This window comes from Rhyacophila brunnea, unplaced genomic scaffold, assembly GCF_057557595.1.
Source record: "Rhyacophila brunnea isolate RB1 unplaced genomic scaffold, BYU_Rbru_1.0 scaffold_72, whole genome shotgun sequence".
In the NCBI taxonomy this organism is placed as follows: domain Eukaryota; kingdom Metazoa; phylum Arthropoda; class Insecta; order Trichoptera; family Rhyacophilidae; genus Rhyacophila; species Rhyacophila brunnea.
This window is the reverse complement of record NW_028233342.1, coordinates 602,382-674,470: the sequence shown is the minus strand read 5'-3', so window position 1 is coordinate 674,470 and position 72,089 is coordinate 602,382.

Here is a 72,089-nt window from a genome sequence, read left to right as displayed (position 1 = left end):
CCATCGAGTCAAATGCTTTTTTATATCAAACCATGTTACTTTTAGTTCGTTTTTGTATCTGCTATTTATCGCAACGTTAATAATTTCCTGTTATTTAGCTCATTGTGCTTTTATGACTTTCTAAGTTGGTTTATTGAATATAAGTATCGAGATTTGACGTCACTCTGCAATATAATTGTAATTGTTTTTGCCCTAAATTTTTTAAGGTTTGACATGCATGTTAAGGGTCTAAGTTCGATCCATTGAAGACTGTTTGTTTTGGTACTAAGTATGTTATATCGCAATCAAACCAATTTTTTACCACTTTCTATAGACATAATGATTTTAATATATCCTATACTATACAGTACAAATTTTTAATTTTCTTTATAAAGAAGGTGTATATACTATCACATCATGCTCCATTCAGTTAGGTAGATAATATCGACCTAATGAGCACATTTTCTGAGATGAACAGCACATCATGTATTTTCGAATGCGTTCTTGCTCAAGTAATAATCCAATAATGTTTTGTTTTCGCTTTTTGTCCTCATTTTCGAGGAAAATTATATGCTATTAGCCTTTTTGTATTTCATAAATGCTGTTTCTGTGTCTTTAAAGACTCTATAGAATGACCTTCTGTTAACTTCAAACTGACAATTTGTTATAATAAACTCTTTTCTTTTGCTCTATTTGTCTTTTCATTATTCTTATATTATCTTTTTTCTTACTGATCACTTCTATCATATCAATCTTTTTTCCGTGCATTTTGTTGTTGTTGTCGCATGATCTTTCGTAAAAATAATTTCAAAACCTTGAATTATTCGGGTATTCCCTGCGTAAGATGTCAACAATGTGTATATTTTATTTTGGTTTTGAATTTTGTCTATCTTTATTATAGCATAATTTAATGTTCTGCGGCTGGTTTTAATTTCAATTCCTCGCAACTTTTTTAAATAGCCTGTAGAATTCGGGCTATCTCACACATACTTTGTGGATGATGAGTTGTAATACAATATTTATAGCATCATTTAGTGCATTTAATAGTATAATTTTAATCCCTGTTTAAGGAACTTTTCAGGTTCTTGGGTACATTTTAATGTCAATAGTTTCCATGTCCGCTAGAACTCTTAAGAAATATTTTTTGTATTCATCAAAGTTATTACATTCTCTTAATGTTTTAAATTATATTTCTTCGGTGCTTATTTTGCTTCTTTTCATTTCTATTTCTTTGAACTTGTCTTCTGTTCCCGTTATTACCTTTAAGATCATTTGATGCTTTGGACCATATTCATATCACATTTTAATATATTATTGTGGTTTCTTGATAGATCTTGCGCGCTAGAGCTCTATATTCTTCTGAATCATGGTGTAAACCTCTTTATCCAATTGTAATTCACGGCTGGTCTATTCTTGGAGAAAGCTTCGTGAATGATGAGAACCGTGGTATTGTTATGCATTTTTATGTGATTTTCAACCGATATTTGGTTAAGTTTTACGTTGCAGGATCGGTATTTGAATGTACTTCTCCTCCCCTGTTTTTCTTTATCACCCATATAACAAAGTAAATAAATATTTATCTTATATTCCATAGTCGTATATTAAAGAGTTAGGGGTGCCAATTGAAGCAAAAGTATACGTACAAACAATGGTATTGAGAAAGACACTTGAATTAATAAGTCTTGAGAGGAAAAGAAGCTTCGAAGAAGATTGTAAAGATAATGAGGTCACGAATCAGATTAAACGTTCTAAACTGCATTTTAAGCTTCAACTTAATTAGATTAAACAGATAAAAATATAATTAGACTATAAATAAATAAAATAATTGTATTCTCATGTAAACCTATCTTAAAAATTCATATGTCTTTTGACGCATATGAAATTGCTATTAATTTCACCCCAAAAATATATTTAATATCTGCAGCATGAATACTTTAATAAATAGTTGAAATTGAAAATTATTACAATTTTAAAATTAACTCTAGATAAAACAAAAATATGGCATGTTGAATAAAACTTTGAAAATAAATTTATATCAAAAATAAATAGAAACATGTATAAAAATACGATGTAATTCATAGTAAGAGGACTAAAAACAAACGTTAGCACAAATTTAATAATTTTAATATGATTTTAATTAGTTAATTAATTTTCGAGATCCCATGGTCGAACAAGATGAAATAAATCCAAACGACTTTGTAGATGCAAGGGCAGCAGAAATTCAAGCACTAGAAGCAAAAATACACACATCAACAAAAAAAAGCATGTTATTCCAAAGATTACCGTTTCATAAACGCAGAAGAACAAGAAATTGTTATAAAAAGACTAAATACACAAATTATTCGAGAATGAAATCTAAAAAACCAGGAAATCTAAAAACTCACGTGTGGTTTGCCAAAAGATTTGAGATGATTGATATTTTTGGGCATAAGTTACCTTTAAATAGAAGAGAAAAAAGTGAAAAGTTTATCTATAAAGGAAAAGAAAGGGGATATGTAACAGATGAAAGCTATAAATCCATAAAAGTGTATAAAAGAAATAAAAATATAAAAAATCTTAAATGTGAAAAAGATTTAGAAGAATTGAAAATTTTCAATGATTTTGATATTTCGATAAATCCAAACGCTAAAAACAAGCTTAGTGAGCTAGAAATCGATTTAGATAATGATGACAATTTTGATGAAAGTAATTTAGTCCTAAATCATTCAATGAGTGTAAAATTTCATAATAAAGATGTAGTTATTATGTGTGATATTATATTGACCAATGATTATTTTATTGTAATAAATATACAAAATACTACAATTGATGATTTTTTCAAAGAATTTGAGCTTGCAGCAAAATTAGAGCACTCACTATCTTTGATACTTGGATCAAGATATTTTGAATATACTGGTATTTATAAAGGGATAGATTTTCAGGAATCGAACATCAACAATATGCTAGAAACAATTATAAATGATGGGAATTCGTCAAATTATTTTAAAGATGAGACAAATACAAATATAGATGTTCGTAAATCCGAAGGAAATGAAAAATCCGATTTTATAGTCCCGTTCGTGTTTGTAAAAAGTGTAAATAGCATTGAAAAAGGTAAAATATTTACGTTGAGTAAAAATATAATGTTTATCTGGCAGTTAATTTTCAATAAAGGAATAATTCCAGTTTCTATAAATGAAATGCTCAGAATCGGTACTGAGAATAGAGAACTAATATATCCTTACGATTTTCCCAAATCCAATCTTTACAAAGAATATGAAAAAAAGGTATTTGGCAGAGTAAAGGATAAAAATGATAGAAAACCGCCAGGTAAAAAAATAAATTATGAAAAAAATGGAATTGAAAACCCTTTTTTTCTTCCCGAAAGTTTTTATTCAAATTCAGACTTAAAGATAACTTATTTTGAAGTTGAAAAGGGATCAGTTAAAAGAATGGCCATGATTTATAATTGTGAGGGTAGTATTGTTGGATATGTCTTAAGGGGCTCATATTGTTTTTCTTTAGGTAAATGTGTTGGTGTTTGTGCTCTTTCATATTCCAAGTCGGATAAACTTGTTGCGCAAAATATTAACAGCTATAATTTATATTCTATTAAGATTATAGACCAAAAATTACTTGGATTGGAACCTTCTTGTAAAGCTGAAGATGAAATCAAATAAAATAATAGTTTTATGAGGATTATTTATCAATAGTTCTATATTTATACTTTATAGTTAACAAGAATTTTAGATTAAGAAAAAAAATTTACATTCAAAACATCAAATAATTTTAAAATATAAAACCCCTTAAAAAATTACTAGTCGTTTTCAGACAAAAATAATCGCATTGATTATATACTCCAGTAAATGCTTGCATGTATTTTAGAATAAAGTTGTTGAAAGTGATTCTAATATATTTTAAAAGTGCGAGAATTTCATGTTTACGCAGAAAATACAAAGCAATAAGAATATTGTAAATATAAATAGGTTTATTTACATGCAAAAACAATGGAATTACGAAAAACGCTTGAATGTATAAGTATTTTAAGTAGAAGATGTATTGTGGAAGACGGTAAGGATGATTTGCTTACCAATAGTATACAGCACATATGTAATACATATCATATAAAGTTTTGCGTGAGCAAACAGGAAAATCAAAAGAAAAATAAGCCCTTAAATAAATATATAAGTTACGACACAATAAATTATTATACGAAACAAATTTCAATCAACAAATAATGTTTAATAAATTATAATTAAAAAGAACTCAAATATTCAATGAGCTGACGATATCATTACACTCTGATGATGAAAAATAATTATGAAAATATCGACTAAATTAATATGGTTTTGATCTATAAAACTTCAAATGAATCGCAGAAACTGTCCTAAACTACATAAATAACCAATTAATAATATAATATATTGGTAATATTGTATGACTTGTGAAATAAAGTATATACACTAACAGAAGATAATTTAAGAATGATTAGAGAAATCACGGATTCAATCACAGCACCTTTATTGGACGATTTTAATTTTTCAATGGTATTTCTGATTATTATATTGTTTTTGAGTTTATATTTAGAAAAATAACGAATTTGCACATACTTTCATGGTGAATTGGTGCCTTAAATATTTTCAAGAGAACTCGAATATAGCACACCGAAATCAATTTTGAAAATATAATTAAATTTGGTTACCACTAAAGGAACATTATTTATAAGTAGATCTTTAATTCACGTTTATAATTATTTTTTTGTTTTTTTTTGCTTAAGCACTCTAAAATTTAAATATATTTAAGAATATTTTTGTATTTTACTTAAGATACATTTGTTCTGTGTTTTAAACAAATAATTATAATTGATTTTTTCGTTTTAATAAGCTTTCTTCATTCATTTCAGCTGTTCAATTATTAAAATCAGATTACCAAGATATCTATTTTTTATTTTATTTTGATGCAATTAAACATATGGTTTTATTCCAACTATTTATTTTACTACTTACATTTATTAATCCGGTCAAATAACTGATTATTCAACGAAATTTATATAAATATCAGATTTTTTTTATAGAACCAGGATTTCTTTAAATTGATACTAATATTCTGTTATAACTTATAAAAATGTTTTCTAAATAAATTCCTTTATAGTATATAATTAATATTAGCCTTAAAAAAATAATTCGTAAAGGAATCAGAGCTTATCGTATAAAATTTAAAGTTTGTGGTTAGGTGGTAATATTTCACTCCTATTTTAAATTTATTTTTATCAGGTTATAATGGAGTTTCTTTATTTCAAAATAATTTTCAACCTGTACTCTATTCAAAGCTAATCTAAAATTTCTTCTTATAGTCTAATATCACAATTAAATATATGCCTTTTTCGAGTATTTTATCACATATTATATCTTTTAATATTAGGTTAACTATAATATAGTTTTTGCTTAAAATATTTAGGCTAGCATTATGATTTTTTTTCTTATTCGTAAAAAAGCAATTATTACTGGTTATTGCTATAATACAGAAAAAAATAAAAAAATAAAATTTCAAATCTCGGAGAATCATTTATTTTAGAATTCTATTTTTTTCTCTCTAGGGCATACGAATGATTGAAAAACGGTGTCTGACTATATTTAATCCTTAAATATAAAACATTATTCAAAAAAACGCATAGTTTCATTTAAAAATTATTAAAATAAAATAGTTCATATTTTCTTGGTATTATGAGGAATAAAGAAAAAACAGGAGAGGAGAACTACAAAGATGAACATTCAAAAACCGATCCTGTAACGATAATCTCAACCGACAACTTGCCTGAAACTCACACGACCACACGCATTCATACCACGGATCTTCTTACTCTCATAGCCATCTGCAAGAATACACCCGCCGAGAAAGAGCAATGGATTCAAGAGGCTTATACCTCGATCCTAAAACTTTTTGGAAGAATGCCGAGATCTGGCTGACAAGAGTTCCTAAAGAGTTACAATGATATTTTCAACAGTGATATGAGCATGACTGAAATTAAAGCTAAATCATCAAACGTTCTAAAAGATAATGATAGGAAAAGATGACAAGTCCGAAAGTTCAAAGAAATAGAAACGAAAAGAAGAAAACAAAGCGATCAAGAGGAAGACTATAAAACACTTAACCATTGCATTAACCTCGACAGATGCAAAAAAACATTTCTCAGAGTACTGACGGACTTAGAAAAAACAGACATCACAAAACTCCCTAGAACAAGAAAAATACCATATACTAAAGTTAAAAGCGATATAATTGAAGGCCTGAATTTAGCGGTTAATGCGCATATCACTAACCACCGCCCTCAAAACATGTGCGATATAGCAAAGATCTTGCAAGCTGTCCAAAAGAGTTACGAAGAGTTAACATCAAAATCCGTCCAGGAAGGATTAAACTACGTACTAATAAAGGAGGAAAAATTAAAAAGATATGATCAAATTAACACAACCCTCAAATCCTACGTAAGAAAAACAGTAAAACTCCCAGAAAGTGCGACAAGATTTCTAAGAAAAGTCATGAGACAACATAACAAGATACTTGACAAAAAAAATGATGTCCTTGAAGTGATTACTAAAAATAACGATAAAACATGAAAAATAAATAAACAGATAGAGCAATATGAAAAAAGAAAAGAATTTACCAAGAACAAACACCCAGTTCGAAGTCAATAGAAGACAATTTTATAGAGCATTAACAGATACGGTAAAATCGGAAATTGGGCAGATAAGGAAAATATTGTGTATTTCTGGTCAAATATGTGGACTAAAAGCACGGAAATTTTAAACTTTGATACTTAGCTGCGCAAAAACGCGCTGGAAAACACACCATAAATGATTTTCATCTCTGAAACAGAATTTATTCAGATCATCAACTACCTGCCTAACTGGAAAGCTGCTGGATGCGATGGTATATACAACTTCTTCATCAAAAAAATCACAATATTACACCCAATATTATATGAAACAGTAAAATCAATATGCCTTGAAAACAAAGAGGTAAAAAGTTGGTTCTACTCTCGGATCACATACCTCATACCCAAACAAGAAGTTTTAAATGGATCGGAATTCAGACCTATAACATGCATGTCAAACTTATATAAATTGACAACTAAAGCTGTCACAATGATATTACAGAAAGACGTCGAATCCCTAACTCTACAATCAGAAAACCAACTTGGTACGGTCAGAAGAGTACAGGGAGCTAAAGAACAGGCGATGATAAACGTTGCAATAAACAGTGAACACAATCATATATTACACGTAACATGGTTAGACATAAAAAAAGCATTTGACTCAATCGACCACGAGTACCTTCTGCCCTGCTTAAAAAATCTTAACATACAAGAATGTATGATTGCCTTTATATCTGTGTTAACAAAAAACTGGAAGTCTTCTCTAAGATTTAACAATCTAGAAATCTTAAAGAAAAAAATTGAAAAGGGGATTATACAAGGAGATAGTCTATCTCCACTACTGTTTGTTCTTTGTATGGATCCGCTATGCCGCCGATTAAATTAAAAGTTTCCCATAAATAGCCATTAACCTTGATAAGAAGGCATTTACAACCAACCACTTCCTTTTTGTCGACGATTTAAAGATTTTGTCAAAAGAAGAAAGTAACTTAAAGCTAATGTCTAATGAAGCAACAAAATTCTTCGGATGTATCGGAATGGAAATTAACGTTACCAAATCAGCTACTAACAATATAAATTGCAAAGATATTGCCACAGTAATAGAAGGAAAAGATGACTATAAATATCTCGGGATACTGGAAGATTCCAAATCGAGAACTAAACCCGAAACGATGGATAAAATTAGAAAAGAAATGCTAGAACGAGTAAAAAGCATATGCAAAACAAAACTAAATGGTAAAAACATAATAAAGGCGATTAATGAATATGATTTATCACAGATAAACTACTATGTGGGTTTTTAATGCCAGAACCAGAAGATTTTAGAATTCTAGACGATTAAATTAGGCAGATACTAATAGAAAATGGAATACACTCCCAACCATCTAATAAAGAAATATTATATATCAAAAGAAATGAACAAGGATGAGGATTGGAAAAAATTGGGTTTAAATCCGAAAGAATATTCTACCAACTATATAAAACTCTAAGCCAAGAAAAAAAACAATCACCCAGAAAAGCCGCAATATTGAAATTTGAAAATGAAAATGCAACACATCTATCCGTAAAAAATATATTCCTCAGAAAAAAATATGGCTTTGTTGACATAGACCTTCCTGCGCTCGAATTAAAACAAAAAGAGAGTTTATTGTGTAAAATACAACAAAAAACACTACATCAAAAACTCTTCGATGTTCATAAAAATCCAACGCCTGAAATATTAAGATCCTCAAAGTGGCTACAATATGGAAATATCAGGCCATTAGAGGAGACGGGATTCTGCTTTATTCAGGATAGAAACGTATTCTTTGGAGATAGATCAAGGTGCCCGCACTGTAACGACTCAATTAAAACTGTCGACCACTTAGCAAGCAGATGTAAAAAAATGCTTGGTCATGACTATAAAGAAGACACAACGAGATTGTAAGATGTCTTCACTTTATGTTGGCAAGAAAATACAATTTTAAAAAAACCAAAAAAATCCGCAGACACTCTGTACAAGAAATAATGGAAAACGAATTCGCAGAGATCAAAGTAGATACAAGAATTAAAACAGACATCAAGTTATCGAATGACAGACCTGATATTTTTGTATATGACAAAAAGAAGAACTGCATCACTCTGATCGAAATTGGCGTGACAAGTATTGACAACATAAACATAGTTGAAAACGAAAAATTGAGAAAATATGACCTGCTAGCATCTGAACTATCATTAATATACAAATGCAAGACAAAAATTATTCCATATGTTATAACATGGGACGGTGTGGTGACACGATATCATAGAAGGTACCTGAAGGAACTAGATGTCACGAACCAGGTTGAGGCATATATTCAAACCTTGGGATTGAGAAAAACCCTTGAATTAATAGGTCTCGAAAGAAGGAGGGGTATTGAAGAAGACTGTGGAGAGGAGAAGATAGCCGAAAGTATAAATACACTGTGTGTACAGAGTATCAAGCAAGCTGTGCCTGGAAACAAAAACTAAAATTACGACTATAAATATAGCCCTTAAATAAAATAGTTCATATTTTCTTGGTATTGGTATGTTTAGTCAAATGTGATGTGTTATACTTTAGGATCACCGGTGTAATCCGCTTCATGATAAAAATTTAATTAATATGACCTTAAACTAAAAAAATATAAAACAAAATTTAGCATTAAAATATTTAACTATAGAACATGAAAATATAAGTTCGAACAATATACATGATACCTGAAATATTTAATAGAAAAATCGATACATATTAATGAAATATATTCATTATAGACTTTAGAATCAAATAAAAAATATTTTCGCCAAGATAACTAAAGCCGAATGGAAGAAGGAAAATATAGAGGCCAAAATCATGTTTATTTGAAAAGAACATATAATTTATCTTATATACAAGTGTTTGTATTTCTATTCTAAAATTCATTTAACTAAAAAACAATGCGAAAGATACTATATTTATATCTAATTCTAATATTTAGACCATAGAAAATTTTAAACCATGTTACTTGCCGTATAAATCCATTTAAAAATGGTAAAATCTACTATAAATTTGCGAGTAGTTGCAAAATAAAAAAATATTTATCAATTTCATTGAAATAGCTGTTAAATTTTGTTTTCTTGGATATATTTGCATAAAATATCTACCATTATATTTTTTTTCGCAAAAGTCCGTTTCCAACAATATCGTATATAGTAAAATGTTTTTTGTCGTATATAGTCCTTAATTGCATCTAAAAATTTTTTTATGCGTTCTATTTTTCAAATAAAAGAAGCATTATTTAAACCATAAGGTTCTTTATATAAACACATAGCAGTTATTACAATATAGGCTATTTTTCAAACTTTTTTTTCTTTTTATTGTTACATGCATGCAAGCCTTCAAATTTGGCTTTATTTAATTAAGGGAAAATTCTTTATACATTTTTATTTTTTCAAGCAGAACTTGTGATTTCTTTATAGAAGCGATTTGTTTAATTATTTTTTACTGATCTCAATATCTACAATTTTAACTAATGCCACTTCTTCTTTTTATAATTTTTAATTCAAATTTCATCCCAATCCTATTAATTATTCGTATGTTTCTGCTGGTATTCACAGCACCCTGATATATTTTTATAGTATTTCGTGACCGCATCATCCCATACTTTGCACTAAGATACCATTAGTATTCATAGATTTTAAAATTAGGTGAGCAAATTTGCCATTAATTATTATATTCTTAACTTCTTATGCAATCCAGTCAGGTTATCATTGCTAGCTATTCCTCATTCTATTGATAAAATGCGTTTTGATGATAATAATAAATAAAATAATCCAGTCGATTATGAAAAAATTAGTTTAACTTTCGGCTCACTTTCGTTTTTGATGATTTCTGATATAAGTTTCGTTGGGTTTTTTTCATCCTTTAAAGTTAAATTTTCTTGAGACCTGAAAAGGTATGCAAATTACAATTTTTTGTCGTCACGTAAACATTCACGATCAAAAATTCTTCTAAATATACTTTTTGCGTCATATACTGTTCTATATCTTTTAAACGGGGTGTCATTTAGAAATCTCGGTTAAAAAATTTCTATCTAGAGTAAAACAAATTATTGCTTCTCCAATTAATATTCAAATCCTTTTTTAACAAGATTTGACGATCAAATACGTCAGTTTTTGAGTTTCTATGTCGAGTATAAAGTTTTGGTTTTGTTTTTTTCTTATATTCTACAAATAAACTTTTTTTTTATAGATCGAATTTTTTCTGTGCATTACTTTTCATATTATATTAAACCAATTTATAATAATTTTAAATGGACCAATGTATGTTATTATACTATTTTATTTTATTATTTCTGCTCTTCTTTGTGATATTCCTCTATAATTAGACAATATATTATTTATCAAATAAAGTTTTATTTATATTAAAATTTTTCTAGCTAAGCTCTTGCATGTCTTTATACTCTAAAAATCCTTAAATTTTTTTGAAGGTTGCAAATATAGATTCTTCATGCAGAAATTTCCTCATGCAATCATTACTTTTAGCAAAATCTTACGGTTCTAATTTAAGTAATCCTATTTAAGTGTTTAAAATGGCGTACTTATATGATTAAAAATTCCCGAAGAATTTCATCAAAAATTAAGTATAAAGTTTATTATTGTATCACCGATGTACTATCTTCTGGTATTTATAGGTATTTATGGCTTAATATATATTCTAGTTATGTTGTAAATTTATCTACATCCAATAAAATTTCTTTTTGATTTTGATACATTGTTTTCTAGGCATATGCAATTAAAGAAACCAGTTATTTCTTAAATCACCATTCTTAAGTTTTATGAATCTTCAGAGACATCAATTAAATAATCAATGAGTAAAAAGTGTTGCTTTCTATAAAAAATTTAATCCAATGATATGTTTCTATGGTTGAGTTTTTCGTTGAGCTTTCTGCTTATTGATTACATGAACAAAACTTATGGAAATGTTTTTAAACTGCATTTTTTATTATTCATTTAATAATACTGTTATTTATAGTCATTTTATTGTTATACAATACCGAAAAGGTACATTTACGGAATATCATAGCTATAAAATTATATACTTATTAAGAAAGATTAATTCCTCTCTACCATGAAAAATTGATATTCACGGATTATCGAATGAAATGCTTTATTATCGATATTGACAAAATATTTAGTTTTTTGACATATTATCTATTTATTATCGTGTTTATTTTTCAGTATTCTTTGGATACTTATAAAAAGCGACAGTTCATATTATAATTTATGCTGATAGATATCATCCTTATACTTTCAATTAATATAATATAGTTTTAATTTTAGCAGTGATTTCATAAAAAGAATCTTTTGTATTATAACATTAAATTCCCACACTATATGTGTATCATAGCGAATGGGGTGTATAGTTCGTTCATAGAACTATTTATTCGCGATTATTTTCTTAAACGAATTTCTGGTAGAATATCTGAAATGAATTAATTTTTAAAAAATATTACCAAATGAAATTTTGGTTTTCGACCTGATCGGTAGCCAAGCAGTATTAGGAATTTTTTTCAAATCAATGACAAGGCAAAAAATAATCGGATTTTTTTCAAATAATTAGATATAATTGCTTTTAAATTATGTTGTTTTTCATCCTTTCAAATTTTTTTGTTCAAAACCTCATAATTTTCTATTCTGTATTTTTTTATATTTTTTTCGACGGAATAAACTAATATATTTCATATATATCAATTTTATACTTCAAAAATATTATTTCTGTCGTATACTGTGTTTTTTTATATTTTTAATCGTTTTGGAGATATTTTTTTTTGTTTTATACTTCAATAAATTTTTTTTTGTTTTAATATGTCGTCTTGTTTCTTTTTATGACTCTTATCTCTTATGTTCCAACGGTTTAAAAAAATATAATTTTTATATAATTTAATTGTTTTCGATATAAAATCCATTTTTTATTAAGCCCTACATAGTATTTATACATGTTTTGTAAATTTTTTAAAATTTCGGTTTTGTTTTTAAAATGTTTGAAAGCTACACATGTTTTTAGAATATGATTAAGATGGTTATCTATCATTTTAGCCATTTGATAGATTCCTTATTCTTTCTAATACTTTATTATACGATTTTCTAATAAATTGACAGGTATATTAATAATGATTGAATTTTTGGAATTAAATTTTCAAATGGTCTTATACAACGACACTCTTCACATATCATAAGCATCTATCTCTTACTTTGCTGCAAAAAATTTTAATTTTGAGCTTGTATTTGTATGAAGTCATTGGTTTTACAAACCAAGACGCAAAATGCGCTTAAAGGTATCAAACAATAAGCAAATAGCAGTTATTAATTTATAATTTTTTTGGAAGATTGCCAATTGTGAAGATTTTTCCGCTTTGAATAATTTAAAGAGTTAGGCTTCTTTCAGATATAGCTTTATTTCGTTTTCTTCTTTTATGTCTTAACAAGATAAATTATAACAATTTTAATATCGTATCTTTTCCCTTGTTTTTCCGTTGCCTCCATTTCGTATTCATATAATTATAATACTAAAAAAGACATTTTAATATTTTATAAACAATCAGTTGAATAAATTATATAAGCATTTCTTTGTATACATGAATGTTTTTCATAAATTACAAATGTAAATTCTAACAGACTTCGCTTGGTTTTATCAGCCAATATAAAATTTAAAAAGTAAGAACAAATTCTAGTGTTTTATAATATATTAAATTATTTATTGTAAGATGTTTAAACGGTTATAACTAATATAAAATAAATACAATACAAAACAAGCATCATAGAAAATTTAATATAAATTTTTTGAAATAAAAGAAGTATCTTCTCGTTTTACAACTATATTTTTAAAAACCCCGAATACCGAGTTTAAAATTATTTTGTATATTATATAGCATAGTTTTTTCCACATATAAATAAATCTATCAATATACATTTATTGATATTATGTTAAATAATGGATTTTATGCCTGGTAATAATACTATAACCTATAATCTAAAATAAAAAATGTGTGATATTATGGAAAAAAATACAACATATTTGAACTGATACCAATATTTTTAGTGAGAATTTCAGAAGAAAAGAATTTTATATAATAAAAGACATGCGCAATTTTCTATAATTTATCTATTTTCATTTTATTATTGATCGATCTAATCACCTTTTTGACTCTATGCAATCTAGTTGGTTATCAGTCAGTATATTTTTGATTTCCATATATCATATTTCTTGGTTTTATTTATTTATAATTGCTTACACTTTAAATAAACAAAAACTATCACTAACTTAGGCGATATTATCAATCATAATCATAATTTCGTCTTTAAATAATGAATACGTTTTCGAAAAATATACATTATTGTATCAAAAAAAATCGCATTAAGTTTTTTTATAATTTTGATATAAATATTTTCCTCTATATCTAGTACAAAAAAATGCAAAAAAATATGTGATAGTACATTTAATTTTTAATACATTAAAAGCACAAGATAAATACATCTAGTATGTTTTAATTTTTGAATTTTGCGTTGGATGTAAAAAAGGAACTTTATGCATATACCAGCATATTTTTTATATAAAATCTACACAATTTTACCTATTAGACCTCGTGTGTTCATACATTAAATTTTTTAAATTTATCAGATAAATTTACAGACAATTTGATCCTAGCCGAATTTAATAAAATATGATTTTATAAACGATTACTGCTATTTAACACTATCGTTAATCTGAAAAAAGGGATTTACTGGACAAAAATAATTTAATTTTTTGTTTATAGATTATTAAAAAATAGAAAAAAGCAAATGTAGTTTTTTTTGAATTATACAGACAGAATTAATATTTTAATGACAAAAAAATTCATACGAATCTAACTATTTTAACGCATTAAGAAGATTTTCGGACAATGTTGCTACTATTTAGCCTGTTTTACACGTAAATTGCGTAATTTTTGATTGAAGTAAAATAATAGAGTACTTTATGTATATATTTTTCTGATTATCTATACTTCATGATGTTTAATAAAGTGCAAATAAAACAGTCAATTGTTTCTACAATAGTTGCATTTAATCTTATTCTATATCGTATCTTAAAACCTCATATTGATGCCTTTTTTAAAAACATAAAAATTATTTCACCCTTAACATAAAAACTGCATTATATAATTATCTGAAAAAAAATCTTTTTTGATAAATTCATCAATGATTATATATAGGAAATAGTACATCAATAAAATTTAGAATACAATACAAAATTTATTCATTATTATCTAAAACACATATCATTTAAAACACAAAATAGTTGTTTTTTTCTTTTTCGCTTAGTACACTCTGCTATATATGTTCTGTTTTTAAGGAAAATTGGAACATATATGTTCTATAATTTATTAAAGCATTTATATTTTTTATCATTTACATAAAATATAACTTTTTATTTGATCAATATGAAAGATTAATTTTTTATGATGATATAATTATTTTTTTCTTTTATGGCTAGAGTTTCTTTTTATAATTTCATCTATTGAGACTTAGTAAACCCATTTAAAACAATGCTCAACTTCTAAATACATCTTTTGAGACCTTTCGAGATATATTTCTATCAATACACCTCTTCTGTAAAATGAGATGATTTCAAATGTCTTATAAGAGTGAGAGCTTGAATGCATCCACCTACTTTTTCCGGGATTTTCAACGCCTTAAAATGCTTTTTATGGAATTTTGTAACCACCCGTCCAAGATTATTATAGCTATATGATATAAAATATTGATTAAATTACAATGAATTGTATTAAATATAGAAGTAATATATACATTACATAAAAATAAGATAAAATATTTTACAAATATATCAAAACAAACTTCAATTTTTTCAAATCTGAAAAAAATTCCTTAGATCGAAAAAATTTAGGAGAAATTGGTAGATGGAGATAGAAAAATAAAAATATGTAAAAATAGATAGAATAACAATAAATAAAGTATCTGATATATTTTTTTCTAAAAAAAATTCACCGGTAAAATATATACTATGTGAAGATGCCTTGAATTGCATACCTTTAGCCTATCATATTTTGAATCTATTTAAATCGATTTATTTAGCAAGATATTCCTTTTGCAATAAAATTTACCTCTAAAACATAGAATTTTAATTTTGAAACCATGCAAATATTTTGCTATGTAAAGGGAATAATAATAAAGATCCTATGTAAAATTGTAAAATAAGTTAAGCAATCATAAAAAGTAATTTTTTTATGCATAAATTTATTTGAGAAGTTATATGAAAAGCCTCATCAATCCGTGAAACATTAAGTTTTTAAATATCAACAACTTTAAAAACATCGAATTTATAGCCTCTTCAATACAGACGGTTTTATCCGAAAAATCTTTTTTTTTCATCTTTTAAAGTGTGTTACTATAACCCTTTTATAGATTATTTTAATTTTGATACATTTTTTAAGAAATACTTTGTAATAAAACTTATATATACATAAATGAGTTTATTGGATGTTTTTGAATATTAAAAAAAAATTATATCAAAAATTATATTATTTAAAGATCAAAAATTGCATGTTAGCACATAAGAAATAAGAGCAAGTTTTTCGTCTTTTACTATACTAAAATGATATCATCTGCCTATTTCGAGTAAATTTTACGCTTAAACTTGCATTTAAAGCTTAATAGTATTGATTTTTAAATTTTTAAAGATTTTTCACCATAACGTAATTAAACTGTTTTTATAGTTTTTAAATCAAAGATTAGAAATATTTTCGTTTATATTTATAAAGAATTTACATATGAAATGTCCATATATAGATATTTTGATTTGTTATCAAGCTCACATTACATTTTTTTCGACTTAATTTATTTTTTTATGATAAATTACACTTCTTGTGCATAAAAAAATGTAATATTATTTTTTTTTTCTATATAGTTTGGTAAAATATATCTGTTTTTTGTGTCATTTCTATATGCACAAACTTTATTTTCAATTTCCCGATGGTAAACTTTAGATACTATGTGCAGTTTTCTTATGTTTTTAAATTATAATATCATATTAGCCCAAGTTTAATTTAATGATTATACGATAAATTACAATAAAGTGATAAAAGAAGCGTGCGAACCACATGAAAAATAATGATTTTTTTGTAAAATCATATTCAGCAACTTATAACGAACAAATGCAATCTGAGAATTTTTTTGTAATTTGAATTAAACCAGTGCCACAAATTCCAATAAAATGTGCTATTATCATAACACAAATTTTTTATTCTGAAACGATTTTTTATAAAACTATACAGCTGCATTTTTTATATTTATGCATTTTCAATCGATGGAATTAAATCAACGTACTATAAAACAATGTAAAAAATGTAATGGTTTAAAGCTACTCAAATTAAAATACCTTTGCCGTATTTAGTAATCAGAAAGGATAAAACTATCGTGAAATCTCTATTCGATTTCATATGTTCACGCATCATAAACGTTTTATATTAATACGATCCAAATTTTTTTTTATAAAGAAGATTTATAAAAAACCATTAGTTGATATATTTAGTATTACAATTGCAATCTAAAAAAACCAGATAACCTAGATTTATGAAAAAAAGTTAGAATTTGGCCTATCGGTATTTACTCAATTAATGATATACAAAAGCAATGTTTAAAAATAAAAATCATTTTAATCCAGTAAATACGAGTAAAACAAAAGCAACATATATTTGTACATTCGAGCTACATACTTTCCAAAAATAAGTCTTATTTTCAGACCTGACAGCCTTTAAAATAGAAAAACCGATAAACCTAATATTTAGTTAGAAACGTCAATTATATGCTTTAAAAACCATCCCGTAGTTTTCTAGAATTCCCACTATAAGAAATTCAAAAAATTAAATTGGGCCGATTTATTGAAATCTTAAGAATTTGTAACTTTAGATTAAAAACAAATTGAGAATAAAAATTGAAAATATGTATAAATATAAATAATCCTATACATTTATGAAAAATAGGAAATAGTCTGAAAACACTAGGTTCAAAAAGTAATTGAAACGAAAGGGTGGAAATAAAGAGGACGCAAGAATAAAAACGGATATAAATTACATCGACCACACATTTTCGTGTACGATAAGAAGAGTCACTTCATAGCGTTAATGGAAATATAAATAACGGGCATTGACAATCTTAAGAATGTTGAAAATGAGAAACTAAGAAAATACGATCTATTAGCAAATAAAATCCCCCAAACTTACAAATTCTAAACTCAAATATTGACATACATCATAACTTGGGATAAGCGTAAAAATACCAAAAATCATATTTTAAGGTGTTAGAAATGCTAACTGAAGCGGAAGCGTACGCGCAAATAATAGGGTTGAGATAGACACTTGAACTAAAAAATCTTGAGAGAAGAATATGCGTCGAGTAAGCATTTAAATATGATGAGGTAGAAAGAAGTATTAGCTAAATAAATTCTATAAAGCAATCTAAAGTTTTGCTTGAACAACTTATAAGAGCTTAAACCAATTCTAATCTATGAAATGAATAGAAAGGATTTGAAAATTCATGCAAGATATTACCTTTTCGCAAAAAATAGTATTCTCGTTTTCAGTAAAAATTTGTATTTTAAATTTTAAATGGTTTGTGTATAATTGATTTATGTTTTAATTCTATTACTTTTAGGAAGTTCGCTTACTATTTATAGGAACCATTGCTTAACTGCTGCGTATCTCTGTGATACTCCCCCAGCGCTTCTTTTCACCCGTAATCCCCGAGAAATGGACCCCTTCTCATGGGCGGCAGTCATTATAGGGAGGGGATAAGATTCTATATGCTGTTGATCGCTAAGGTATGCTAGCTATAACCACACTCCACACTTACCTATATCCTTGCTGAACAGTGTGGTATATTTTCCATACTAGAGGCACAGTTCAACGGCTTGCGCAGCAACCTTATATTTCTTATGACTTTTCAATGTTTTGTGGTTATATTTAGTTTATCACTGGCCGCCACCTTGGGTATTTTTCTTTAGAGTAAATTCGTTTGGAAATTAGTGAGGTGGGTGGAAGTGGAACCTGCGACCCCTCACAGGGGTCTGACTTGTAAACCACTCAACCATACCACCCCTAGATAAAGGTACATATAGATATTTTAATTTATATTTATTAAATAAAAAATGTGAAGTTCCATTAAAAGTTTTTTTATAAAATAAGATGAAGATACACATATCAACATATGTATTGTCTTTAAAAAAAATATCAGAAATACACGACAGCAATTTATTCATAGTTAGACATGTATTTTTGGTAGATCTTTAGCAAAAATATATCTTTTTAATTTTAATACGCGTGAGCTAAGGATATTTATACCTATTATTCTGATTTATGAACCGACAATACAATACAAATCTCTATAATGATCAAATTGTTTAAGAATTCATTTTATATTTACTCAATTTCTATTTTTACATAGAGAAAAACCATTAAATTGATTTCGTAATATCCTTGTGATTCAACCAAAAAACCACCTCATAAATCACTAAGTACTGTAAATAAAGAATTTTTCACCATATTATCAAAAGAAGAATCTTATTGTAAAAATTTTATGAAAAACCAAATGTATAAAACTAAAAGGCTAATATTTAATTTCGTTTTAGTTGGCTGTATTAGAACCTTTCTTTATAAGCCACAGTATTTTAAAATTAAAATAGCACAGTTAAATATTATTTCAATCTATCATTGAATTTTTTATGAAGCCTGTTAAAGAGCTTATATTATTGTATTGATGTTCACAATCAAAAAACAGATTCATTAGTCTAATAGGAAATTTTCTCAAAATAGAAATTATACAAAATTAGGATCAATATTGCTTACTTTCATTAAGTTTCACCGAAACACATTTTTGACCAGATTTGTTCTCAATTTTACACCTTGAAATATATTTTTTAATTGATTAACCAAATGTATACGAATTTTGTTGTTTTTCATCGTCCATGTTATATAATATACAAATAATTATTATTTTTAAAAAAAAATAGATTGAAATGATTCCCATTTATTACATCTGACAACAATTATATGCGTTTTAACTTATATTTTAAATTTTATTTTATTTATTGTGTGAATAAATTTTTGCTTTATAAATATACGTTTTTGAAAATTTTTAATATTTTATTAAATTCATTACATCTTCAATAAATTTCAAATATTAAACTGCAATAATGCAAAGTGTAAAAAGACTATTCTATGTAATTTTTTACAGCCTTAAATCTCATTTACGGTTTATTCAAAAGCTATTATAAAAAGAATAGTAGAAATTCATAAATACGTATACAATCTTATTGTAACATAGGTAAAATGTACATATTTTCCTATTTAATTTGACATTATATAAAGTAATATATCAATTCTTAAAATTAAAGATATGCGTACCTCTAAGCTTTCTTATGCACAAATCACTATTTTCGCTATTAAAGAAATGCAAAATTAAACCAACGATATTAAAGATGGAAATAAAATTAGAAATTCTTTAATCACCAATGCAAAGATGAAATTATTTTTTAATTTTAATGAATAAAAATTGCCAGAAAGAAGATTTCGATAGTGATGTAAAGAAATATTTACCATGTTGTTTTTATTAATTATTCAAGTAATTTTTTTTGTGATTTTATATTCAATTTATAAGTATTAGCTTTGAACTAAAACATTGTTTTGCAGGATTTAAAAATTTTAAATTTTCAAAATAGAGTTTTCACCAAAACTAATATAAAACAGGTTTTATTTTTATCTATAATTTATGCAAATTTATAATTTTTAGACCATGATATGAATATACAGATCTGCTTAAATTAGCATCTAAAGTACCGCACAATGTATGAATTTGATTTGGTTTGATTTGGTCTTTGATTGTCTATCTCGATCATGCCTTCTTGTATAAAAACAAAATTGTATGAATAGATGTTAATCAATAACAGGCTTGTCAAGATGCTAATTTTTCGAATATAGATGTAAAATAAATAATCATCAGTTTTTTGTTGACTTTTGAATTTTATTGTCATCTTACGATTATTATATCACATTTTTTATTCTTAGATTCAAGTAATAAGTTTTTTTCCTGTATTTTAAGGGTGCATCATTCTCTGCCTTATCTTTGTAGCCTTTCATATTAAAAAAGTTGATAAAATAGAAAACATCTTGGATATTTTTCATGAAAAATTGTAAGCAAACTAAATACATTTTTAATATGTAGAAAAAAAACAATTGAAATATAAAGAAATTGGGGATATGATATTGTATATGTTCAAAGCTTTCTTATACGTAAACCTTATTTGCAATCGTCTTTTAAAACAATAGAATATAGATGATGCATATTTTTCAAAAAAATAGTATACACAATTCAAATCAATTTTTTATTATTAAAATAACATTACCGAAAATTAAACATATTTTTGGTATTTTCTTGAAAATTTAAATCCTTTTTATTTTAAATAGATAGAAAAGGAATTTTTAGAATTTATTATATTCAATTACGCTAAAAAATAAAATCTACTCACTGATACTTTATATATTAGAAATTTATTTTTTTATTATAGATGATTGTACTTTTATTCTTGCAAATCGATATAAAAAGCGGTTATAATTAATAAAATAGAAAACGTGCCCATATGAATTGCAAAAGCTTGCTAAAAATATTATATTTAGTGGATAATATAAAATGATTTAATAAAAATTATTCTCAATATAAAAAGACCATATTTTTCTTTATTGAATAGATAAATAAGTATTGTATCATGTGTATATACATAGCCCCCATTGTTTCTCATTCATACATATATACTATTGAAATACCGCACAGTCACTAGTTTATTATTATTTTATTGGTATCAAGCATAATACTTTATTTTATTCTTTAAACAAGAACTTATATGAATTTTTCAATGTGCGTATCGTTTTGAATATAAAAACCACGTTACACTATATATAGATATCATTCGAATAGCTATATACTTTCTAAAGTAAGTATTTGTCAAAATTTTTCTTCGAATGAGGCAAATATGGCTATAAAAAAACTTATCCATATTGTATGTCCATTTAAGAAATAATTTTTTTGATGTATCATTAAGTCAAGCATTCAAAATAAAAGTGTAAATCAGATGAATTTAGTTTATAATTTATATTCATTCTATGATTAAACATGTTCTTACATGATATATTTTAATTTTTAAAATATCTCTTTCACACTTTCTCGATTTTAATTCAAAAATCATGGCGATTATTTATTTTTCTTATTTGGAATAATTATTAATATAAATTTAGAAATAAAATTGAATTTCTGGTTATCAGTGAATGAATCAGGGCTTAAAATTAGATAAGAGAAATTATGCAAACAAAAAAATTTAATTTATTTTTAGAAGAATATTCTTTGGAAAATTAAATGTATAAAAGGAGCTTTGACTTTCTATTTGAATGATCTATATTATAATTGATATAATATTCGTATTTTTAAATTCCGCTGTAGACGATGGCATGACCACATAGAAAAGCCTTCTAAGGCTTTTTATTGTGGTTCAGATAGATCCAATACTGTTCAAAAAGCAAAAAACTTGCAATTCTATACAAGATAGGAAAAATAGCACGGATTTGAAAAAATCATCCGTGGATAAAAAAAATGAAGATTCTGGTTTTCATTGTGATGAAGAGCTGAGCAGTAAAGCAGAAGAGGATGGTAAAGAAAAATATAACATAGAATCAGATTTGGCTGAAAAGCCATTGATGTTTCTATGCATTATTATCTTGGTTTTTTTTATTGGAGCTTTTGTTTTGGGCATAAGAAAAATTAATGCCAGAAAATCATATATTGAAGGTGATTATTTTTATAAGCTCGTTAATTATGGTCCCTAGCGAGATAATGAGACGGATGATTCGGATAATCCGATAATCCACATTCTAATACCAATAAAAGAGCATTTGTAAAAAATTTTCTATTATAGTTTTATGTGTATTTCTAATTTATGCGATTTTCTGATTATATATTTTGTGTATTTTAAAATAATAAATAATGAAATATTAAATAAATTTATATACATAATACTAAGAAGAATTGCTCAGCGGTGAGCTTTCAATAGGAAAATTTTGCTATAATATATTTTTTGAAGAATTAATGAAATCGATTTTTGAAAGTTTTATATGTTCTTGTATGTAATAAATTCACTAAAATGTTTTATTAAGGAATTAATGCATCGAGAATTAGAAAAATCAACAATTTTTAAAAAATTCGATATTTCACATGTTATTCAATTATATATAAATAATTTATACGCATACGCGATTTTCATTTTATGCTTCGGCAGTTTATAGGATAAAATTATTCTTTTTGGATATATACGAGTTGTTTCACTAAAAACTTTAACAAAACAAATAGAAGAAATTATTGGTAATGAAAGATATCACAATCTTGATTTTTATTGCAGTCAAGAGTAAAGCCAAAAAAAAATAGTTTTAGGTGAATATATATACAATATGGTTCAATTTTTCTCCAGTCAATAATATAAACAAATATATAAATTAGCTATACATAAATAATAATTTGAATTGCTTTTCATCAGTCAATAATATAAACAAATAAATAAATTGGCTATACATAAATAATAAGTTATATTGCTTTTTTCATCAGTCAATAATATAAACAAACAAACAAACAAATTAGCTATATATAAATAATCGGTCATATTGCTTTTTTCATAAGTCAATAATATAAACAAATAAATAAATTGGCTATATATAAATAATAAGTCATATTGCCTTTTTCATCAGTTAATAATATAAACAAATAAAATAAATGTTTAAAAAACACATTTGGTATTTGTAAATGATATTTATTAAAGTTTTTGTACATAATTAAACAATTAATTTATTTATATTTAAATATTATTTATTCGATCTTACTAAGTTGATTTGCGGCATGAATCTGTTACAATTATCCTTTCTTTAGCATGTGAATTTTCCAAATAAATTATTTTTCATACAGAAAATATAGTTTGTTGAGTCAATCATTTTTTTGTTAACTAAATAAAAAAAAGCACTTATAATAATGCAGTTTCTAGCTTCTGAATAAATTTATATTACGATACGGAAAGGGAACAACAAAAAACTTATAAAAATATGCACATCGAATATTTTTTCTTATAATTATGGGAAATTAATGCGTTTAATTATTTTCTATAAGTTTGATCGGATCAATTTAAATTATTACAAAAAAGAAGTTAAAAATATTATCAAAAATAAACCTTTTAAATTCATATATAACAGAAAAACGAAATAAAAGAAATTAAAGTTTTATTATTTATGTTTTTATATGTATTAATTATATTTTATACTATTAAACATAAATATTTTTAAACTTTCTTACCTTAAGAAATTATGTATAGATCCGATTAATATTTTCTAATATATAGCAGATTATTTGTTAGTCAAATTTATGATTATATTTTTAGTTTTTATTCACAGGCACAACTTCTTAATTTTCCTATGCGAAAAGACTATTTATACTTTCGGCTTTCTTCTCCTCTCCTAAGAGACCTAATAATTCAAAGGTTTTCTCAAACACAAAATTGTGCCAATACCAGTCAACTTGTATCGTGACTTCAGGTTTGCTAACATAAATCAATTTGATACCGATATTTTTTATATTGCGTGAAAGGTTTGGATTTGATATTTGATAATCATATCCGGCCCATTTTCTAACAACATAATAAAACATTTATTTTAAATATTCTTGAAACCTTTGAAATAGGATTACCGGATGTCGATAGCACAAATTAATTTGTTTATTTCCGCGCCACACGTAAAAAGTTATAAATGATCCTACATCACCACAATTACTTGTGCCTAATGAGGAAGTTAATTTAAATTTGAAACTTGTCTATATTTTTTTATAAGTTTATTAATGGGGAACACATTGTTTAATTCATATATGGTCGTCTTAAAATAGCACTGTCGTCTGATAGATCTGCAATATACTTATTGCGTAGAAATGAGTAAAGGAAAAATCAGTTTATATAAGACACTAGTTATTTATATTAAAGATCAGGTGAAGGTGCCAAAAGATGCATCAAGGAGTTGTGCAATATTCCCAACACGTTGACTACGTCTAAATAGATAAAATCGATATTAAGAAATTTAACCCATAAATAAATATCTCTTTATATTAAAAATTTATATCGATTATATTTGAGACGTGTAGTTAATAGCACATTTTAGATCTTGTAAATTGAAATGAAAATAAGCGAATGCTACAAACAAATAAAAAATACTATAATCTATTCATAAAAGAACACAAGAAATATGAGTAAATTTCCTATTATTTAAATTCTGAAATTCATGAGAGCTAATCACAGCCTTTTGACCTTGTGAACTAAAAAAATTTTTAAATAAACATATAATCTCTATTTTATGGTATTTGTAGTTTAAAATTGTTATTTAAGAATGTGTGAATTTACGGAAGGCGTTTAAGAATTTAGCTAAAAATTTATTTTTACCACTATAAATAAGTATTTTTATTATATAGTGTCCTCCCAAGCAATAGCGTTTGCGCTTAAATCTTTACTGTATAAGTATTAGTGGAAAAAGATTAATTATAAAAGATTGTAAAGATTATATGAGTAAAGACGTTTTATACCGTATCATTTAGAAAAGAAATTTAAAATTTGACTTAAAAAAATTAAGGCATAAAAAATTACATTAAGCTATAAATTTTACTTATCCATAATATGGATATTAAGAAAATTATGCGTGAAATATTCAAATGGTGCAAAATATTAATAAAATAACATTTTTTAGAATAAAGGCATAAACATTGAGTTTATAAAAACATTAATCTTGAAAATATATCTTATCTCATAATTCCATAAATGAAAAAAACTCGCTTAAAGCGAAAAGATTAGAACAGCCATAAATAAACTCATATTTTAACAAGAATAAATTCATAATATACCTTAAAATGATATTTTTACTATTTTATTAATTAAAATTTATTCTTAAAATTATTTTGTTAAATACACATAAAATGTCAATGATAATTTTCACAAATATTAGTATTTTTTATTTAAGGGCTATATTTATAGTCGTAATTTTAGTTTTTGTTCTCAGGCACAGCTTGCTTGATTCTCTGTACACACAGCGTATTTATACTTTCGGCTATCTTCTCCTCTCCAAAGTCTTCTTCAATACCCCTCCTTCTTTCGAGACCTATTTATTCGAGGGTTTTTCTCAATCCCAAGGTTTGAATATACGCCTCAACCTGGTTCGTGACATCTAGTTCCTTCAGGTACCTTCTATGATATCGTGTCACCACACCGTCCCATGTTATAACATATAGAATAATCTTTGTCTTGCATTTGTATATTAATGACAGTTCAGATGCTAGCAGGTCATATTTTCTCAATTTTTCGTTTTCAAATATGTTTATGTTGATCATACTTGTCACGCCAATTTCGATCAGGGTGATGCAGTTCTTCTTTTTGTCATATACAAAAATATCAGGTCTGTCATTCGATAACTTGATGTCTGTTTTAATTCTTGTATCTACTTTGATCTCTGCGAATTCGTTTTCCATTATTTCTTGTACAGAGTGTCTGCGAGTTTTTTTGATTGTATTGAAATTTTATTTTCTTGCCAACATAAAGTGAAGACATTTTACAATCTCGTTGTGTCTTCTTGTATAGTCATGACCAAGCATTTTTTTAGATCTGCTTGCTAAGTGGTCGACAGTTTTAATTGAGTCGTTACAGTGCGGGCACCTTGATCTATCTCCAAAAAACACGTTTCTATCCTGAATAAAGCAGAATCTTGCCTCTTCTAATGGTCTGATATTTCCATATTGTAGCCACTTTGAGGATCCTAATATTTCAAGCGTTGGATTTTTATGAACATCGAAGAGTTTTTGATTTAGTGTTTTTTGTTGTATTTTACACAATAAACTCTCTTTTTGTTTTAATTCGAGCGCAGGAAGGTCTATGTCAACAAAGCCATATTTTTTTCTGAGGAATTCATTTATTACGAATAGGTGTGTTGCATTTTCATTTTCAAATTTAAATATTGCGGCTTTTCTGGGTGATTGTCCTTTTTCTTGGTTAAGAGTTTTATATAGTTGGTAGAGTATTTTTTCGGATTTAAACTCAATATTTATCAATCCACGCCTAGTTCATTTCTTTTAAGATATAATCTTTCTTTATTGGCTGGTTGTAAGTGTATTCCATTTTCTATTAGTATTCGCCTGATTTCATCATCTAGCTTTCTAAAATCTTCTGGTTCTAGCTTTAATAAACCCACATTGTAGTTTATCAGTGATATTGCATATTCATTAATCGCCTTTATTATGTTTTTACCATTTAGTTTTGTTTTGCATATGCTTTTTACTCGTTCTAGCATTTCTTTTCTAATTTTATCCATCGTTTCGGGTTTAGTTCTCGATTTGGAATCTTCCAATATCCCGAGGTATTTATATCAATCTTTTCCTTCTATTACTGTGGCAATATCTTTGCAATTTATATTGTTAGTAGCTGATTTGGTAACGTTAATTTCCATTCCGATACATCCGAAGAATTTTGTTGCTTCATTGGACATTAGCTTTAAGTTACTTTCTTCTTTTGACAAAATCTTTAAATCGTCGACAAAAAGGAAGTGGTTGGTTGTAAATGCCTTCTTATCAAGGTTAATGGCTATTTATGGGAAACTTTTCATTTAATCGGCGGCTTAGCGGATCCATACAAAGAACAAACAGTAGTGGAGATAGACTATCTCCTTGTATTATCCCCTTTTCAATTTTTTTCTTTAAGATTTCTTCATTGTTTAATTTTAGAGATAACTTCCAGTTTTTTGTTAACACGGATATAAAGGAAATCATCCATTCTTGTATGTTAAGATTTTTTAAGCAGGACAGGAGGTACTCGTGGTCGATTGAGTCAAATGCTTTTTTTATATCGAACCATGTTACGTGTAATTCATTATTATGTTTACTGTTTATTGCAACGTTTATCATGGCTTGTTCTTTAGCTCCCTGTACTCTTCTGACTGTACCAAGTTGGTTTTCTGATAGTAGGTTTCGGGATTCGACGTCTTTCTGTAGTATCATTGTGACAGCTTTAGTTGTCAATTTATATAAGTTTGACATACATGTTATAGGTCTGAATTCCGATCCATTCAAAACTTCTTGTTTGGGTATGAGGTATGTGATCCCAGAGTAGAACCAACTTTTTACCTCTTTGTTTTCAAGGCATATTGATTTTACTGTTTCATATAAATTTGGGTGTAATTTTGTGATTTTTTTGATGAAGAAATTGTATATACCATCGCATACAGCAGCTTTCCAGTTAGGCAGGTAGTTGATAATCTGGAAAAATTCTGTTTCAGAGATGAAAATCATTTATGGTGTGTTTTCCAGCGCGTTTTTGCGCAGGTAAGTATCAAAGTTTAAAATTTCCGTGCTTTTAGTCCACATATTTGACCAGGAATTCACAATATTTTCCTTATCTGCCTTAATTTCCGATTTTACCGTATCTGTTAATGCACTATAAAATTGTCTTCTGTTGACTTCGAACTGGGTGTTTGTTCTTGGTAAATTCTTTTCTTTTTTCATCTTGCTCTATCTGTTTATTTATTTTTCATGTTTTATCGCTATTTTTAGTAATCACTTCAAGGACATCTTTTTTTTTGTCAAGTATCTTGTTATGTTGTCTCATGACTTTTCTTAGAAATCTTGTCGCACTTTCTGGGAGTTTTACTGTGTTTCTTACGTAGGATTTGAGGGTTGTGTTAATTTGATCATATCTTTTTATTTTTTCCTCCTTTATTAGTACGTAGTTTAATTCTTCCTGGACAGATTTTGATGTTAACTCTTCGTAACTCTTTTGGACAGCTTGCAAGATCTTTGCTATATCGCACATGTTTTGAGGGCGGTGGTTAGTGATATGCGCATTAACCGCTAAATTCAGGCCTTCAATTATATCGCTTTTAACTTTAGTATATGGTATTTTTCTTGTTCTAGGGAGTTTTGTGATGTCTGTTTTTTCTAAGTCCGTCAGTACTCTGAGAAATGTTTTTTTGCATCTGTCGAGGTTAATGCAATGGTTAAGTGTTTTATAGTCTTCCTCTTGATCGCTTTGTTTTCTGCTTTTCGTTTCTATTTCTTTAGACTTTCGGACTTGTCTTCTTTTCCTATCATTATCTTTTAGAACGTTTGATGATTTAGCTTTAATTTCAGTCATGCTCATATCACTGTTGAAAATATCATTGTGACTCTTTAGGAACTCTTGCCAGTTAGATCTCGGCATTCTTCCGAATCGTTTTAGGATCGAGGTATAAGCCTCTTGAATCCATTTCTCTTTCTCGGCGGGTGTATTCTTGCAGATGGCTATGAGAGTAAGAAGAGCCGTGGTATGAATGCGTGTGGTCGTGTGAGTTTCAGGCAAGTTATCGGTTGAGATTATCGTTATTCACAAATATAATCAATAATTAATTATGTACAAATTTGTCATTTCCGTTTTTTTGAGCCGGTTAGTTATAGGGGAAAAAGGTATTTTTTTATTTATAAAAATATAAATTTCATATATAAAAACCAGATAAGATATGTGTGATGTTTATTGAGATTTATTTTATCCAAGCTCTTTAATTAATGCAGTTTTTACAGTATATTATTTTTTCCCTCACAACATTTTTTCTTAATTTTTTGTGACAATTTTAACACGAAATATCCACAAATTTAAATAATTTGTGGTTCTCCTTGTTTGACAGTAATGTCTTCAATATGGTTGTGACTGCCATTTTCATGCATAAAAAAGTACTGCTAAAACAATATGCCAAATGATCAATCTATGTCACAAAAGAAAAATTTCACCTGATTGAAGCTTTTTAAAGTTTATTTAGACATAATATTTTGCCTTTTATTGATTTTGATACTTTATGTTTATAAAGTTTTATCTTGAATATAGTATATGTACTTGGCTTCTTTATAAAAAACAAAATAATTAAAGCTTGAAAATTTTTAGTTTTATTTGCTTACTTCACACAAAAAAAGATATAAAAAATATAAATAATTGACAGAATATTTATTATAAATCTGAAATCTTTAAGTCAGATAACATAAAAAATCCAAACAAATAGTTTTCTATTTTTTAAGTAAATCTATAATCAATTTTCTTATATTTTATAGTGTTAAAAAAACGTAATAATGTTTTCTTTATTTCCATTTTATTTCAAAACATATTTTAGCAAAAAAACAATAGCATTTTTACAATACCAGACTTGCCGTCTAACTTAAAGCGGAATTGTGTTAGAAGACAGGAATTATTTGAACATGCAAATCAGCAATAAATATAATAAAGCGTAAACTCTACATAAATACGAATGTTTTTATAGTAAAAAAAGGTTATGAAAATAAAGCACTCTAAACAGAAATTTTATGCACAAAAGATGTTTAGGGTAAAAAAATACGTGGACAATACTTACTTTTTAAATTCCAATATTTCTTAAGTAGCTTTTTTTAACATCATATATAAACGTAAAGTGTATAATCTTTCGATCATCTTTTTTTGGAAAATACACTAATGCCGATAACCTTGACTTATTGGCTATAAATTCATATAAAATATGAAAAAATTTTTAAAGTCTAATAAAAGAAAATGATTTATTTGATATTTTAGATCATATTCTAAATAAATCAAGAAAGACAAGCTCATGACTAAATTTTAAGCTGAATTGAAATCCCCACTGAAATACATTATTGTATACATTTAAGCGAATGAAAGGATGATAATATTGATGACTGTTTATATGAACATTATTGAAGACTAAAAAACTTTATACAGCTAAAAAAACGTGTATAAAGGAGATATAAATATATACGTAGATACTATTTACGAAAAAAAGGGCTTAATTTATGTGATCCTTGTATATATTTTCTGTTTAACGTAGAAAATGTTTGAAAAATTTCTTATAACATGATAAATGTGAATAATAAATTAATAGTTGGTTTAATTTTTTTTAAAATTGCTTTAAATCACAAAATCATATTTTCTCGTAAATAAGAGAAAGTTATAATATTTGAAGCGACTATTGAATATTTTCATTTATAAAAATACAAAAAAGGCAAATATCAATAAAATTGGTTCAAAATTAAAATTTAAGAGCTATAAAAATTGAAATGGATTAATATGATTATGATGAATAAAAAATATAAATCATAACATGTTAAAATCAGTCATGTGTTAGAAAACATCAATTATCTCAATTTTTAATGATGATAGAATTATTTTAAAATTTATTATAAAAAAAAATATTTGATATTAAAGTCTAAAGTCATTTAATAGAATGTCTTTGAAATAAAACATATGTCAGTTTCGCTTTTAGGTGCTAAATTTTTTGGTTTTATAAGCTTGATCAGGGAATCTAATAAAAAAATCATAACTAGCAATCGAAATATAAATGTGAAGGTGAGAAAACAGGATAAAAATAATTTTAGGTCAATTGTTTAATATTTTTATAGCGAATAATGTGCTTAATAACGCTTTGATCAATAAATAAAATCTGCAAATGTGAAAAAATGTCTTTTATAGGTGATAAAACATTTATAGAGTAGAAAATATTGTCTTCGTTGTATAAAAAGATTATAATGTTTTTTGTATGTTTTTAAACACCGATTTCAATACAGATGTCTAAATTGTAGATATTATCAATTAAACCTACATATATATTCATAGAAATCGCCGAAATTTGTAAAAAAAAGAATTGAAACCATGATAAGTTATATAATTGTAACTTTTTATAAATCGGATTGTATAATTTAGCAAGGCGCAAATAAATATTTTATTATTGTGGAACAAGAAAAAGCTTGTTTTTTTCTTTGTAAATAATTCTTAGCTAAATATTAGCGAAATTCAATGTTCTTTATTCACTATGTAGAATATGAATGTATTTGGTATCTAATTTGTACTTTTGTAGTAATAATGACGTTAAGACGTTACTTTAACAATCTAAATAAATAAAATTGGTTTTTAGGTTCAATATACGAAGCTGTGTCAAAAATAATTATTATTTCTTGGGACTGCTTCTATTTTTTATACAATTTTCTATATTATCATATTCATATCTAAGTTTCAATCAATTTAGCTATAAAATATGTCATTTTTGATGATTTATAATAAACACAATAAATGGAATAATCTGTGTAGAAGACCATATATAATTTATTTATAGCAAATTCACAATATAAGAAATAAATTATCGGCATAAATTTTATAAAAAGCACAAAAATTGATTGAAAATGATTTATAGTACGTTAAAAAAATAAAGTTGCATGTCCAGCTTATAAAATGAACTCAAAAGCCTCTAATTTTAAGGATAATACAAAGTTAAAACATATATGTGTAGAGTATTTGATTGGGATCATATTTATTTAAGGGCTACTTTTTTATATAACTTCTCATTTTTTAACGCGCAAAACTATGGATTACTTTATATATCGATTTTCTTTATGTCCGTTTCAACAAGTCATATTTTAAGTATAGTTTTTATACATTCTCAATGTATAATTTTTTATATTCAAACTTCCTCAATGCGATTATTAGTGTATATAGTTCTATAGGTATAATCGATTCCTTAATATAATACTTATCGTATTACGTGATCACACTAACCGATGTTATAGGACATAGAAGTATTCTTTTTAGACCCTTTTATATGAGTGGGTGTTCATTAGCCCATAAATATTATTTTCTCGGTTTCAAGATTGTTCAGCTTATCGATACTTGTTACTTTCATATTGGTGATCTGTTTTTTTATACTGCAAAAAAAAACTTGTAAGTTGTGCGATAACTCGTTATCCGTCTAATACTAGTTTCCTGTTTTATATCGATTAGTTCACTAGCTATAAATTCTTCATCCGAGCGTCTCCTTATTTTCCTAATTTTTTTAGGTTAATTTTTATCACAAGCATCCAGTAATTGCATCTTTTTTTGATTAAATTTCTTCGTTTTCGCATTTTAAAGATATAAGATGTAATAATGTAAGGTATGTAAGATATATGATATAAAGAATTTTTTATATTTTTAGAGATATACACTTATACATTAAGATTTCATTAGAAATAATCGCTCTAATAAGCATTAATATTAAAGAAAGATTAAAATATAATAGTATAAAAATTTTATTATATTTATAAATTAATCACAGACCACCAAATTAAGTTTTTTCTTGTTTATTAATATTATACACATCTTTTGTGGGCGTTAGATTTTTAGCTACGATTTTATTTTGAAATATTTAGCCTGTATACACATTTAAATCTTCAAAGAACCAGGAAAATATATTCGCATATCCGAAAACCTTTTTTTTTGTGGCACTTAACATGCAAAAATATGCATAATATTTTAGCTAACTATAGTATTATATTGGTTACTGCATATTTTTTTGCGGATTTTATCTTAAAAAACAACAATCTTATTCCAAAGAATATAATTTTATATATCTTGTACCGTTTTGTTTTTGAATTATTTAGCATATAAAAAATTCTAATCATATAAGTAATTCTTGCTATATGCAATGGTTTAAATTGTATATTAGACTTTTTTTACAACCATTTACATAAAAATTCCTATATGAAATCAAATCGTAGCCTTTAGATAATACAATATTCTTGCCTATATCTCAACCTTAGGAAGATCCATAAGTGCATGTGTTTTTCAACCTTGTCATTTGTAAATTGCTGATTTATCAAGAATATCTATTTCCTTAGATACTATTTATAAAGTGTATATCTTTAAAAGATTTATAACACTTCTAAAAAACAGAAAAGGATTGTAGAGTATAGAAAACAGCTTGTTATCGATGAATAAATACCCAAAAAGCTGAATATTTATAACTGTAAATTATTAAAAGTGAAAAAATGTGAAATTAAAAGTAAGAAAAATCCAATAAAGTGAATAAAAAATAACTTAAAGAAACTTCGGTGATAAAAAATACAAAATAATCATAACTGATTCACTTTTTTTCTCAAATAGACAATTTCATACGTTTTTATTATTTGATTTATCAGGTATTTGATATAAAAGGATCAATTTTAAGTAGAAATAAATCACAGAAACAATAAAAAGAAAGCAATAAATAAACCCAACGATTTTTTTTCGCAATAAAACTATATAATTTTTATGTTAAAAAAGAACCAAAACTCATCGAATCCTTATAAAACTAGGTTTTTTAATTATAATACAAAATAATGATATTTTTTTAGAGTTTGTAAAAGAAAAACAGATCTCAAATGGCTTAAAAGTCTATGAATTATATTTTTGTACAAAAATCCAGCTGATAACACGCACTCACAATAGTATTATCATCTTTGATTTTTTTAAAAAAATAAGCGCAATAAAATCAATCTAAGAATCCATTAAACTGGATAAATTCTAATTCTAAATATAAAATTTATTTTTATAAATATGAATAAGCAGTGATCTTTTTAAAAATACTCCATTTTGGTAATAATAAGAAAATTATCTTGAGGTAGTTACATTTTACTATTTCGAACAGATTTGATTTATTTTTAATTACAGTTTAAAGAAGGCCCAATGTTTCTTTCTTCTTATATTCTAAATTGCAATGTATTATGAAAGTTCGGTCCCTCAAATAGCTGATAGAGAAAAGTAAATCAATAATTATTTTTGTAAAAAAAAGAGGATTATATATACCCTATAATCTCGAAAAAATCATATAAACAATTATTATTTTTTTGGCACAATGGTATTAGATAATATAAATTCGACCTAAATCCTTAAATTTTGTAAGAAATATTTTGTTGAAAATATTTAGTTATTATATACAATAGCGTGCTGTACTGATGAGAAGCAAGAAGGGATTATTTAAAAAAAAAAATAGGTATTTGAATTTAGAGAGGCAAATTATCATCCTAAGCTAATTATTGGTATAATTTTACATGAGGATCGAACATTTGTCATGGTTTTTAAATGTAGAAAGATCGGATTTATTATTATAATTTACTTTAAGCCTTAAAATTATATAAATCTTTTAAAAATTTTGAAACTCGTATTCTTAGAAATTATTTAGCTTGAAATTTTTGATCATCATAAAAATTCAAAAATAAACATTTTACTATTAAAATAAATTTACTGCTGAGAAGTACTTTATATTACAGAACTACAATTTGTAATTATAATATTTTGTTGATTTATACTTGGAAAAATCAAAATTTAATCAGAGATACAATTTAAATGTCATAATTACATTGCATCTATAATTTTAAAAAGATAAAATAAGCTAGAAAATAACTTCAAATCTTAGATATTATAGTATCGTATAATAAATGTGCGGGCAATGATACATATTTTAGATAATTTTAAATACGGAAAGAATTTATTGTGGAAATCCAGATCTTCGTGTATACCCATAATCAAGAGCCCTAAAGGTAATTTGGTCATTATATGTTTCCTTATTATACTTCATGGTATTACAACACCAAAGACAATTTATTTTGTCTAAATGATTTTATTTTTCATTATCGGATATTTTTTAAAATATAGCTTGAATTAAATCAAAACTGGCCTTTTCTAACCAAAAAATTGCTAATATGGCCTTTAAAGCGCGAAAAAGTATTTATAATATAGAACTATACATTTGAAATTATTAAAATATGTAAAATCCCATAATACTGGGGGGGGGTTTCACTTTTCATAGAATTTATATATTTCTAACTGGCCGTTATTAGAAAAAAATTAATTTAAATATATTCTACCTCCTTATAATTTTACCTCAAAATAATTTCTACCTCCATAAAACCTTTACCTCCTTATATTTTCTACCTCAATATAATTTTACCTCAATATAATTTCTACCTCCATAAAACCTTTACTCCCTTATAATTTCTACCTCCTTATAATTTTACCTCAATATAATTTCTACCACCATAAAACCTTTACCTCCTTATATTTTCTACCTCAATATAATTTATACCTCCATAAAACCTTTACCTCCTTATAATTTAGACCTTCATAAAACCTTTACCTCCTATAATTTCTACCTCAATATAATTTCTACCTCCATAAAATTTTTACCTCCAAAATTAAAAAAAATCTAGAATATATTTTACCTCCATTGTATAGAAATTTTCCATTAAATTTTATATAATAGAACATAAGATCGTTATATCTTGCCGTAATTTTTTTAAGAATATTCTATTGCACATATATATTTGGAAATAAAAATACCGTCGATTCTTTTTGATCGAAAAGAACCAGATATGTAGCATAAAATATTTTTTTGGATCATTGTACTATATTATAAACAAGTATATATAGAGCACCATTTTATTGATTAAAATCAAGGCCGGCATACATATGTGATTGATGCATGCTAGCCTCTGCCCAATTCCAGTGTGAAACGGTGTTCTAGGCGTTGCACGTCGAAAGGCAGGGCGAGATTTAAAGTTGGAATGTTATACACTCTAGCCTTATGGTACAGCCAGACCTTGGTTCCGAGCTTACGGAACCCCATGTATGCCTCTGGCAATCTAATATGATTGGAGGCAAAGGTATTTGTACCATATAGGTAGAGTGTATCTCTCCACGCACCTGTTATCAACTTTTATTTGGGCGGGGGTGAAATTTAGTTTTTTTCATATAAACATATAATTCTAAATCCATAAATGGGATATTATAGATTCAATCATGGATATATAAATGTCCTCTTTGATATATCTACAAGTACGAAAACTCGTTTGAGTGACAAGTAGTAAACCATTTACAAAAAAATCGAAGTAAACCGATTTTTATAGTACCTTTTTTGAATAAAAAGGTTTATATTTAAATAACTTTAAAACTCTGAGGCCTCTATGGCCCTAGTTTTATATCACTTTTAAGAAATTTCAATAAAAATCGAATTTATTTTAAAAAAGTACCATTAAACATCAAAAAGACGCAGGAGTATTCCCTCCATAACAATGATTAAAGGATGTATACGATCAATGAAATTTATATCACTTGTGAAAAAAACAATTTAATCGATATGTTTTACAGCACTATATAAAAAAACTCAAATTATTATTATCTAAATTTTATTTATTAAGAAGTATCATAAGGTGTTTTAGAGGATTTAAGTTTTTTTTAATAAATAATCATGCATAAAATTCAGAAAAATAGGCTATTTACTGATATATTTTGTTGTATTGAAATTTAAAAAAATTAAACAAGTAAAAAATATATATATCTAGCATTTGATCAAAAAAATAGTGTAACTAATGATCTTATTCCAAATAAAATTCTTCAAAAATCAAGTTTCTTTGTTTGATTTTGCTTTTCAGATATAAAAGAACATATCTTTTATAAATTTTATAAGTGTCTCAGTCACGATTTACATGCAAAATCTGCAATAAGATCAAAAAAATATCCTAAAAACAGGGCAAATTAATTTAAACAGATAAATAAAAGATTTTCTTTGTAAACATCAAGGTTAGTCAAATATCAGGGTGTTATTAAAAACTTGAATTTTTTCTTTTGTATACATAATCGTCGTTCTAATAAATAAAATTTCTTTCTGTACCTTAAAGATAAACGACTAAAAAAAATTTTTATATGTTTGGGGTAATATTTATAAATTTATCATTTGTATATAAAACTAGAATTTTTGCAACATTATCAATTATATATTATTTCTGCTCTATATGGCTCGCTACATTATAATTTATTTATAATATTAAAAATTATATTTCAGGGAATAAAAAAATAAGTCCTTGAAAAATTAAATTTAATTTTAATCACAAAGCCTAATAAAGAAGAAAAATATGAAAAAAATAAATAAAAATAATGAAAATTATAGTCATTATTTAGCTATGCTCAAAAATAATAAAAATTATATTTTTTATTATATTTATAGCACAAAACCAATTAGAAGTATCGAATCATAAAAAGTTTTACAATATACTGTGATTATGATCATTGTATATAATTCACAAAAATAATAAATTTTTATTATCTACTATAAGCCCAAATATGATTAAAAGCATATAAATATAAAAAATTTAACAAAATTATAATCTTTATTATGCCGTGCACAAGATAATAAGACAAGAGAAGTAAATTATTTTTGTGGCAATTATACTTAATAAAATATTTTTATCTATGAGAAGATATAATTTCCTTATTGGTGAGATAATAGACTAAATTTTAGAATAACATGTATTTAAATCGTAAAAAATCAATAGCAAAGGATTTAAAATAAAATAAAGATTATGAGTACATATTTGAATAAAATAAGGAATAACTAAATTTAATACATATTTAACACAAAAACCATTTTTTTATGAATATTAAACCATATGGAGATAAAGATACCCATATAAAAAAATGAAATATAAAAGATGCACTTTTAATATTTTTCTGTTCTAATAATCCTATGATATCGTTACAAAGAACAAAAATAATATTTTTTATATAAAATACATAAAAAAAACGTATTTTTATTTAATTTAAGACTAAATCGCACATAGTTAAGCTTTACTTTCAACATTATAATCGCTTGAAACTTGTTTAATAGAATTTAATCTATGTTTTACAAACAAACCATGATATGAACTTCAATATATCAAGTATACCAGTCCGATTAATCATCTATTATATTTTAAAACTTTATAATCAATATAGATCAAATTTTACCAATTCTTAATATAGTATCTATTATATTTGTGCGAAAATACAATTTTAATTCTTTTATAGTTAGACTAAAGTATTTTTTTTATTAGACCACAGTTAATTTAAGTATTAAAAAAATAAATGTTATAATATGTGTTTATAATCATTATACTTGCAATCTTAATCATTCAAATATACTTGAAACTCACTAAAATTAGCCTCAACCTCACAATCTCCATAAAAAGAAAAGGCTGGATAAACTTCCGAGAAAGGTAGATTCCAAAAGGCGACACCCAAATCTTCCCCATTTTTATAGAATCTCAAATAAGAAAGATTGGATTTTTCAGATTTAAGACAAACTTCTACACCAATTATATCCTTAACATTAAATTCCTCGCAATAGTTTCGCTGAAGACTCTTATAGAAGCTGTATCCTTTGTTTGAAAACGAAAGTCCATACTTGTCAGTTCCAACTGGCACGTATTTATTGGCCAAAATATGTGCGATACCAATTCGAATAAATCCTGCTTTCTTTATATGAACTTCGTACTTTGTTATTTCTTTTATACATATGTCTTTTATTATTTCTAGTCTGTATCTTAATCGTGAATTGGTTAAAACTCTTAGTTTATCTGTTGCTTGCATTTATTATGCTAAATTATTCGATTTTATTTTTAATCGGACCCATGTGAAATATTCTTTTAAGTATATTTAAAGATAGGATATTTCTTATTGAGATGTTTTTCTTCCTATGGTATTTTTTGAAAGATGATAATAGAAATCGGACAAATATCAAGTAAAGAAATTATATAATTCTTTTTTACATTGATGATTTAATCATATCATCAGCACAAAATGAAAAAATATGACCCAGTATTAATTGTAAAAGATTTATTTATAATTTATAAAAATAATATTCAAAAATACTTGAAAACACCACATATTATGTCAGAGAATAACCAAATTTGAAGATAATAGATAGGTTAAGTTGTCAAGAAACATGAAGAGTTATAATATTTATGATTGGCCAATTACATCTTAGCAAACGAACATATGAATTAAAGAAATTTAACACATGAATATACAACATTCAATAAATGGAATAATTTTGTTTTTTAATATTTTCAAGGCTATATTTATTGTATGAAATTATAAAATATATTATAAGTTGAACAAATTTCAGCTTTTAAAATTGACTAACCAAAAATCTTTTTTTTGCCAAATAACAGATGATCTTAATACTCTTTCTGTTGCTTCAAATTTAAAATCATCCTAAATATATCTTCTGCCATTGTAATTTATTAGTTCAAGTGTTTTCTGTAAATCCATGTTTTTAAAGATGATTCTACACTAGCAGACATATCTAACTTCTTAAAATACAACTTATAATATTTACTCGTTCAGTCTATCATATTTTATGACATATATATCTATTCCTTTTAGAATTTTTAAGTTAGGGTTGATCTATCTGTTAGTAAGTAACATTATACTAGATTCTGATAGTTAAATGTGAAAATAAAAATTAAAGAACCACATCAAAAACCTTTAGTATCTACAACAACTCAATGATTGGAATCGCCGAATCTTCAAGGTGGCTAAAATTGGAAACCTTAAGCCAAAAGAAGGAGCAAGATTCTGTTTCATGCAAAATAGAAATGTGTTCTTTATACAAAATTTTAGCTCTGCGGAGAAGAATATAAATCAGTAGGACACTCACGCAAGTCAATTTAAAATAATGCTTGGTTATGACTATATACGAAGACATAATGAACTTTTAAGATGCATACACCTTTTTCTCTCAAGAAAATACAACTTTAAAAATCGAAGTTAGTCAGAAAACATTCGATTCATAAAAGCAATTGAGAACGAACTAGCGGAAATAAAGTGAATGCAAGAATTAATAGTATATAAAATTATCACATGATCGATCAGACATTTTCGTTTCCAATAAAAAGAAACACTTGATTACACTAATAGAGATAGGAATAACATGTATTGACATTTTTACGAATGTTATTAATGTGAAGCTAAGAAAATACAATCCATTGGCAACTGAACTCTCTCTTATTTATAAACATAGAACTCGAATATTGCCATACTCATTACTTGGCACGGGGTGATTACAAAATATTATAAGTCATATATTACGGAGTTAGGAATTCTAACTGAAGCGGAAGAATAAGCACAAACACTAGGATTGAGAAAGACACTTGAACTATAATTCTTGAGAGAAGATGCATCGAGGAAGATTTCGAAGATGGTTAGATGGAAACTAGTTTAAGCGTATCTGTTCTATAGAGTAATCTAAAATTTTGCTTGAACAACTATAAAAAGTTGAAGTTCAATTAACCCATAAATAAAATTTATTATCTTAGATTCTAATTTTAAAGATTTATTTGGTTATCAAAATTCGATATTTCTATGATTAAGTAATTCTTTTTATCATAAAAATATCAGGCTGGTAATCAATAATTCTATATGGTTTCTATTTCTAGTATCTAATTCATTCTGTATATTTAATTACAATAATTTACTAAGTGTGTGTTTTGATTTTATTTGATCCTATATACTCGAATTTTCTTAATAGAATAAATTTATACTGCATTGTTATTTCTGCGTTAAAATTTGGTAAATAAATGATCCAAATTTACTTTCCAAGTGATCCTTTGTTTTATAAATCCCTCCAGAGTGTTGAAATTTAGACTTAACGAAAAGCATATTTCTATCCTGCATGGAACGTAATCTTGGCTCTAGCTTGGTAATTTTTTGTATAGTATTTTTTACATTCATGCTTGTTATTTATAGATTGCTGTAGGTAATAAAAAGTTTTTAATTGGGTTATTTATATACACAAATAACTGTATTTTTGTTTCTGCTTGAGTTTACTATATCTTGTCTGATTTGAACCAAAATTTGTATAGCTTGTCTCTAAGATACAGATGCGAATGTTTATAAGCTTCATTCTATAGTTTTCTGGGCTTCTATTTACATGTGAATAGTGTCTTATTTAACAAAAAAAGCCATTTATCACTGATAGGGATACAAACACAGGCAACACTAACCTAATAGGACTCCTTTTAAATATATTATTTCTTTTTTTACTTGGTTTGAATGCATAGATTCAGACCTCAAAAATTTCCTATACACATATAAATACGCTAGTTTATATTACGGCAATATTAACGAAAGCTTGCTTTGTTTTTTGCAAATGTGATTGCATTTTATTTATATATATTTTTGCCTTATAAGTTTTTTTAGCTAGATTTATGATTTTCAAAATATTTTATGACAAATTTATGCAAAAGTTTTCTAGTCTTATTGCTGATTCACTATCTTTTAAGATTAAAAAGTATTTTTATCCAATTTTTATTCTATAGGAGTTGTAAGTTCGCAACATTTGACATTATTTTTTGCTGATTTTGATTTATTTATTTCTGGTTTTATGTTATACAAGAAACTACCTGTTCCTTCTGAAAAAAAAACATGGTTTTATATTTTCCAAACTGCAATATTTAGTTTAAAATATATATAAGATGGTTTTTTTGTAAAATAAGATCAAAATAGGTATTTGCTTGTGGTGGAGATCTTTCATTTTTCATGTAACATAGTTGATTTATGCTTAAAAAAAACTAAATGGATGAAAAAATAAACCCCAGATAAATTCAAATATTCATATACTTATAGAAAAATCCTAATTTTTATTAAATTGACGAAATATACTGTATATTTTATCATATCGTTAAACTCTATTATCGATTATAAATGATGATGTGATTTTAATATTGCAGTAATTACCCATGGATGATTCTGGTATTAAATTTCTTTGCATAAACCAAAAAAAACATATTATTTTATATCCCTCTTTGCTGCTGTTTTAAATGGCTCTTGTTAGTTATATCCTTGTATTCTACGTACTGTGTAGGCTAATTTTTTTATATAGATTGCATATTTTCATTCCTTTTACAGAATTTTAGCCATAATTTTATTATTCAATCAATGAATATTATTCATTTAAATTATAGGCTTAGTCTCTCGTTCATCTACAACATTATCTTTTGAAAAATAATATTTAGTCGATATTTTACAAAAACAAACATTCACAATTTTTATCTTTATCATATAACGATATAGTATGATCAATAAATTAGTTTAAACATGCTATTTTATTTATAAATTTGCAATAAATTCAGTATAAAGCTTCAGATTCTCAGTTAGGCTAAAAAATTCATTGGTTGAAAAAAAATTTGATTTTATTTTATAATGAACTTGTACATGTGCTTTTAAAATTATATGCTTATACTTTTTTTTCTCAAAAATTTTATTTCATCATCTTTTAAGGTAAAATCACTAAATGATTGTATATGCAAAAATCCTTTTAAATACAATTCATTTATATTTCTTTGCATTCTTATTATATTAACTTGCCATTTTATAATTTCAATAAAAGATTTTTTTCTGCATATTATTACATAGTTCAGTCTTTTTTTCGAAGTTTATTTGAGAGCAGGCAGTTCATTCTTAAGATGTAATAAAAATACGAATACGCTGTTATATCTAACATTTTATAGCTATTTTATTATTTAATTATAATGTTTTTTATGTAGACAGTCTTTTTTATTGAGATCTATAAAACTAAATTCATTTTTTTGTTTTTTTAACAATATTAGCTAAATTTTAAATAAGTTTAGAACTGATACTTGACTTTAAAATATAATTATATCTCCTGGAATTTTTTTTGAATGTGTGAAGCCGTATTTTTTCTCTATTCTTTAAAATCCTTTATCTGATTATTTTATAAATCTTATGTATTGCGCAATAAAAAGATTTGCATTCTAAATTTTTTTCAAAATCGTCAAAATTTTCGTTGTGCTTGAAACTCATCGCTTTTTTCCATGATGGTATCTGATTAAATTTAGAACTGTATTTTCCAAAATTAATATACGGAATCACATTTATTCCTTTCTTTTATTGCTGTATATATAAGTTGATTTTTAACTTGCTATGAAAAAATCATTAGTTTCTGCCAACCGAGCCGCGGCATGCCCTGAAAGCCTAGAAGAATCGATTTCTAACACTCTTAAATACATAAATATATGTTTAAAATTTTTATGCATATTTACCGAATATTGCGATTTTTAAATGTTAGCTGTCTTTTTCATAAAACTTAATTTCATTTTGTTACATTTTTTCGTTCTTGTAACAACTGATTATATAATTTTTTCGTTTCTTTTTCCTATTTTTGTGTCACCGTATTATTTTGCGATGCGAATAAATATAAATGTCAAAAATAAACCTTTAGGTAAGGGTATAAGAATTATATTATGTAGTTCTTCACCGTATCCAAAAATGAGATACAAAAGATTAAATAAATTAACTTTAACTAGAAATAAATAGAAGATAAAATTATCATGCATTTGAAAAAGAGCAAATAGAAAATTGACCGTAAAAGAATTAATTACTTTACGAAAAATCAACTTTTCATTGAATTCAAATATTATATAAGAAGAAAAATAAAGAAATATACAGTCATTTTTCATTTCTAAATATATTCCTATATTATAAAAAAGTAAAAATAGAAAATATATTATCTCTGATATTCAAGCTATTCTATAAGAAAAAAAAACTTGATAATAAATTAAGAAATAACATTAATGAGTTTTGATGAAAAAAAATGTTTTTGAAAATTAAAAGAGCGTGATATAAATTTACTTGCAAATTAATGCATCCTAATTTTGAAATAAATAATTTTATTAGATTGATGCATCATAAAATGGCATAGTCCGATGACAAAATACTATAATTCGTATGTTAAGAAGTTAGAAATACCAACTGAAGCTGAAATATATTTACAAACAATAGATTTATAATTAACACTTAAAAAATAATTGAAATAAGAAAATATATTGAGAAAGGTATTAAGTTTACTCAACAGGAAGAATTTTCTAGCACATCTGTTCTACAGGAAACAAAAGGTTTTGCTTAGGTAAATTTAGGTATCTGAAACTAAAATAACCTAAAATATTTTATAATAATGAATTTCCAGAAATACATTATTATAATGTGTCTTAAAAGGTGGAAACGTATTTAATTGGATGTAAAAAAATAAACGAACAAGAGAATAAATAGAAAATGCCCACAGAAAGCAAAACAGTTATTTCTATTTAAAATACATATCTAAGATATCGGAATTAAACCATAAATATAATCTACTGTAAGAATAGAAATTTAGGGGTATCGTATTTTTCGATATTTTTTAATACGAATATTATATTTATAGTATTTATTTTATAATGATCATTAAATTCGAATTTAAAATAGGGAATTTGTAAGCAGAAATTCAAACAATAAATTTATGCAATATATTTATAGATAAGCTACATAAAAAAACATAATTTTTATTCTAATACATGTTTATTGATATCATAATTACCTTGACTTTCTTAGAAATTATAAAGATCAATATGAATTATTGAAATTTTATCTAGACTCAAATCGTGTATTAGTCATGGTATATGCGATAGAATATAGTAAATATATTCTATGTTGCAGTGGTAAATTATTTTATGAGCAGTATCTATCTTTTTACTATTTTTAGACATAGCAAAACTTTGGATGACTCTGTTTATGAGTGAATATTTAAACTTCTTGAAATTGCTTCTTTTAACTACCTCTATATGCATCTTTACCGTTAAATACATATGAATTCAAGATTGCAACTATAAACCCATTATTTTAATTACCATGCGCTCGTCTTGTCATTCAAACTATAAGAAAGTTTTATTCATTTATTTTAAGATTAAATTATTTGTTCCCAAGCCTAACTTGGCAGAATTCTTGTGCACACAGCGTATTAATACTTAGTCTAATATTTTCTCTCTAACATCTGCTTCAATACCTCTCCTCCCCTCAAGAATTACTAAAAAAGGGTTTTTCTCATTACCAAGGTTTATGTATATGCTTTGATCAGTTTTTTTTTGATTCGAGTTCTTTAAGATGTATTATGCGATATTGTGTTACCCCACCGACTCAAGTTAAACATATAAATAAAATTTTATCTTGCGATCGTATATTAATGACATCACAGATGATAGCAGATCATACCTTTGTAATTTTTTGTTTGCAACTATGTTTATGTTTTAAATACTAAAAACACCAATTACTATGAGAGTGATACAGTTATCCTTAAAATCATATATAAAAATATGAGGTCTGTCTTTTTATCATTTTATGTCGGTTTAAATTTCTTGCATCAACTTTTAAATTCCCAAATTCATTTTCCATTATTTCTTGTACTGTGTGTACGCATTTTTTTTTGAAATTTTAAATCTTTGCTAACATAAAGTGAAGGACCCGTACAATTTTTGTTATGTCTTTTTGTATAGTAATGTTCTAACATTTTTTTAGATCTGCAAGCTAAGGGATCTATAGTTTTTAAAGAATCTTTACTGTACAGGAATCTTCCTATTTCACCTAAGTAAAAATTTATTCTGATAGAAACAGAACAAAGCTTTTTAAAAGATATATAATACGTATTATAACAATTTGATGATCCGAGTATTTCTCGCGTTTGATTATTATGCACGTTGAGGAGTTTTTGATGCAGTGTTTTTGTTTTTTTTTTTATTTTACACAATAAACCCTCTTATTGCTTTACTTTATGTTCCGAAAGATCTAGGCTTGTTATTCCGTATTTTGTTAGCAAGAAATCATTCATTAAGGCCCAGTTTGTCCCATTTAATTTTTCAAATTTTAGCTTCACTACTTTCCTAGAATATTGTATTATTTTGTAATCTAGTGATTTTGGTAGTTGAAAGAGTATTCGTAAAGATTAAAATTGCTTGTTTTTAATGCCGCGGTATATTAAATTTTCTTTGAGGTAAAATCGTTTTTTATTATATGGTTGCATATGTATCCCATTATCAAACAATATTTGCCCATTTCATATTCTAGTAATTTTTAATCTTCTGACTCTATCAATATAACCCTATAAAACAGTTTAATGATGATATTGTAGGTTCTAATATTGCTTTATTTAAGTTTTTAGTGATAATAAATGTTTGGCATAAAGTTTTGACCCGTCTTAACATTTTATTTCTTATTTTTATAATTGTAACGATTTTTGTTGTTTATTTGATGTCTTTAAATATTCCTAGATATCTATATCCATTCTTTCCTTCTTTAAATGTTGCAAAACTTTTGCTGTCATCGTTGTTAATAGCAGACTATCTTATGTATAATATTCCCTAATGTGTTTGAAAACTTTAGTATCTTCATTAGAATTAGTTTATAATCAAATTTCTTATTGATTGTTTATTGATTTTGAATCACAGTGATCCGGGCCATTTTTTATATATTTAGTTATAAATACAATTATAAATTATTTATGTTAAGCGTTTTATACAGTTCATAAGATACCCATGATCCATCGAGTCAAATGATTTTTTTATATTAAAATATGTTACGTTTAGTTCGATGTTGCATCTGCTATTTATCGCAGCGTTAATAATTTCCTGTCATACAGCAAGTTGTGCTTTTATGAGTTTCTATGTTAGTTTATTGAATATGAGTATCGAGATTTAACGTCACTCTACAATATAATTGTAATTGTTTTTGTCGTAAATTTATTAAGATTTGACATGCATGTTAACGGTCTAAGTTCGATCCATTGAAGACTGTTTGTTTTGGTACTAAGTACGTTATAACGAAATAAAACAAATTTTTACCACTTTATATAGACAATATGCATTTTAATATCTCCTATACTATACAGTACAAATTTTTAATTTTCTTTATAAACAAGGTGTATATGCCATCATATCATGCTCAATTCGGTTAGGTAGATAATATCGACCTAATGAGCGCATTTTTTTGAGATGAACAGCACATCATGTATTTAAGAATGCATTCTTGCGCAAGTAATAATCAATATGGTCTTGGTTTTGGTTTTTGTCCTCATAATCGAGGAAAATTATATGCTATTAGCCTTTTTATATTTCATAAATGCTGTTTCTGTGTCTTTAAAGACTCTATAGAATGACCTTCTGTTAACTTCAAACTGACAATTTGTTATAATAAACTCTTTTCTTTTGCTCTATTTGTCTTTTCATTATTCTTATATTATCTTTTTTCTTACTGATCACTTCTATCATATCAATCTTTTTTCCGTGCATTTTGTTGTTGTTGTCGCATGATCTTTCGTAAAAATAATTTCAAAACCTTGAATTATTCGGGTATTCCCTGCGTAAGATGTCAACAATGTGTATATTTTATTTTGGTTTTGAATTTTGTCTATCTTTATTATAGCATAATTTAATGTTCTGCGGCTGGTTTTAATTTCAATTCCTCGCAACTTTTTTAAATAGCCTGTAGAATTCGGGCTATCTCACACATACTTTGTGGATGATGAGTTGTAATACAATATTTATAGCATCATTTAGTGCATTTAATAGTATAATTTTAATCCCTGTTTAAGGAACTTTTCAGGTTCTTGGGTACATTTTAATGTCAATAGTTTCCATGTCCGCTAGAACTCTTAAGAAATATTTTTTGTATTCATCAAAGTTATTACATTCTCTTAATGTTTTAAATTATATTTCTTCGGTGCTTATTTTGCTTCTTTTCATTTCTATTTCTTTGAACTTGTCTTCTGTTCCCGTTATTACCTTTAAGATCATTTGATGCTTTGGACCATATTCATATCACATTTTAATATATTATTGTGGTTTCTTGATAGATCTTGCGCGCTAGAGCTCTATATTCTTCTGAATCATGGTGTAAACCTCTTTATCCAATTGTAATTCACGGCTGGTCTATTCTTGGAGAAAGCTTCGTGAATGATGAGAACCGTGGTATTGTTATGCATTTTTATGTGATTTTCAACCGATATTTGGTTAAGTTTTACGTTGCAGGATCGGTATTTGAATGTACTTCTCCTCCCCTGTTTTTCTTTATCACCCATATAACAAAGTAAATAAATATTTATCTTATATTCCATAGTCGTATATTAAAGAGTTAGGGGTGCCAATTGAAGCAAAAGTATACGTACAAACAATGGTATTGAGAAAGACACTTGAATTAATAAGTCTTGAGAGGAAAAGAAGCTTCGAAGAAGATTGTAAAGATAATGAGGTCACGAATCAGATTAAACGTTCTAAACTGCATTTTAAGCTTCAACTTAATTAGATTAAACAGATAAAAATATAATTAGACTATAAATAAATAAAATAATTGTATTCTCATGTAAACCTATCTTAAAAATTCATATGTCTTTTGACGCATATGAAATTGCTATTAATTTCACCCCAAAAATATATTTAATATCTGCAGCATGAATACTTTAATAAATAGTTGAAATTGAAAATTATTACAATTTTAAAATTAACTCTAGATAAAACAAAAATATGGCATGTTGAATAAAACTTTGAAAATAAATTTATATCAAAAATAAATAGAAACATGTATAAAAATACGATGTAATTCATAGTAAGAGGACTAAAAACAAACGTTAGCACAAATTTAATAATTTTAATATGATTTTAATTAGTTAATTAATTTTCGAGATCCCATGGTCGAACAAGATGAAATAAATCCAAACGACTTTGTAGATGCAAGGGCAGCAGAAATTCAAGCACTAGAAGCAAAAATACACACATCAACAAAAAAAAGCATGTTATTCCAAAGATTACCGTTTCATAAACGCAGAAGAACAAGAAATTGTTATAAAAAGACTAAATACACAAATTATTCGAGAATGAAATCTAAAAAACCAGGAAATCTAAAAACTCACGTGTGGTTTGCCAAAAGATTTGAGATGATTGATATTTTTGGGCATAAGTTACCTTTAAATAGAAGAGAAAAAAGTGAAAAGTTTATCTATAAAGGAAAAGAAAGGGGATATGTAACAGATGAAAGCTATAAATCCATAAAAGTGTATAAAAGAAATAAAAATATAAAAAATCTTAAATGTGAAAAAGATTTAGAAGAATTGAAAATTTTCAATGATTTTGATATTTCGATAAATCCAAACGCTAAAAACAAGCTTAGTGAGCTAGAAATCGATTTAGATAATGATGACAATTTTGATGAAAGTAATTTAGTCCTAAATCATTCAATGAGTGTAAAATTTCATAATAAAGATGTAGTTATTATGTGTGATATTATATTGACCAATGATTATTTTATTGTAATAAATATACAAAATACTACAATTGATGATTTTTTCAAAGAATTTGAGCTTGCAGCAAAATTAGAGCACTCACTATCTTTGATACTTGGATCAAGATATTTTGAATATACTGGTATTTATAAAGGGATAGATTTTCAGGAATCGAACATCAACAATATGCTAGAAACAATTATAAATGATGGGAATTCGTCAAATTATTTTAAAGATGAGACAAATACAAATATAGATGTTCGTAAATCCGAAGGAAATGAAAAATCCGATTTTATAGTCCCGTTCGTGTTTGTAAAAAGTGTAAATAGCATTGAAAAAGGTAAAATATTTACGTTGAGTAAAAATATAATGTTTATCTGGCAGTTAATTTTCAATAAAGGAATAATTCCAGTTTCTATAAATGAAATGCTCAGAATCGGTACTGAGAATAGAGAACTAATATATCCTTACGATTTTCCCAAATCCAATCTTTACAAAGAATATGAAAAAAAGGTATTTGGCAGAGTAAAGGATAAAAATGATAGAAAACCGCCAGGTAAAAAAATAAATTATGAAAAAAATGGAATTGAAAACCCTTTTTTTCTTCCCGAAAGTTTTTATTCAAATTCAGACTTAAAGATAACTTATTTTGAAGTTGAAAAGGGATCAGTTAAAAGAATGGCCATGATTTATAATTGTGAGGGTAGTATTGTTGGATATGTCTTAAGGGGCTCATATTGTTTTTCTTTAGGTAAATGTGTTGGTGTTTGTGCTCTTTCATATTCCAAGTCGGATAAACTTGTTGCGCAAAATATTAACAGCTATAATTTATATTCTATTAAGATTATAGACCAAAAATTACTTGGATTGGAACCTTCTTGTAAAGCTGAAGATGAAATCAAATAAAATAATAGTTTTATGAGGATTATTTATCAATAGTTCTATATTTATACTTTATAGTTAACAAGAATTTTAGATTAAGAAAAAAAATTTACATTCAAAACATCAAATAATTTTAAAATATAAAACCCCTTAAAAAATTACTAGTCGTTTTCAGACAAAAATAATCGCATTGATTATATACTCCAGTAAATGCTTGCATGTATTTTAGAATAAAGTTGTTGAAAGTGATTCTAATATATTTTAAAAGTGCGAGAATTTCATGTTTACGCAGAAAATACAAAGCAATAAGAATATTGTAAATATAAATAGGTTTATTTACATGCAAAAACAATGGAATTACGAAAAACGCTTGAATGTATAAGTATTTTAAGTAGAAGATGTATTGTGGAAGACGGTAAGGATGATTTGCTTACCAATAGTATACAGCACATATGTAATACATATCATATAAAGTTTTGCGTGAGCAAACAGGAAAATCAAAAGAAAAATAAGCCCTTAAATAAATATATAAGTTACGACACAATAAATTATTATACGAAACAAATTTCAATCAACAAATAATGTTTAATAAATTATAATTAAAAAGAACTCAAATATTCAATGAGCTGACGATATCATTACACTCTGATGATGAAAAATAATTATGAAAATATCGACTAAATTAATATGGTTTTGATCTATAAAACTTCAAATGAATCGCAGAAACTGTCCTAAACTACATAAATAACCAATTAATAATATAATATATTGGTAATATTGTATGACTTGTGAAATAAAGTATATACACTAACAGAAGATAATTTAAGAATGATTAGAGAAATCACGGATTCAATCACAGCACCTTTATTGGACGATTTTAATTTTTCAATGGTATTTCTGATTATTATATTGTTTTTGAGTTTATATTTAGAAAAATAACGAATTTGCACATACTTTCATGGTGAATTGGTGCCTTAAATATTTTCAAGAGAACTCGAATATAGCACACCGAAATCAATTTTGAAAATATAATTAAATTTGGTTACCACTAAAGGAACATTATTTATAAGTAGATCTTTAATTCACGTTTATAATTATTTTTTTGTTTTTTTTTGCTTAAGCACTCTAAAATTTAAATATATTTAAGAATATTTTTGTATTTTACTTAAGATACATTTGTTCTGTGTTTTAAACAAATAATTATAATTGATTTTTTCGTTTTAATAAGCTTTCTTCATTCATTTCAGCTGTTCAATTATTAAAATCAGATTACCAAGATATCTATTTTTTATTTTATTTTGATGCAATTAAACATATGGTTTTATTCCAACTATTTATTTTACTACTTACATTTATTAATCCGGTCAAATAACTGATTATTCAACGAAATTTATATAAATATCAGATTTTTTTTATAGAACCAGGATTTCTTTAAATTGATACTAATATTCTGTTATAACTTATAAAAATGTTTTCTAAATAAATTCCTTTATAGTATATAATTAATATTAGCCTTAAAAAAATAATTCGTAAAGGAATCAGAGCTTATCGTATAAAATTTAAAGTTTGTGGTTAGGTGGTAATATTTCACTCCTATTTTAAATTTATTTTTATCAGGTTATAATGGAGTTTCTTTATTTCAAAATAATTTTCAACCTGTACTCTATTCAAAGCTAATCTAAAATTTCTTCTTATAGTCTAATATCACAATTAAATATATGCCTTTTTCGAGTATTTTATCACATATTATATCTTTTAATATTAGGTTAACTATAATATAGTTTTTGCTTAAAATATTTAGGCTAGCATTATGATTTTTTTTCTTATTCGTAAAAAAGCAATTATTACTGGTTATTGCTATAATACAGAAAAAAATAAAAAAATAAAATTTCAAATCTCGGAGAATCATTTATTTTAGAATTCTATTTTTTTCTCTCTAGGGCATACGAATGATTGAAAAACGGTGTCTGACTATATTTAATCCTTAAATATAAAACATTATTCAAAAAAACGCATAGTTTCATTTAAAAATTATTAAAATAAAATAGTTCATATTTTCTTGGTATTATGAGGAATAAAGAAAAAACAGGAGAGGAGAACTACAAAGATGAACATTCAAAAACCGATCCTGTAACGATAATCTCAACCGACAACTTGCCTGAAACTCACACGACCACACGCATTCATACCACGGATCTTCTTACTCTCATAGCCATCTGCAAGAATACACCCGCCGAGAAAGAGCAATGGATTCAAGAGGCTTATACCTCGATCCTAAAACTTTTTGGAAGAATGCCGAGATCTGGCTGACAAGAGTTCCTAAAGAGTTACAATGATATTTTCAACAGTGATATGAGCATGACTGAAATTAAAGCTAAATCATCAAACGTTCTAAAAGATAATGATAGGAAAAGATGACAAGTCCGAAAGTTCAAAGAAATAGAAACGAAAAGAAGAAAACAAAGCGATCAAGAGGAAGACTATAAAACACTTAACCATTGCATTAACCTCGACAGATGCAAAAAAACATTTCTCAGAGTACTGACGGACTTAGAAAAAACAGACATCACAAAACTCCCTAGAACAAGAAAAATACCATATACTAAAGTTAAAAGCGATATAATTGAAGGCCTGAATTTAGCGGTTAATGCGCATATCACTAACCACCGCCCTCAAAACATGTGCGATATAGCAAAGATCTTGCAAGCTGTCCAAAAGAGTTACGAAGAGTTAACATCAAAATCCGTCCAGGAAGGATTAAACTACGTACTAATAAAGGAGGAAAAATTAAAAAGATATGATCAAATTAACACAACCCTCAAATCCTACGTAAGAAAAACAGTAAAACTCCCAGAAAGTGCGACAAGATTTCTAAGAAAAGTCATGAGACAACATAACAAGATACTTGACAAAAAAAATGATGTCCTTGAAGTGATTACTAAAAATAACGATAAAACATGAAAAATAAATAAACAGATAGAGCAATATGAAAAAAGAAAAGAATTTACCAAGAACAAACACCCAGTTCGAAGTCAATAGAAGACAATTTTATAGAGCATTAACAGATACGGTAAAATCGGAAATTGGGCAGATAAGGAAAATATTGTGTATTTCTGGTCAAATATGTGGACTAAAAGCACGGAAATTTTAAACTTTGATACTTAGCTGCGCAAAAACGCGCTGGAAAACACACCATAAATGATTTTCATCTCTGAAACAGAATTTATTCAGATCATCAACTACCTGCCTAACTGGAAAGCTGCTGGATGCGATGGTATATACAACTTCTTCATCAAAAAAATCACAATATTACACCCAATATTATATGAAACAGTAAAATCAATATGCCTTGAAAACAAAGAGGTAAAAAGTTGGTTCTACTCTCGGATCACATACCTCATACCCAAACAAGAAGTTTTAAATGGATCGGAATTCAGACCTATAACATGCATGTCAAACTTATATAAATTGACAACTAAAGCTGTCACAATGATATTACAGAAAGACGTCGAATCCCTAACTCTACAATCAGAAAACCAACTTGGTACGGTCAGAAGAGTACAGGGAGCTAAAGAACAGGCGATGATAAACGTTGCAATAAACAGTGAACACAATCATATATTACACGTAACATGGTTAGACATAAAAAAAGCATTTGACTCAATCGACCACGAGTACCTTCTGCCCTGCTTAAAAAATCTTAACATACAAGAATGTATGATTGCCTTTATATCTGTGTTAACAAAAAACTGGAAGTCTTCTCTAAGATTTAACAATCTAGAAATCTTAAAGAAAAAAATTGAAAAGGGGATTATACAAGGAGATAGTCTATCTCCACTACTGTTTGTTCTTTGTATGGATCCGCTATGCCGCCGATTAAATTAAAAGTTTCCCATAAATAGCCATTAACCTTGATAAGAAGGCATTTACAACCAACCACTTCCTTTTTGTCGACGATTTAAAGATTTTGTCAAAAGAAGAAAGTAACTTAAAGCTAATGTCTAATGAAGCAACAAAATTCTTCGGATGTATCGGAATGGAAATTAACGTTACCAAATCAGCTACTAACAATATAAATTGCAAAGATATTGCCACAGTAATAGAAGGAAAAGATGACTATAAATATCTCGGGATACTGGAAGATTCCAAATCGAGAACTAAACCCGAAACGATGGATAAAATTAGAAAAGAAATGCTAGAACGAGTAAAAAGCATATGCAAAACAAAACTAAATGGTAAAAACATAATAAAGGCGATTAATGAATATGATTTATCACAGATAAACTACTATGTGGGTTTTTAATGCCAGAACCAGAAGATTTTAGAATTCTAGACGATTAAATTAGGCAGATACTAATAGAAAATGGAATACACTCCCAACCATCTAATAAAGAAATATTATATATCAAAAGAAATGAACAAGGATGAGGATTGGAAAAAATTGGGTTTAAATCCGAAAGAATATTCTACCAACTATATAAAACTCTAAGCCAAGAAAAAAAACAATCACCCAGAAAAGCCGCAATATTGAAATTTGAAAATGAAAATGCAACACATCTATCCGTAAAAAATATATTCCTCAGAAAAAAATATGGCTTTGTTGACATAGACCTTCCTGCGCTCGAATTAAAACAAAAAGAGAGTTTATTGTGTAAAATACAACAAAAAACACTACATCAAAAACTCTTCGATGTTCATAAAAATCCAACGCCTGAAATATTAAGATCCTCAAAGTGGCTACAATATGGAAATATCAGGCCATTAGAGGAGACGGGATTCTGCTTTATTCAGGATAGAAACGTATTCTTTGGAGATAGATCAAGGTGCCCGCACTGTAACGACTCAATTAAAACTGTCGACCACTTAGCAAGCAGATGTAAAAAAATGCTTGGTCATGACTATAAAGAAGACACAACGAGATTGTAAGATGTCTTCACTTTATGTTGGCAAGAAAATACAATTTTAAAAAAACCAAAAAAATCCGCAGACACTCTGTACAAGAAATAATGGAAAACGAATTCGCAGAGATCAAAGTAGATACAAGAATTAAAACAGACATCAAGTTATCGAATGACAGACCTGATATTTTTGTATATGACAAAAAGAAGAACTGCATCACTCTGATCGAAATTGGCGTGACAAGTATTGACAACATAAACATAGTTGAAAACGAAAAATTGAGAAAATATGACCTGCTAGCATCTGAACTATCATTAATATACAAATGCAAGACAAAAATTATTCCATATGTTATAACATGGGACGGTGTGGTGACACGATATCATAGAAGGTACCTGAAGGAACTAGATGTCACGAACCAGGTTGAGGCATATATTCAAACCTTGGGATTGAGAAAAACCCTTGAATTAATAGGTCTCGAAAGAAGGAGGGGTATTGAAGAAGACTGTGGAGAGGAGAAGATAGCCGAAAGTATAAATACACTGTGTGTACAGAGTATCAAGCAAGCTGTGCCTGGAAACAAAAACTAAAATTACGACTATAAATATAGCCCTTAAATAAAATAGTTCATATTTTCTTGGTATTGGTATGTTTAGTCAAATGTGATGTGTTATACTTTAGGATCACCGGTGTAATCCGCTTCATGATAAAAATTTAATTAATATGACCTTAAACTAAAAAAATATAAAACAAAATTTAGCATTAAAATATTTAACTATAGAACATGAAAATATAAGTTCGAACAATATACATGATACCTGAAATATTTAATAGAAAAATCGATACATATTAATGAAATATATTCATTATAGACTTTAGAATCAAATAAAAAATATTTTCGCCAAGATAACTAAAGCCGAATGGAAGAAGGAAAATATAGAGGCCAAAATCATGTTTATTTGAAAAGAACATATAATTTATCTTATATACAAGTGTTTGTATTTCTATTCTAAAATTCATTTAACTAAAAAACAATGCGAAAGATACTATATTTATATCTAATTCTAATATTTAGACCATAGAAAATTTTAAACCATGTTACTTGCCGTATAAATCCATTTAAAAATGGTAAAATCTACTATAAATTTGCGAGTAGTTGCAAAATAAAAAAATATTTATCAATTTCATTGAAATAGCTGTTAAATTTTGTTTTCTTGGATATATTTGCATAAAATATCTACCATTATATTTTTTTTCGCAAAAGTCCGTTTCCAACAATATCGTATATAGTAAAATGTTTTTTGTCGTATATAGTCCTTAATTGCATCTAAAAATTTTTTTATGCGTTCTATTTTTCAAATAAAAGAAGCATTATTTAAACCATAAGGTTCTTTATATAAACACATAGCAGTTATTACAATATAGGCTATTTTTCAAACTTTTTTTTCTTTTTATTGTTACATGCATGCAAGCCTTCAAATTTGGCTTTATTTAATTAAGGGAAAATTCTTTATACATTTTTATTTTTTCAAGCAGAACTTGTGATTTCTTTATAGAAGCGATTTGTTTAATTATTTTTTACTGATCTCAATATCTACAATTTTAACTAATGCCACTTCTTCTTTTTATAATTTTTAATTCAAATTTCATCCCAATCCTATTAATTATTCGTATGTTTCTGCTGGTATTCACAGCACCCTGATATATTTTTATAGTATTTCGTGACCGCATCATCCCATACTTTGCACTAAGATACCATTAGTATTCATAGATTTTAAAATTAGGTGAGCAAATTTGCCATTAATTATTATATTCTTAACTTCTTATGCAATCCAGTCAGGTTATCATTGCTAGCTATTCCTCATTCTATTGATAAAATGCGTTTTGATGATAATAATAAATAAAATAATCCAGTCGATTATGAAAAAATTAGTTTAACTTTTGGCTCACTTTCGTTTTTGATGATTTCTGATATAAGTTTCGTTGGGTTTTTTTCATCCTTTAAAGTTAAATTTTCTTGAGACCTGAAAAGGTATGCAAATTACAATTTTTTGTCGTCACGTAAACATTCACGATCAAAAATTCTTCTAAATATACTTTTTGCGTCATATACTGTTCTATATCTTTTAAACGGGGTGTCATTTAGAAATCTCGGTTAAAAAATTTCTATCTAGAGTAAAACAAATTATTGCTTCTCCAATTAATATTCAAATCCTTTTTTAACAAGATTTGACGATCAAATACGTCAGTTTTTGAGTTTCTATGTCGAGTATAAAGTTTTGGTTTTGTTTTTTTCTTATATTCTACAAATAAACTTTTTTTTTATAGATCGAATTTTTTCTGTGCATTACTTTTCATATTATATTAAACCAATTTATAATAATTTTAAATGGACCAATGTATGTTATTATACTATTTTATTTTATTATTTCTGCTCTTCTTTGTGATATTCCTCTATAATTAGACAATATATTATTTATCAAATAAAGTTTTATTTATATTAAAATTTTTCTAGCTAAGCTCTTGCATGTCTTTATACTCTAAAAATCCTTAAATTTTTTTGAAGGTTGCAAATATAGATTCTTCATGCAGAAATTTCCTCATGCAATCATTACTTTTAGCAAAATCTTACGGTTCTAATTTAAGTAATCCTATTTAAGTGTTTAAAATGGCGTACTTATATGATTAAAAATTCCCGAAGAATTTCATCAAAAATTAAGTATAAAGTTTATTATTGTATCACCGATGTACTATCTTCTGGTATTTATAGGTATTTATGGCTTAATATATATTCTAGTTATGTTGTAAATTTATCTACATCCAATAAAATTTCTTTTTGATTTTGATACATTGTTTTCTAGGCATATGCAATTAAAGAAACCAGTTATTTCTTAAATCACCATTCTTAAGTTTTATGAATCTTCAGAGACATCAATTAAATAATCAATGAGTAAAAAGTGTTGCTTTCTATAAAAAATTTAATCCAATGATATGTTTCTATGGTTGAGTTTTTCGTTGAGCTTTCTGCTTATTGATTACATGAACAAAACTTATGGAAATGTTTTTAAACTGCATTTTTTATTATTCATTTAATAATACTGTTATTTATAGTCATTTTATTGTTATACAATACCGAAAAGGTACATTTACGGAATATCATAGCTATAAAATTATATACTTATTAAGAAAGATTAATTCCTCTCTACCATGAAAAATTGATATTCACGGATTATCGAATGAAATGCTTTATTATCGATATTGACAAAATATTTAGTTTTTTGACATATTATCTATTTATTATCGTGTTTATTTTTCAGTATTCTTTGGATACTTATAAAAAGCGACAGTTCATATTATAATTTATGCTGATAGATATCATCCTTATACTTTCAATTAATATAATATAGTTTTAATTTTAGCAGTGATTTCATAAAAAGAATCTTTTGTATTATAACATTAAATTCCCACACTATATGTGTATCATAGCGAATGGGGTGTATAGTTCGTTCATAGAACTATTTATTCGCGATTATTTTCTTAAACGAATTTCTGGTAGAATATCTGAAATGAATTAATTTTTAAAAAATATTACCAAATGAAATTTTGGTTTTCGACCTGATCGGTAGCCAAGCAGTATTAGGAATTTTTTTCAAATCAATGACAAGGCAAAAAATAATCGGATTTTTTTCAAATAATTAGATATAATTGCTTTTAAATTATGTTGTTTTTCATCCTTTCAAATTTTTTTGTTCAAAACCTCATAATTTTCTATTCTGTATTTTTTTATATTTTTTTCGACGGAATAAACTAATATATTTCATATATATCAATTTTATACTTCAAAAATATTATTTCTGTCGTATACTGTGTTTTTTTATATTTTTAATCGTTTTGGAGATATTTTTTTTTGTTTTATACTTCAATAAATTTTTTTTTGTTTTAATATGTCGTCTTGTTTCTTTTTATGACTCTTATCTCTTATGTTCCAACGGTTTAAAAAAATATAATTTTTATATAATTTAATTGTTTTCGATATAAAATCCATTTTTTATTAAGCCCTACATAGTATTTATACATGTTTTGTAAATTTTTTAAAATTTCGGTTTTGTTTTTAAAATGTTTGAAAGCTACACATGTTTTTAGAATATGATTAAGATGGTTATCTATCATTTTAGCCATTTGATAGATTCCTTATTCTTTCTAATACTTTATTATACGATTTTCTAATAAATTGACAGGTATATTAATAATGATTGAATTTTTGGAATTAAATTTTCAAATGGTCTTATACAACGACACTCTTCACATATCATAAGCATCTATCTCTTACTTTGCTGCAAAAAATTTTAATTTTGAGCTTGTATTTGTATGAAGTCATTGGTTTTACAAACCAAGACGCAAAATGCGCTTAAAGGTATCAAACAATAAGCAAATAGCAGTTATTAATTTATAATTTTTTTGGAAGATTGCCAATTGTGAAGATTTTTCCGCTTTGAATAATTTAAAGAGTTAGGCTTCTTTCAGATATAGCTTTATTTCGTTTTCTTCTTTTATGTCTTAACAAGATAAATTATAACAATTTTAATATCGTATCTTTTCCCTTGTTTTTCCGTTGCCTCCATTTCGTATTCATATAATTATAATACTAAAAAAGACATTTTAATATTTTATAAACAATCAGTTGAATAAATTATATAAGCATTTCTTTGTATACATGAATGTTTTTCATAAATTACAAATGTAAATTCTAACAGACTTCGCTTGGTTTTATCAGCCAATATAAAATTTAAAAAGTAAGAACAAATTCTAGTGTTTTATAATATATTAAATTATTTATTGTAAGATGTTTAAACGGTTATAACTAATATAAAATAAATACAATACAAAACAAGCATCATAGAAAATTTAATATAAATTTTTTGAAATAAAAGAAGTATCTTCTCGTTTTACAACTATATTTTTAAAAACCCCGAATACCGAGTTTAAAATTATTTTGTATATTATATAGCATAGTTTTTTCCACATATAAATAAATCTATCAATATACATTTATTGATATTATGTTAAATAATGGATTTTATGCCTGGTAATAATACTATAACCTATAATCTAAAATAAAAAATGTGTGATATTATGGAAAAAAATACAACATATTTGAACTGATACCAATATTTTTAGTGAGAATTTCAGAAGAAAAGAATTTTATATAATAAAAGACATGCGCAATTTTCTATAATTTATCTATTTTCATTTTATTATTGATCGATCTAATCACCTTTTTGACTCTATGCAATCTAGTTGGTTATCAGTCAGTATATTTTTGATTTCCATATATCATATTTCTTGGTTTTATTTATTTATAATTGCTTACACTTTAAATAAACAAAAACTATCACTAACTTAGGCGATATTATCAATCATAATCATAATTTCGTCTTTAAATAATGAATACGTTTTCGAAAAATATACATTATTGTATCAAAAAAAATCGCATTAAGTTTTTTTATAATTTTGATATAAATATTTTCCTCTATATCTAGTACAAAAAAATGCAAAAAAATATGTGATAGTACATTTAATTTTTAATACATTAAAAGCACAAGATAAATACATCTAGTATGTTTTAATTTTTGAATTTTGCGTTGGATGTAAAAAAGGAACTTTATGCATATACCAGCATATTTTTTATATAAAATCTACACAATTTTACCTATTAGACCTCGTGTGTTCATACATTAAATTTTTTAAATTTATCAGATAAATTTACAGACAATTTGATCCTAGCCGAATTTAATAAAATATGATTTTATAAACGATTACTGCTATTTAACACTATCGTTAATCTGAAAAAAGGGATTTACTGGACAAAAATAATTTAATTTTTTGTTTATAGATTATTAAAAAATAGAAAAAAGCAAATGTAGTTTTTTTTGAATTATACAGACAGAATTAATATTTTAATGACAAAAAAATTCATACGAATCTAACTATTTTAACGCATTAAGAAGATTTTCGGACAATGTTGCTACTATTTAGCCTGTTTTACACGTAAATTGCGTAATTTTTGATTGAAGTAAAATAATAGAGTACTTTATGTATATATTTTTCTGATTATCTATACTTCATGATGTTTAATAAAGTGCAAATAAAACAGTCAATTGTTTCTACAATAGTTGCATTTAATCTTATTCTATATCGTATCTTAAAACCTCATATTGATGCCTTTTTTAAAAACATAAAAATTATTTCACCCTTAACATAAAAACTGCATTATATAATTATCTGAAAAAAAATCTTTTTTGATAAATTCATCAATGATTATATATAGGAAATAGTACATCAATAAAATTTAGAATACAATACAAAATTTATTCATTATTATCTAAAACACATATCATTTAAAACACAAAATAGTTGTTTTTTTCTTTTTCGCTTAGTACACTCTGCTATATATGTTCTGTTTTTAAGGAAAATTGGAACATATATGTTCTATAATTTATTAAAGCATTTATATTTTTTATCATTTACATAAAATATAACTTTTTATTTGATCAATATGAAAGATTAATTTTTTATGATGATATAATTATTTTTTTCTTTTATGGCTAGAGTTTCTTTTTATAATTTCATCTATTGAGACTTAGTAAACCCATTTAAAACAATGCTCAACTTCTAAATACATCTTTTGAGACCTTTCGAGATATATTTCTATCAATACACCTCTTCTGTAAAATGAGATGATTTCAAATGTCTTATAAGAGTGAGAGCTTGAATGCATCCACCTACTTTTTCCGGGATTTTCAACGCCTTAAAATGCTTTTTATGGAATTTTGTAACCACCCGTCCAAGATTATTATAGCTATATGATATAAAATATTGATTAAATTACAATGAATTGTATTAAATATAGAAGTAATATATACATTACATAAAAATAAGATAAAATATTTTACAAATATATCAAAACAAACTTCAATTTTTTCAAATCTGAAAAAAATTCCTTAGATCGAAAAAATTTAGGAGAAATTGGTAGATGGAGATAGAAAAATAAAAATATGTAAAAATAGATAGAATAACAATAAATAAAGTATCTGATATATTTTTTTCTAAAAAAAATTCACCGGTAAAATATATACTATGTGAAGATGCCTTGAATTGCATACCTTTAGCCTATCATATTTTGAATCTATTTAAATCGATTTATTTAGCAAGATATTCCTTTTGCAATAAAATTTACCTCTAAAACATAGAATTTTAATTTTGAAACCATGCAAATATTTTGCTATGTAAAGGGAATAATAATAAAGATCCTATGTAAAATTGTAAAATAAGTTAAGCAATCATAAAAAGTAATTTTTTTATGCATAAATTTATTTGAGAAGTTATATGAAAAGCCTCATCAATCCGTGAAACATTAAGTTTTTAAATATCAACAACTTTAAAAACATCGAATTTATAGCCTCTTCAATACAGACGGTTTTATCCGAAAAATCTTTTTTTTTCATCTTTTAAAGTGTGTTACTATAACCCTTTTATAGATTATTTTAATTTTGATACATTTTTTAAGAAATACTTTGTAATAAAACTTATATATACATAAATGAGTTTATTGGATGTTTTTGAATATTAAAAAAAAATTATATCAAAAATTATATTATTTAAAGATCAAAAATTGCATGTTAGCACATAAGAAATAAGAGCAAGTTTTTCGTCTTTTACTATACTAAAATGATATCATCTGCCTATTTCGAGTAAATTTTACGCTTAAACTTGCATTTAAAGCTTAATAGTATTGATTTTTAAATTTTTAAAGATTTTTCACCATAACGTAATTAAACTGTTTTTATAGTTTTTAAATCAAAGATTAGAAATATTTTCGTTTATATTTATAAAGAATTTACATATGAAATGTCCATATATAGATATTTTGATTTGTTATCAAGCTCACATTACATTTTTTTCGACTTAATTTATTTTTTTATGATAAATTACACTTCTTGTGCATAAAAAAATGTAATATTATTTTTTTTTTCTATATAGTTTGGTAAAATATATCTGTTTTTTGTGTCATTTCTATATGCACAAACTTTATTTTCAATTTCCCGATGGTAAACTTTAGATACTATGTGCAGTTTTCTTATGTTTTTAAATTATAATATCATATTAGCCCAAGTTTAATTTAATGATTATACGATAAATTACAATAAAGTGATAAAAGAAGCGTGCGAACCACATGAAAAATAATGATTTTTTTGTAAAATCATATTCAGCAACTTATAACGAACAAATGCAATCTGAGAATTTTTTTGTAATTTGAATTAAACCAGTGCCACAAATTCCAATAAAATGTGCTATTATCATAACACAAATTTTTTATTCTGAAACGATTTTTTATAAAACTATACAGCTGCATTTTTTATATTTATGCATTTTCAATCGATGGAATTAAATCAACGTACTATAAAACAATGTAAAAAATGTAATGGTTTAAAGCTACTCAAATTAAAATACCTTTGCCGTATTTAGTAATCAGAAAGGATAAAACTATCGTGAAATCTCTATTCGATTTCATATGTTCACGCATCATAAACGTTTTATATTAATACGATCCAAATTTTTTTTTATAAAGAAGATTTATAAAAAACCATTAGTTGATATATTTAGTATTACAATTGCAATCTAAAAAAACCAGATAACCTAGATTTATGAAAAAAAGTTAGAATTTGGCCTATCGGTATTTACTCAATTAATGATATACAAAAGCAATGTTTAAAAATAAAAATCATTTTAATCCAGTAAATACGAGTAAAACAAAAGCAACATATATTTGTACATTCGAGCTACATACTTTCCAAAAATAAGTCTTATTTTCAGACCTGACAGCCTTTAAAATAGAAAAACCGATAAACCTAATATTTAGTTAGAAACGTCAATTATATGCTTTAAAAACCATCCCGTAGTTTTCTAGAATTCCCACTATAAGAAATTCAAAAAATTAAATTGGGCCGATTTATTGAAATCTTAAGAATTTGTAACTTTAGATTAAAAACAAATTGAGAATAAAAATTGAAAATATGTATAAATATAAATAATCCTATACATTTATGAAAAATAGGAAATAGTCTGAAAACACTAGGTTCAAAAAGTAATTGAAACGAAAGGGTGGAAATAAAGAGGACGCAAGAATAAAAACGGATATAAATTACATCGACCACACATTTTCGTGTACGATAAGAAGAGTCACTTCATAGCGTTAATGGAAATATAAATAACGGGCATTGACAATCTTAAGAATGTTGAAAATGAGAAACTAAGAAAATACGATCTATTAGCAAATAAAATCCCCCAAACTTACAAATTCTAAACTCAAATATTGACATACATCATAACTTGGGATAAGCGTAAAAATACCAAAAATCATATTTTAAGGTGTTAGAAATGCTAACTGAAGCGGAAGCGTACGCGCAAATAATAGGGTTGAGATAGACACTTGAACTAAAAAATCTTGAGAGAAGAATATGCGTCGAGTAAGCATTTAAATATGATGAGGTAGAAAGAAGTATTAGCTAAATAAATTCTATAAAGCAATCTAAAGTTTTGCTTGAACAACTTATAAGAGCTTAAACCAATTCTAATCTATGAAATGAATAGAAAGGATTTGAAAATTCATGCAAGATATTACCTTTTCGCAAAAAATAGTATTCTCGTTTTCAGTAAAAATTTGTATTTTAAATTTTAAATGGTTTGTGTATAATTGATTTATGTTTTAATTCTATTACTTTTAGGAAGTTCGCTTACTATTTATAGGAACCATTGCTTAACTGCTGCGTATCTCTGTGATACTCCCCCAGCGCTTCTTTTCACCCGTAATCCCCGAGAAATGGACCCCTTCTCATGGGCGGCAGTCATTATAGGGAGGGGATAAGATTCTATATGCTGTTGATCGCTAAGGTATGCTAGCTATAACCACACTCCACACTTACCTATATCCTTGCTGAACAGTGTGGTATATTTTCCATACTAGAGGCACAGTTCAACGGCTTGCGCAGCAACCTTATATTTCTTATGACTTTTCAATGTTTTGTGGTTATATTTAGTTTATCACTGGCCGCCACCTTGGGTATTTTTCTTTAGAGTAAATTCGTTTGGAAATTAGTGAGGTGGGTGGAAGTGGAACCTGCGACCCCTCACAGGGGTCTGACTTGTAAACCACTCAACCATACCACCCCTAGATAAAGGTACATATAGATATTTTAATTTATATTTATTAAATAAAAAATGTGAAGTTCCATTAAAAGTTTTTTTATAAAATAAGATGAAGATACACATATCAACATATGTATTGTCTTTAAAAAAAATATCAGAAATACACAACAGCAATTTATTCATAGTTAGACATGTATTTTTGGTAGATCTTTAGCAAAAATATATCTTTTTAATTTTAATACGCGTGAGCTAAGGATATTTATACCTATTATTCTGATTTATGAACCGACAATACAATACAAATCTCTATAATGATCAAATTGTTTAAGAATTCATTTTATATTTACTCAATTTCTATTTTTACATAGAGAAAAACCATTAAATTGATTTCGTAATATCCTTGTGATTCAACCAAAAAACCACCTCATAAATCACTAAGTACTGTAAATAAAGAATTTAAAACCATATTATCAAAAGAAGAATCTTATTGTAAAAATTTTATGAAAAACCAAATGTATAAAACTAAAAGGCTAATATTTAATTTCGTTTTAGTTGGCTGTATTAGAACCTTTCTTTATAAGCCACAGTATTTTAAAATTAAAATAGCACAGTTAAATATTATTTCAATCTATCATTGAATTTTTTATGAAGCCTGTTAAAGAGCTTATATTATTGTATTGATGTTCACAATCAAAAAACAGATTCATTAGTCTAATAGGAAATTTTCTCAAAATAGAAATTATACAAAATTAGGATCAATATTGCTTACTTTCATTAAGTTTCACCGAAACACATTTTTGACCAGATTTGTTCTCAATTTTACACCTTGAAATATATTTTTTAATTGATTAACCAAATGTATACGAATTTTGTTGTTTTTCATCGTCCATGTTATATAATATACAAATAATTATTATTTTTAAAAAAAAATAGATTGAAATGATTCCCATTTATTACATCTGACAACAATTATATGCGTTTTAACTTATATTTTAAATTTTATTTTATTTATTGTGTGAATAAATTTTTGCTTTATAAATATACGTTTTTGAAAATTTTTAATATTTTATTAAATTCATTACATCTTCAATAAATTTCAAATATTAAACTGCAATAATGCAAAGTGTAAAAAGACTATTCTATGTAATTTTTTACAGCCTTAAATCTCATTTACGGTTTATTCAAAAGCTATTATAAAAAGAATAGTAGAAATTCATAAATACGTATACAATCTTATTGTAACATAGGTAAAATGTACATATTTTCCTATTTAATTTGACATTATATAAAGTAATATATCAATTCTTAAAATTAAAGATATGCGTACCTCTAAGCTTTCTTATGCACAAATCACTATTTTCGCTATTAAAGAAATGCAAAATTAAACCAACGATATTAAAGATGGAAATAAAATTAGAAATTCTTTAATCACCAATGCAAAGATGAAATTATTTTTTAATTTTAATGAATAAAAATTGCCAGAAAGAAGATTTCGATAGTGATGTAAAGAAATATTTACCATGTTGTTTTTATTAATTATTCAAGTAATTTTTTTTGTGATTTTATATTCAATTTATAAGTATTAGCTTTGAACTAAAACATTGTTTTGCAGGATTTAAAAATTTTAAATTTTCAAAATAGAGTTTTCACCAAAACTAATATAAAACAGGTTTTATTTTTATCTATAATTTATGCAAATTTATAATTTTTAGACCATGATATGAATATACAGATCTGCTTAAATTAGCATCTAAAGTACCGCACAATGTATGAATTTGATTTGGTTTGATTTGGTCTTTGATTGTCTATCTCGATCATGCCTTCTTGTATAAAAACAAAATTGTATGAATAGATGTTAATCAATAACAGGCTTGTCAAGATGCTAATTTTTCGAATATAGATGTAAAATAAATAATCATCAGTTTTTTGTTGACTTTTGAATTTTATTGTCATCTTACGATTATTATATCACATTTTTTATTCTTAGATTCAAGTAATAAGTTTTTTTCCTGTATTTTAAGGGTGCATCATTCTCTGCCTTATCTTTGTAGCCTTTCATATTAAAAAAGTTGATAAAATAGAAAACATCTTGGATATTTTTCATGAAAAATTGTAAGCAAACTAAATACATTTTTAATATGTAGAAAAAAAACAATTGAAATATAAAGAAATTGGGGATATGATATTGTATATGTTCAAAGCTTTCTTATACGTAAACCTTATTTGCAATCGTCTTTTAAAACAATAGAATATAGATGATGCATATTTTTCAAAAAAATAGTATACACAATTCAAATCAATTTTTTATTATTAAAATAACATTACCGAAAATTAAACATATTTTTGGTATTTTCTTGAAAATTTAAATCCTTTTTATTTTAAATAGATAGAAAAGGAATTTTTAGAATTTATTATATTCAATTACGCTAAAAAATAAAATCTACTCACTGATACTTTATATATTAGAAATTTATTTTTTTATTATAGATGATTGTACTTTTATTCTTGCAAATCGATATAAAAAGCGGTTATAATTAATAAAATAGAAAACGTGCCCATATGAATTGCAAAAGCTTGCTAAAAATATTATATTTAGTGGATAATATAAAATGATTTAATAAAAATTATTCTCAATATAAAAAGACCATATTTTTCTTTATTGAATAGATAAATAAGTATTGTATCATGTGTATATACATAGCCCCCATTGTTTCTCATTCATACATATATACTATTGAAATACCGCACAGTCACTAGTTTATTATTATTTTATTGGTATCAAGCATAATACTTTATTTTATTCTTTAAACAAGAACTTATATGAATTTTTCAATGTGCGTATCGTTTTGAATATAAAAACCACGTTACACTATATATAGATATCATTCGAATAGCTATATACTTTCTAAAGTAAGTATTTGTCAAAATTTTTCTTCGAATGAGGCAAATATGGCTATAAAAAAACTTATCCATATTGTATGTCCATTTAAGAAATAATTTTTTTGATGTATCATTAAGTCAAGCATTCAAAATAAAAGTGTAAATCAGATGAATTTAGTTTATAATTTATATTCATTCTATGATTAAACATGTTCTTACATGATATATTTTAATTTTTAAAATATCTCTTTCACACTTTCTCGATTTTAATTCAAAAATCATGGCGATTATTTATTTTTCTTATTTGGAATAATTATTAATATAAATTTAGAAATAAAATTGAATTTCTGGTTATCAGTGAATGAATCAGGGCTTAAAATTAGATAAGAGAAATTATGCAAACAAAAAAATTTAATTTATTTTTAGAAGAATATTCTTTGGAAAATTAAATGTATAAAAGGAGCTTTGACTTTCTATTTGAATGATCTATATTATAATTGATATAATATTCGTATTTTTAAATTCCGCTGTAGACGATGGCATGACCACATAGAAAAGCCTTCTAAGGCTTTTTATTGTGGTTCAGATAGATCCAATACTGTTCAAAAAGCAAAAAACTTGCAATTCTATACAAGATAGGAAAAATAGCACGGATTTGAAAAAATCATCCGTGGATAAAAAAAATGAAGATTCTGGTTTTCATTGTGATGAAGAGCTGAGCAGTAAAGCAGAAGAGGATGGTAAAGAAAAATATAACATAGAATCAGATTTGGCTGAAAAGCCATTGATGTTTCTATGCATTATTATCTTGGTTTTTTTTATTGGAGCTTTTGTTTTGGGCATAAGAAAAATTAATGCCAGAAAATCATATATTGAAGGTGATTATTTTTATAAGCTCGTTAATTATGGTCCCTAGCGAGATAATGAGACGGATGATTCGGATAATCCGATAATCCACATTCTAATACCAATAAAAGAGCATTTGTAAAAAATTTTCTATTATAGTTTTATGTGTATTTCTAATTTATGCGATTTTCTGATTATATATTTTGTGTATTTTAAAATAATAAATAATGAAATATTAAATAAATTTATATACATAATACTAAGAAGAATTGCTCAGCGGTGAGCTTTCAATAGGAAAATTTTGCTATAATATATTTTTTGAAGAATTAATGAAATCGATTTTTGAAAGTTTTATATGTTCTTGTATGTAATAAATTCACTAAAATGTTTTATTAAGGAATTAATGCATCGAGAATTAGAAAAATCAACAATTTTTAAAAAATTCGATATTTCACATGTTATTCAATTATATATAAATAATTTATACGCATACGCGATTTTCATTTTATGCTTCGGCAGTTTATAGGATAAAATTATTCTTTTTGGATATATACGAGTTGTTTCACTAAAAACTTTAACAAAACAAATAGAAGAAATTATTGGTAATGAAAGATATCACAATCTTGATTTTTATTGCAGTCAAGAGTAAAGCCAAAAAAAAATAGTTTTAGGTGAATATATATACAATATGGTTCAATTTTTCTCCAGTCAATAATATAAACAAATATATAAATTAGCTATACATAAATAATAATTTGAATTGCTTTTCATCAGTCAATAATATAAACAAATAAATAAATTGGCTATACATAAATAATAAGTTATATTGCTTTTTTCATCAGTCAATAATATAAACAAACAAACAAACAAATTAGCTATATATAAATAATCGGTCATATTGCTTTTTTCATAAGTCAATAATATAAACAAATAAATAAATTGGCTATATATAAATAATAAGTCATATTGCCTTTTTCATCAGTTAATAATATAAACAAATAAAATAAATGTTTAAAAAACACATTTGGTATTTGTAAATGATATTTATTAAAGTTTTTGTACATAATTAAACAATTAATTTATTTATATTTAAATATTATTTATTCGATCTTACTAAGTTGATTTGCGGCATGAATCTGTTACAATTATCCTTTCTTTAGCATGTGAATTTTCCAAATAAATTATTTTTCATACAGAAAATATAGTTTGTTGAGTCAATCATTTTTTTGTTAACTAAATAAAAAAAAGCACTTATAATAATGCAGTTTCTAGCTTCTGAATAAATTTATATTACGATACGGAAAGGGAACAACAAAAAACTTATAAAAATATGCACATCGAATATTTTTTCTTATAATTATGGGAAATTAATGCGTTTAATTATTTTCTATAAGTTTGATCGGATCAATTTAAATTATTACAAAAAAGAAGTTAAAAATATTATCAAAAATAAACCTTTTAAATTCATATATAACAGAAAAACGAAATAAAAGAAATTAAAGTTTTATTATTTATGTTTTTATATGTATTAATTATATTTTATACTATTAAACATAAATATTTTTAAACTTTCTTACCTTAAGAAATTATGTATAGATCCGATTAATATTTTCTAATATATAGCAGATTATTTGTTAGTCAAATTTATGATTATATTTTTAGTTTTTATTCACAGGCACAACTTCTTAATTTTCCTATGCGAAAAGACTATTTATACTTTCGGCTTTCTTCTCCTCTCCTAAGAGACCTAATAATTCAAAGGTTTTCTCAAACACAAAATTGTGCCAATACCAGTCAACTTGTATCGTGACTTCAGGTTTGCTAACATAAATCAATTTGATACCGATATTTTTTATATTGCGTGAAAGGTTTGGATTTGATATTTGATAATCATATCCGGCCCATTTTCTAACAACATAATAAAACATTTATTTTAAATATTCTTGAAACCTTTGAAATAGGATTACCGGATGTCGATAGCACAAATTAATTTGTTTATTTCCGCGCCACACGTAAAAAGTTATAAATGATCCTACATCACCACAATTACTTGTGCCTAATGAGGAAGTTAATTTAAATTTGAAACTTGTCTATATTTTTTTATAAGTTTATTAATGGGGAACACATTGTTTAATTCATATATGGTCGTCTTAAAATAGCACTGTCGTCTGATAGATCTGCAATATACTTATTGCGTAGAAATGAGTAAAGGAAAAATCAGTTTATATAAGACACTAGTTATTTATATTAAAGATCAGGTGAAGGTGCCAAAAGATGCATCAAGGAGTTGTGCAATATTCCCAACACGTTGACTACGTCTAAATAGATAAAATCGATATTAAGAAATTTAACCCATAAATAAATATCTCTTTATATTAAAAATTTATATCGATTATATTTGAGACGTGTAGTTAATAGCACATTTTAGATCTTGTAAATTGAAATGAAAATAAGCGAATGCTACAAACAAATAAAAAATACTATAATCTATTCATAAAAGAACACAAGAAATATGAGTAAATTTCCTATTATTTAAATTCTGAAATTCATGAGAGCTAATCACAGCCTTTTGACCTTGTGAACTAAAAAAATTTTTAAATAAACATATAATCTCTATTTTATGGTATTTGTAGTTTAAAATTGTAATTTAAGAATGAGTGAATTTACGGAAGGCGTTTAAGAATTTAGCTAAAAATTTATTTTTACCACTATAAATAAGTATTTTTATTATATAGTGTCCTCCCAAGCAATAGCGTTTGCGCTTAAATCTTTACTGTATAAGTATTAGTGGAAAAAGATTAATTATAAAAGATTGTAAAGATTATATGAGTAAAGACGTTTTATACCGTATCATTTAGAAAAGAAATTTAAAATTTGACTTAAAAAAATTAAGGCATAAAAAATTACATTAAGCTATAAATTTT